This window comes from Mytilus californianus, unplaced genomic scaffold (genome assembly GCF_021869535.1).
Source record: "Mytilus californianus isolate M0D057914Y unplaced genomic scaffold, xbMytCali1.0.p SCAF_4, whole genome shotgun sequence".
Lineage (NCBI taxonomy): Eukaryota > Metazoa > Mollusca > Bivalvia > Mytilida > Mytilidae > Mytilus > Mytilus californianus.
In genome coordinates, this window is record NW_026262690.1 from 7,440,122 (window position 1) to 7,491,860 (window position 51,739).

Consider the following 51,739-nt stretch of genomic DNA (forward strand, 5'->3'; position numbering starts at 1 on the left):
ATCAAGAAACAGATGATAATGTTGAGAAACCTATTTCATATTTTTCTAAGAAATTAGAAAAACATCAGAAAAAAAAATTATTCAACTATTGAAAAGGAGTGTTGTGCACTGTTGTCTGCTCTTCAACATTTTGATGTATATTTTAATCCCACTATGCCTCCTATTCTGGTTTATACTGATCATAATCCTCTCACCTTCATACAAAAAATGAGAAACAAGAACCAAAGGTTGACTAGGTGGAGTTTATTGTTACAGGAATATGATGTTATTGTAAAACATATTAAAGGTAAAGATAATGTAATAGCAGATGCTTTATCTATATCTTATTAAAACACTGTATACATACTATGTATTTTTGTATATATATTGTTCATGAAAAATTCTTGTTACACTCAAACCTTTTTTAAGGGGGGAGGTGTAATTATTATATTTATTTAGCTTGGACTTATTTGTTTTGTGTGGCCTTATAACATTTATAATATGTTTACATAATAATTATAGTTGTTTACAAAATAACTGTGTAGTTTAGAAATCACTGGAATAATCATACTGATGGAATGATTAGAACTTTCTATTTGACTTACATAATAATTCTAGAATGATCATAATCTACGATGTGTAATTAAAACTTCTATCATATTCTAGAAGTTTCCGTTCTACGGTTTTCTAGGAGTTTCCCTTCTACAGTGTTCAAGAGATTTCCGTGACAACTATATATATATATACAGACACTAAAGTTAGATTTTCGGATTAGACATTACCATTCTTGTATTCTCAGAAGTTCTCTCAGTTGGATTGACATATTTACGTTAACTACAACATACTAGATTGTGGCTTATTGGACATAATATTCTGTTTGGATTCCCGCGAAGAACTCCGGATAAAGAAAAGACAAAAGATCGGACATATATTTTGACAGTTAAGTTGACTTTTCTATTTGTGTAATACTTCTTGTAAACTTGTGTATAATAAATCTTGTTAAATTTTATTATTGATTTGTGTCTTTTGTTGGCTATAATTTAAAGGTGATTTCTGGCCGTAACAGTAAAGAAATTTGAAGTAGAATCAAACAATTTATTTAAAAATGCATATTAGGTGGGGGATAATTGAAATCATTTGTATAACTAGAAAATTCGCTTTATTTTTTATTTATTCATTTTTCTGTTTCATCAAAGCTTTCATATACATATGGGCCGGGTGTTAAAAGACCTTAATTATCCACGAGAGTCTCATACAGTCGGCACTGGCTTACGCCTTTCTTGGTAATGATTTATATAATGTAATTTTACCTTACGGTATTAAATGTAATTTGAGAAAAAAATAAAAAAAAAAAAAAAAATAAAAAAATAAAAAAAAAATAGATAAATAAATAAATAAATGAATAAATAAATAAATAAATAAACAAATTAACTGGAATATGCTTATATTTACGCTACGCTCAAACTATGAACAAAGTGTAGTAGTCAGCCGAGAACCAGCTTAATAAATAAATAAATGCCCGGTTTGATTTAACACGGATGGTTTTGTATAGACACCGACTACAAAGGGAGATAATTGTCAGGAATACGGTGAACCCGCAAACCACGCCCAAGATTTGTTTGTAAACAAGTTTTATTCGGAATTGATATTTTAGTAAGTTTTTGTCGAATATAATGTAGTATGTATTTATCACTCAGTTATTTGCAACAAACAACAAAAATATACCAAATCAAATACATAGAGAGAGGAGATGCCAAAAATTTATAAAAAGCCAGAAGACTACACCCAAATATTGCAAAATATTATCAATTATGAAAATCAAAAGCCATTAGACCGAAGTATAGATCAACACAAATGTTAACATACAGCAAATGTAAAAAATGAAGCTTTGTATAAAAAGGAACTCTCATTTAAATAAGTAGCACACTACTTAACACTCCCATTTAACTGTTTAAATAAGGAGCACACTACTTAAAACAAGTTCCAGTCACAATCTGAAATAATCTTACAACTCTCTTTTATCATGTTAAACCAATTAAGTTCATTTTAGGTGCCCATTATCTGAGCTGAACAATCCAAATATTGGGAACAAAATTATGTTTGATTAATATGAGGCATGTCCTGATAGTTGTATCAACTCTTCTACCATTTATGCCCCTTCTGGAGCATATAAGAAGGTCATAATGGGAGGTACTTTCATGACGAATAATGGTGAAAAATCTTGCCAAATGATGTTAACCGTAATTTTTGGTGCATGACTGCATGACGATAAAAAAAAATCGACTGATTTTAAAGAATCCCATTAAATTCTTTCCAAAAATAACTGTTACAGATAATTAATTAAGACTTCTGATGAATCACGATAAGGATATTTTGACGACACAATAAAATTTAACCAATTTAATGCTAATCCGAAAATGACCGTTTGACGCCAGATGGTAAAGGGCATTCCTACCCTTATATATTGATTTATATATTGTTTAGCAAAAACAATGTTTTGAAATATTCTTTTGATGAGTGTGATGATTTTTGTCACAAATTTTCTGTGATATTTTATGGGAAAAGGACCAGTTGAGTTACTGTCACTAATTACACTCTCCACTTAAAGATAGGAATTTATTGCAAGCTTATAGAAGAAGAAAAATATTTTATTCCAATGACAGGCCCTGAAAACATGAACATTTGACATAACAATAACATTATAATTTGAGATTAAAACAAATAACACAATAAAATATATATTCCTTTGTCATGTTTAACTTAACTTTTCCAAATCAATGATTTCTTGTTACTGTAGACCATGTAGATAGAAAATTTCCCTGTCTTTTCAGAATCAAACAAAACATAAATTTTACAAATACATGTAAATGAATAAAAAACATTTGTCTGAATTAAACAGCAATATGTGTATGTCATATTTTTGCTACAGGTCTCACTCTGTTATAGCACTAAACGCCAGGTTACAGTGTTTGTCACTGACAGTATCTAGTCCTTGACCAATAGCTAGGTATTAAGTTTAATTTAGACAAAGGTGAAGGTATGATAAGACCATGTTTTTTTAACTCCTTGAATTTGAAAATCAAAAAGTATTACAAATGTATCAAATAACATCCTTCAGATGTTCATAAGACATTACTATGTGGGACATCAATGCTCATATAATTATTTTTGTCTTTAGAATATTTCTTTTAGCATGTTTAGTGTAAAAAAAAGCTGCCAAAATAGCCTCATTTTGAAATCTTAAAATTAATATTTAGATATGAGCAAGGACGTATATTAGATTAGTTATACGTCCTTGATATGCATGATATGAGCAACCCCTAAAAAAGTTTTTCTTCAAAATGTATTTTAGAAAGAATAAGATGATAATCTGTGTAAAATATCTTTTTGGGTAAAGCTGTTGCTCATATATATTTCAACATGTTTATGAGGTCTTAGTGACATCACAAGTGATCTTTCTGCACTTAAGTGTCCAGATTATAATTACTTGTTTATCAATCAATAAAATTTACATTATTTTGAAAGGGTAGAATAAGTTAACTCTTTTTGCAACTTCAGTGGCCAAATAATATAATGGCTCTTATAGCATCCTCATTTCTACTAGATAAGTCAATGTAAGTACAATTAGATAAAGATTTATTTTGTATGGATGCAACTAGAGAAGTCGAAAGTAAGTGACGTTACTCTGACCTGCATTTCACAGTTCATTGATTTACCAGATTATAGCTGTTCTCCCCAGAATTGTCAAATAGTACTGTTTTCTTAAAACTTGTGTATATCTTCTAGGACCACATTTACAATACATTCTGTTTTAAAATCTATCCAGATTGCACCATGGTGGCATAGGGCTACATGGCTTTAGGGAGATTACTAGAATCTATTGTTAGTATTAAGTTTTACATCTGAACTTAAGTATCAGGTATTAACTGACTGTTAATGATATAACTTGGTGTAAAGATTCACTCAGGGGAGTGTTAAAGCCTTCAGTAAAACAAAGGTCACTCATCAATATTATATGCTTCATTGACTTATACATGTTTACATATATATATATACTGATGTTCACAATCTGTGTTTATTCCCCACACACTTTAGTAACCTACAGTCTGAAATTTTAAACAAAGTTTTATATCAGCAATTTCTCAGAGGAGTTCAAAAATTAGCACTGATCAACTTTTTCTACAGGAGCTATGTCATCTGGTAATATAACGACATGGCAAATTGGAGTGTAAGCACTCTTATGTCTACGCTAATTGTGGTGTTTTTATGAAATTTAAATCGAAGGTTTATACCAGCAATGTCTCGGGTACCAATGTAACATGTAACTAGAATTTTATCAATTCTCAAAATTTAAGATTCAAAGAAATAAAAAAAAAGGAATATTTGTTACTAAAACAAAAAATACCTAAATCTCTTATAAAGTTATAGTCGGTACAAACTGTTTAAGAAAATAGGAGTCATTATTTGATATTTTTAAAAGTTTTTGGTTGCCATATCTACAGTGTGAAAAAGTGTCAATTTTGATGTGGAATAATGATAATAACATGTCACAATTTACTTTTTGACATATATTAAAACAGGGTTCTCACTAAGGCAACTCTGTGAGTTCTGGAGTCATGAAAATCTCTCAGGACTTGTCATTTCCAAAACTGGTGAGTCCAAAGACGCATCAAGATCGTGAAATGTTGTATCAACTGAGCACATATGTCATCATTTAATTTTTATAACAAAAGTTTTAAAAAATAATCTCAATCTCTGCTCTTTTAATGTTTGTTATGGAGACTAGAATAATAAATTATATACATGTAGCAATAAAAAAAAATTTTACATTGTCATGACTGTTGGACTCGCCATGGCCAAAAATGATGAGTCCCAGGACTCACTTCAAAAATCTTGAGTTTGTGAGAACCCTGAATTAAAGAAATAGCAATTGTATCATTCAATGATTCATGCTTAAAAATTAAATTTTCTTCATAAAAGTCCAACTTGCATATTTTTTTTACTGATTTTTTTTGTTTTTGTTGTTTTCTTGATGTTCCTTTAAAAACCTACCAGTAATGTTAAACTCATAAAAAAATTATATTAAAGATATATATTTAAAACTACAACAAAATGTATATATATAATATCAATAACTTGCAATAAATATTGATAACTTTACTTCCATGAATTAAATCGGACTATTTAAATGTTCACCTATGATTTTAAATGTACATGTACAATGTAATATTAGTTTAATTTAGTTAAATAAAAATGTCTGGAATTAAGTATCCATTTAAAACAGGCGTGAGTGTTAAAGACATGACCTAAAGTATGTTGTTCCAGTATCTAGGCACAATAGTAAATAGAGAGTTTTCTATTGTAATTTAAAAAACCGGCAGATAATCTATAATTAGCACACAGATCAATAACCAATATCTAGGTTATCAATCAGCGACACAGGTAAGAGGATAATTTGGTTTCAGATTATCATGATTATAACAACAGTTAGAGGATAATTGATAAAATAATGTATATTTGTAGAAACTAAACAATAATACTACTGGTATTTATTTTTTTATTAAATTAATAGACATGTTTAACTTGCATGACTTGTGTTTGTAAATAAGTTATTTCAACATGTACAAGCTAAATTTTGAAATGATATATGTAGTAAGATGTCTAGGATAAACCTGTTCTACAACAACAGGTAACTGAGGTTGTACATTTAAAATAGTTCTGTTAATAGATATAAGAAGATGTGGTATGAGAGCCAATGAGACAACTCTCCATCCAAGTCAAAATTTATAAAAGTAAACCATTATAGGTCAAAGTACGGTCTTCAACACGGAGCCTTGGCTCACACCAAACAGCAAGCTATAAAGGGCCCCAAAAATTCCTGGTGTAAAACCATTCAAATTGGAAAACCAACGGTCTAATCTATATAAAAAACGAGAAACACTTATGAACCACATCAACAAACGACAACTACTGAACATAAGATTCCTGACTTAGGACATGTATAGGTGCAAACAATTGCAGTGGGTTTAAACGTTAATGCATGTTCTGGTATGGGCATAATAATAAGTGCACTTTGTGAGTTTAAAATGCATTTACCTTCTTTATTTAAAATCAAACATAGGTTGTTCAGTTCATAGTGCACTTTAAATAATTGTTAAGATGCCCCTTCCTCTATCAGGTTATTCCCCTTGCTCATATACCATGTATACATTTGTCATTTAAGATGCAAAGCTTTTTCTTTTTGGTGCATTTTCTTTTACTTGGAGAAATTTCAATCCATACATGTATTTTCTTTCCTTGTGAGAAAAATTGTGTGTTTTAAGTCACAAAAGGTGTTCCAATTATTTATATTACATAAGATTGTAAATAAAGAGATGATGTAACATGACAATTACATATATTTATAAAGTATTAACACAGTCTTATGAGGTAGGTATTACATACAACCTATTTTATAATCCCTGACATTCAACAACTGTTTAAACAGTGTAAACACACTAATATTACACATGCACAGAAATTCTCCCACATTGATTATTTGAGCTATAACTGAATTGAAGGAAGTTTAACTAACATGGGGAAACTCATTAGTCACAAAGAATAGAAACCTGTAAAAATTATAAAATTGCACAATTGTTAGGTTTTTGGAGTACTGGAAAAGAACTTGCTAACATCATGTATAAACACTCTGACAAATGATAAAACCATTGTAAAAAGCCTGATATTGAGACTATTCATTGTGGCATGGAGATTGCAGTCAACAAAACTTGTTTGAATTAATGCGAGGAATAAGGTCTAGAAGCAATCTTTTTATGAAGTTTATATTTCCAGCTGGTTATTACCAAAGGGTTATTGAGGTATACATTGTAATTATATGGGCGGACATTTGAACTTCAATTCAACAGTAAAACCAATGGATGGCTTTTTGGGGTGGGGGCACTTCCATCCTATTATGGTAGGGATCTGCAGCTGAAACATCCAGAACCCCACCCTTTTTATATATTTTGAATATTAAGATATATATTTTTTTACTAGAATTAGACTTTTAGCTATGATCATGAATGATGATTATATTATTTCATAGATGAATAAATTTGACAAATATCTGATGCATTAATAACTGGTTTTAATCATATGTACAGTATTAAAAGTACTGCAGACATCTGATTAGTTTCAGGTTGTTATATGATTATCATACATATATTGTGGATTTATTATTATTCATGGGATACCAATGTTAGTGCATTTTGTAGGAACAGGTAAACCACAAATTTAAATGTTCAACAAATTACAAATTTTCTATAGGTTTGTATGCAGACTTTGGCTAAACCTTGAAATCAAATATCCATGAAAATTGGTACCCATGAAAATAAAAGTAATCTACAGTAATCAACAACCTTGCCATATATTTCATCTAAATTTCTCATCCTTACCATACATTAACAAGCTTGAATTAGCTACCTATTACAGTGACTTATTCCTCTCACTCATTAAAAAGTAAGTAGTCACTCCCTTCCCTTGGCTGTTGGGTCATCCATGTATTAGTGCATGAGTTATAAGTAAGTAATCACTCCCTTCCCTTGGCTGTTGGGTCATCCATGTATTAGTGCATGAGGTATAAGTAAGTAGTCACTCCCTTCCCCTGGCTGTTGGGTCATCCATGTATTAGTGCATGAGGTATAAGTAAGTAGTCACTCCCTTCCCTTGGCTGTTGGGTCATCCATGTATTAGTGCATGAGGTATAAGCAAGTAGTCACTCCCTTCCCTTGGCTGTTGGGTCATCCATGTATTAGTGCATGAGGTATAAGCAAGTAGTCACTCCCTTCCCCTGGCTGTTGGGTCATCCATGTATTAGTGCATGAGGTATAAGTAAGTAGTCACTCCCTTCCCCTGGCTGTTGGGTCATCCATGTATTAGTGCATGAGGTATAAGTAAGTAGTAACTCCCTTCCCCTGGCTGTTGGGTCATCCATGTATTAGTGCATGAGGTATAAGTAAGTAGTCACTCCCTTCCCTTGGCTGTTGGGTCATCCATGTATTAGTGCATGAGGTATAAGTAAGTAGTCACTCCCTTCCCCTGGCTGTTGGGTCATCCATGTATTAGTGCATGAGGTATAAGCAAGTAGTCACTCCCTTCCCCTGGCTGTTGGGTCATCCATGTATTAGTGCATGAGGTATAAGTAAGTAGTCACTCCCTTCCCCTGGCTGTTGGGTCATCCATGTGTTAGTGCATGAGGTATAAGTAAGTAGTCACTCCCTTCCCCTGGCTGTTGGGTCATCCATGTATTAGTGCATGAGGTATAAGCAAGTAGTCACTCCCTTCCCTTGGCTGTTGGGTCATCCATGTATTAGTGCATGAGGTATAAGTAAGTAGTCACTCCCTTCCCCTGGCTGTTGGGTCATCCATGTATTAGTGCATGAGGTATAAGCAAGTAGTCACTCCCTTCCCCTGGCTGTTGGGTCATCCATGTATTAGTGCATGAGGTATAAGTAAGTAGTCACTCCCTTCCCCTGGCTGTTGGGTCATCCATGTATTAGTGCATGAGGTATAAGCAAGTAGTCACTCCCTTCCCCTGGCTGTTGGGTCATCCATGTATTAGTGCATGAGGTATAAGCAAGTAGTCACTCCCTTCCCCTGGCTGTTGGGTCATCCATGTATTAGTGCATGAGGTATAAGTAAGTAGTCACTCCCTTCCCCTGGCTGTTGGGTCATCCATGTGTTAGTGCATGAGGTATAAGTAAGTAGTCACTCCCTTCCCCTGGCTGTTGGGTCATCCATGTATTAGTGCATGAGGTATAAGCAAGTAGTCACTCCCTTCCCTTGGCTGTTGGGTCATCCATGTATTAGTGCATGAGGTATAAGTAAGTAGTCACTCCCTTCCCCTGGCTGTTGGGTCATCCATGTATTAGTGCATGAGGTATAAGTAAGTAGTCACTCCCTTCCCCTGGCTGTTGGGTCATCCATGTATTAGTGCATGAGGTATAAGTAAGTAGTCACTCCCTTCCCTTGGCTGTTGGGTCATCCATGTATTAGTGCATGAGGTATAAGCAAGTAGTCACTCCCTTCCCCTGGCTGTTGGGTCATCCATGTATTAGTGCATGAGGTATAAGTAAGTAGTCACTCCCTTCCCTTGGCTGTTGGGTCATCCATGTATTAGTGCATGAGGTATAAGCAAGTAGTCACTCCCTTCCCCTGGCTGTTGGGTCATCCATGTATTAGTGCATGAGGTATTAGCAAGCAGCATCATCTGATCAGAATGAGGACATTATATCTGATGCCCCTAGAAGGTAGATTACTAGGTTCTCTCCACATTTAAAGACCCTTTCAATAACTCTTTGAGGGGACAGCAGATGGCAGGTTAATAAAATGTTTGCCCAAATCTATTATACAATGTACATAATGTACCCTCTTTTTTGAGTGGGATGTGCTTATAAATCAAAGTTCATGTAAACTTATTATTACATAGCAAATTATTAAGATGTATACAGAGGAAACATAATGTTTGGCAGACAAGATTTTATTTGTAAAGGAGTCTGCTTTACATGTCAATAGGGATGGCTATAAATAAAAGGACCTTCACTAATAATTCAAAAGTAAAGTTAAAAATGTCCTGTTAAAAGGAGGTGAAAAAAGTTCTTATCTAATGATATCACCTCCTCTAGTTCATATTGAAAACAAGATGGAAAGTTACTGATGTGCAAACACATGAGCTTCGTCAGATAGAAATCGACCTTATGCAAATGAATATTAATACATCTTTTAACCTATTTAAGAATGAAAAAAATCTCTTCGGGAAGTCTGTAACTGTTTGAAAATTGAGTTGTCATAAGAACCCTAAAAAACACACCAGCATTCACCTTTTATTTCGTATTTGAATATTATAAAATCAATCAATGTCGTATACATGTACATGCAAACGTGCACTTACATAAGGTCGATTTCTATCCAACGCAGCTCATATGTTAAAACAAAAGGACAAATACCAGCTTGTAAAGTATAATAACAGTTGGGGGGGGGTTACTTAAAAAAGGTTTTTTTTAAACACTTGTTTAAGAAACATTTCTTTATTCCCTGAAGTAGACCTAGGACATACTGTGAATCATTATTATTCATATGGGATATCAATTTTTGTGGATTTCTCAGGTATACATGTAGGTACATGTACATGTACTACATTACACCATGACCTTCAAAACCACAAAAATGAAATATTATCGAAAATACAGTTTTCCTCAATCTACTATATTTGGTACCCACATGTACAAGAGTAAATGAATTCACAGTATTTTGTCAATTATAAAAAAGTTTCATATGTCATTCAAAATACATGTAGCTAGAATGTTCATTAATAATTAAGATATAGCCTGAAAGTAAATGTTACTTCAACAAGAAATTTATGTATTTTAATATGGTTTCTTAACTGAATAGAACAGACAAACTTTCTTTTCAGATGATGATATTCCTATATCATACATTTTACAAAGGTCATAGTGTATAACCTCTAGACCTCTAGATGTCATTACTGTTGTTGGGCTACTGTGTTGTTGGATCTCATTGACATGTTCTCTAAATCTTTTATGCATATTATTCATAATTTAAAAAAAAAATTTTTTGAAGATTTTAATGTTTGCTGTAAATGTGAATATTGGTATAATGACATAAAGCCGTGTTTATTTCTATGAGGAATTATTCTGCAGTGAATAAACAAATAATACATACAATTTATTTATTCATGCTGTAGTAAAATTAATATATATTTTTATTTTTCAGTATTTTAAGATATAAGAAATATTATAGTAAAGAATGTCCTATCCAAAGTCAGAAATGGCAGGTGCACCACCCCCAGGTCCTGCCCCTGTTGTGGCACAACCAGGAGCAGGTATTGTACTTTTATATCTTAATTTGTCTTAAACATTTTTATAAACATTCATGTCAATTATGACTGATGGCCATTTCGGGGACTTACTTGGGCCGTAGTCCATTATAGAAACCACAATAAATTGCTGACAGCTTGGGGCAGAAGATTCTTTCTAAATATTGTATTAGATCCATTGTCCCAAGGTCCAAGCAAGTCTCCAAAAAGACTCAGACTTCAGAGCAATCTACCTATTTTAAGTCTATTGAAAAAAAACATGCCTGTTGTTTACTTTTCAGTCAACACTGCACAATATGAAAAAAAGCACAAACATTCAAATTACTTGTTATATCTTCTTAAGTGAATATTTATTTCTATTCACAAAAAAAAAAAAACTACATGAATTCAAAACTTTAAATTAATCAAATGGTTTTACAATGAAATAAACACATAAGTTGCTGTTTAAAGATATGAAGATGGTAAATTTACAAATGGTAGCAGGTGAGGTTTGCAATAGTGTGCTAATAATTATCTTGTTACATTGTACAGTTGGGTAAACTCATTGTATATGTACATTTACATATCAGTGTATACATGGGAACTTCAGTTGTCAGAATTTATTGTCATTTGAATTCTTTGACCTACTAAAATAAAGTCCCATTTGAAATTTTGAAAATAAATTTATATATTCTCCAGTGTTTGACCATTGAAGTTCTACTGTATATTATCAACATTTTAACTCTCATGTTTCCATATTGTAACAGTTCATTGCTAATGCTATTAGTGGTTTATTTCTGTTACTTTTGCCTGTATACAGATATTAATATAACTTTCTTTGTAATAGTTAAAACTATATATGATCATATATACCTAAGTTCTGGCAAATATCTGGCAGTTACATTCACAAAAATTTTGACAAATAGAAAAATCATGTCACAAAACTTACTCATTCTTTCAATCTTTGTTATCAATTTAACTTGATAACACTATATGTATATATTGATCAGATGTTCTGCACATTTATATTGTGAAATAGCAGCCATAAGACACAATGTTAATGTCAAAATTTGTTAGCTACTGAGCACAACAAATAAGCCAAAACGCTTCACATTGTGTCGAGCAGGTGATATTTTATGATATCTATATGCAGAAACTACAGAGTGACTGAACATGGTTATAACGGTGCAGGGAAGTACAAAATGTACATACCATAATGTTCAGTATTATTGAATCTACATTTGTACTACAAAGTATGGAAATAGCAAGTTACTAATCACAATTACAGTGTTAAAATGAATGTTCTAAAACTTTGGCGATATAATTACAAATGAACTGCTGTTTTAGCATTGCTTGAAACTAACATAAACATGATAAATGATGGAATACTAGGGTGCATGTTATTATATTTTAAAACTGTTTTTACAATTTTGATTGATGCTGTCTTAAATTTGCTTGTGTTTGAATTTTTAGCTCCAACTGATGGTAGGCCAGCATGATGCTTTGTAGAGGCATACAATGGTCCTGTGCATGCTGGTTTACTACAAGATTCCAGTTTTGTTCATTCATTTTACATTTTGATTTATAACTCTCTTGTTTTGGATAAATAGTTTACAAGTAATCAGTACAATTAATATCTGATTATGATTAAGAATAAACATTATCAACATATATTTTGTAAAATAATGTTATGCTACTAAATAAAAGAAACAGAAAAATATTTGACTAATATATAAATAGGAGCAATGATTGGAATCTTGTATTACAAGTAACAATTGTAATGTCAATGAAAATAGTAAAAATGTTTCAGTGGATCTTGTTCAATATAACACGGGAGGACTTGTTCTGCCAACTAGTAATGTGTAGCTATAGGCGTAGTCAAGAGTTTAAAAGTATATACTATTTTTCACCTTTTTCTCTAATTAAACCTAAATGGCCAACATGAGGCCAAATTTGTTAGGAACATTAAATGGACTGTAAAATATAATAACTTTTCTTTCCATCCTGACCACACAAGGTATAATGCCACCATAAACATGATTCTGATTATAGAATACTTAATTTACTCATTTCTCTCCCTAGAAGCTACAAGGTATGAACGTTGTAAGAATGATTAATGTTTTCTATTGAGAGTTATAATTAAAAAAAAATTTGGCTACATTAAACACAAGATTATCATTGCATATTTTCTTAACAATTAAAATGCCACTTGTTGAAATCTCAGCCTTAAGCAACAAAATAAATCAAGGATAATGTTCTTTTATCTATATCTTATAAATTCACTTTGAATTATTGGTGTATTTATTTATTAGATATAGTTAAATTTCTAGACATTCATTTCTGACTTCTTTGAAATTTGTATTTATCATATTTTAAAATCACAGAAATATTCAAGTCAAATTATGAAATAAATGCATTTAGACATGTTTACTATGTTGATAGGTAAATATTGGTTATTTTATGTTGATTGCATGAGTAACTTTTGTGATATTGTGTGTTTTTTTTTTTTATTTCTTACACAAGAAAATTTACAATGTACAAAACATAGTGTTCTGCAGTAGGAATAAAGTGATGACTTTCCAAATAATAGATATACTTTTAAACTCGAGTTTTTTGTTTGTATTTATGATTTTACCATATGCTGTAAATCATTGCACAGTAGTTAGTTTTTCTTCTGAATGACTTACTAACAATGCACTTACTGTTAGCTACATGCTTTTACTGTGAAATTATCCCTCCTTTTCTTTTATTGTTATAAATGAAAAATTCAAACAAGAAGTAAATTGCACTATATGTTTACAATGAAATTAAACATTTAAAGCATGATTTGAATTTGTTTTGCTCAAAATCAATATTTGTGAATTTTCACATAAAGTATATTAGTTTATTGGTCCACTCTCTCAAGATAAAAAGCATGTTGATCTTCCCATGCATGTACAGTATCAAGGCATTCCTTATTAGCAATACAAATCTGATTTTTAGTTTCTTATTAAATGTATTTTTCTTGCATGCTGAGTATTTTCTATTTTTTTTCTGGGAACATCATCATTTTGCATGGCAGTTATGACTTTTCCTCCCAACACAGGGATTTGTGATGAAAGCAGGCATTTCTTTTTACAAATTTAGTTACTTATATTTAAGCTGTGTAGAAGATGCTATAAACATAATACAAGATTTTATAATTTACAGTTCATCATTCCTACAATTGTGTAAAAAATAAACAAAAAACTCAAAGAAATTGAAAAACAATTTATTGTACACTTATAACATGTTTAGTAAGTGAATATAAATTAATGTTATGATGAAAAAATTTACGTTGGATAATTCTTAAAAGGTTGATGAAGGTATATAAATATATATACATTTTATGAATAATTGGAAATAAGAGATACATACCAAAGAATTAGAACAAAACAACATAATAAAACCATAAAAGGCATGATACAATCAGAAGATGTACCATATTTATTTGCTGAAATTTCCAAAAGTCATCCAATATAATGAGATGCATTTCAGCTAAAGAAAGATAAAGAATCATATGACCTTGAAGCAAAGGAACAGAAGCTGTTTTTGGAAAAGTACTTGAAATCATTCTATGACTTTTTCATGTTTAAATTACTTGATTTCTTGCTTTTTCTTGCTTTTTATGTATGAAGGCTGTAGAGTTCCTCTTTTTACTTTCTTCTCAATATTTTACTTTCTCTTTAATGTTTTATTTTCAACTTTGATGTTGTAACTTGATGTTGTACCATTACAGGGGCTCCTACACAATGGGCTGCGGCAGGACAAGCTCCTCCCGGATGTCCAAAGGGACTGGAATATTTGGCCGGTGTAGATCAGTTATTAGTTAAACAGAAAGTTGAAGCAATCGAGGGTATGTATATATATTTTTATAGGTGTATCTGGACAGAATTGGGCAACAGCTCCACAAGGTGAATTTTCATGTCCAAAAGGATTAGAATATTTAGCATCTGTTGATCAGCTTCTTGTTAAACAAAAAGTGGAGGTTTTGGAAGGTAAAATTAACCTTTAATGAGATTATCATTAGAGAATTTTTTTCTCCCAGTTTCTATTAAGAAGTATAATTTGAATTCAGCTTATTGTGAAAGGAAACTCAAAGAGATATCTTTATTCTAGCACATTTCCAATGTGTAACTTATACAAAATTGTACACATGAAAGAAAAGCCTACTGGAAGTGCCACTTGTAAAATTTGAAAAAAAATTGATAAAAAACAAGCCCATGCAACAGTGTTATAGGCTTTAGTGATCTAATGTAGTTATAAATATGTGCTGAATCAATATGGCCTTTAATCTGCACACACACATTTTATTTTATACTAATCATTCAATTAGAGTTGAATTAAGTAATGAATGATAATAGTACAGAGAATTCTGGTGAAGGCAAAACCAGGAAACTATAATATCATAATATAAATATTAACCTTAATATTAAATGCAAAATTTGAATTTCAACTTCTGTAAAAAAAAAAATACTCTGAAGACAGTTATAAGTTGATTATTGAAAATTAAATGGTTTTGATTTTATATAACTCTAGAACATCTTGCAAATTACATCACTAATGAAATAATTCTGTATATTTTTTAGCCATCACTGGATTTGAAACAAACAACAAATATGATATTGTGAATTCTCTGGGCCAGAGAGTATACCAAGCTGTAGAAGGTAGGATAGAATGTAGCATTTTGTTGAAATCTGTCAAATATTGAATCATACAGACCTGAAATTAACCGCCTCTTTCTGCAGAAATAGTTTTTGTCTGTGTCAGACAGTAGATTTGAAAGATTCTTGGACTTTTTGCCCTTCTTACATTTTATCATTTGAAAACTATAAAATGTTGTCACTAATTCCAAAATAGAGTTTATATTAATACTTCTATAAATGAAAACTTTTTTCACAGAAAAAATAAGCATGTCCAACTGGCAGATTTCATCTGACCGTGGCCCATTTTAATGGTTCATTGGTCAATGTTAATAAGTTTTTTGTGGTATGGTCTGTTTCTCAGATACTGTAAGCAATAGGTTCACTGTATTGGTGTATGGAGAGAATTGTAAGGTAACATTGCAGGTTTCATCTGACCTTGGCCTCATTTTCATGGTTCATGGGTCAATGTTAAGTTTTTGGTGGTGTTGTCTGTTTCTCATGTACCATAAGCAATAGGTTAGCTATATTTGGTGTATGAAAGGATTGTAAAAGGTGCTTGTCTATCTTTCAGGTCTCTTCTGACCTTGACCTCATTTACATGTTAAGTTTATTTGATTTTAATAGGTACACCTTTATCTAAAAGAACTTGATCAGTAAAGCAGGTGAGACATTTCAGTGTTATTACTTTTACTGCTACCTTTTCACTTTTACTGCTACCTTTTCAGATACCTGTTGTTGTACAAGAAACTGTTGTGGATCTACTAGACCTTTTGATATTAAGATCTTAGACAATAGAAATATGGAAGTAATACATTTATCTCGAGGTCTGAGATGCAGTTCCTGTTGGTGTCCATGTTGTTTACAGGTATGATATAAAAATGATCTTTTTATCTGAGAAGAAAAAACATAAAAATCAAACCTTTTTAAATTGACATAAAAGAAATGCTAACAAAGGTTTATTGCGGTAAATGTCTGAAGGAATTACAGAGTAAAACCTGAAGATTAACATCAAATTCACAGAACGCAGGAAACTGGTTCAATTAAAATTTTTCATCTGAGCCCTAATAACAGATGTGTTGAAGTGATGCATTTATCTGAAATTTAATAATGATTACTATTTACTGGTTTGATATGAGAGGAAGTACCGGTAAATGGGAGGAAATTGCCTGGATTTGTGAAACATGTGATATGATATCACAGGGATGGAAAATTAAATTTTCAAGTGGTAGCCCAGTCAATGGCCAATAGACCCTCTGTAGTGGCCAAGTGTTACATGAGGAAAAAATTTGGAGCCCAGCTCAAATTGTAGGGGTCATGGGCTACTGGGCCCCTTTATATTTTCATCCCTGAATTATCTATATGATAATAATTGACATTTTGAAAATTACATGTAAATCATATTGCATTTACTATTTAACATAACAAAAACAGGCAAAGGTAAGTTAATGTAGAGAAAATCAGCTAGAATTAAAATAATTTTCTTCAGGCTAAGAAAAAGAACGTCAACACTGGTAGTATACCCATGTGTCAAATCAGTTATTTAATCCTTTATGTCTTAATTTGTATAATCGTTGTAAGCAAATCAATATTTTTCGTTTAATCTATAATTCTTTCATGCCATGGTTTATGCTCATTTTAACACAAGTAGGGATTATATTTGTCATTTTCTTTATACAGAGCATCAGGGAAGTGTAAACTGTTAATTGATTTTAAAATATAATGCCTACCCATGTTAAAATGAGCATAGAGCACCACATGATAGAATTATTTCTATTCTAAAAGGAAATTTAGAACTTTTGAAATTTGAAACAGACTTTCAGACATGTTCTAAAGGCAACCATTTTGATTTGATGAATCCAAACATTTTAGAAAACTGACTGTTTCACGATTAATAGATAAACAGATACATGTAAACTAACTTTTCAAAGAATTTTATTTAATTTTCTAGCAAGCAACACCAACAAAAATGTCCATTTTGGTCTCTTGTGTTGTTCAAAATACAACTAATGTTGCGATTGTAATCGTCAAGTCATGCACATGCTCCCCATGTTCTATTAGAATTAGAACATGACTATGTTTACAAAGCAAAAGAAGAATGTCATATTAGAATCTCTTTATAAGACATGATGAGGCTTGTAGATATGTCACTGTCAACCTCTATTCTTGAAATTACTTCTATATTTTGCAGCGAGTGACAGTTGAAGCGCCACCTGGCCAGGTTTGTGGATATGTTTCCCAGGCTTGGAGTTTGTGTAAACCTAGATTTAAAATCGAGAATGCAGAAGGAGAGACTGTATTGAGAATCAAGGGACCATGTTGTCAATGGGAGATGTGTGGTGATATTGAATTTGATGTGAGTGAAATTTACATTCTGAGATGTAATATTTAGGTTGACTGGAGAGTAGGTTCGTGTGGCCAGTATTTACTTGTTCACAATAATTAAAGTTCCTCTGGGAAAAAATAACCAATAAACAGGGTCATGTGAGATATAAATTATTAACCTTGTGAAATGTATGTATCTTTCATGACCTTACGCATAGGTCTGTATCAGCCTTTGAACCCTGATTTATACTAACAGTAGTTAAATCAGTAATTTATAAACCATGTATCATTATTATAAATTATTAAACATTTATAGTTGTTTAACAAATTTAAAAAATAGTAATTTTACATGTATGTGTGAATTTAGACTTTAACATGATGTTTCAAAGTTTTTGAATAGCATATTTGATCAAATTATCACTGTGAAAAAGACTTTAAGGTTAATGTTTTAAGATGGAAAAAGTACCTGAACTCAATTTGTATCTCTTTATATAGGACAATTATATCCTAGAAATTGCCATGGCAAAAAACAAAAATATATGTAACCACATTAGTCCAAACAAATGTGAGAAAATAGAAAACAGTAAGGTTTTTCTTCTTTTTTAAGTTTTGTGACATTTTGTTTATAACATTTACACAGGTACATACAGAAGATGAGACCACCTTCGTAGGCCGTGTCTCTAAACAATGGACAGGACTGGGTATTTTAAGTATTATGACACTTTGTTTATAACATTTACACAGGTCCATACAGAAGATGAGACCACCTTTGTAGGCCGTGTCTCTAAACAATGGACAGGACTGGGTATTTTAAGTATTATGACACTTTGTTTATAACATTTACACAGGTGCATACAGAAGATGAGACCACCTTCGTAGGCCGTGTCTCTAAACAATGGACAGGACTGGGTATTTTAAGTATTATGACATTTTGCTTATAACATTTACACAGGTACATACAGAAGATGAGACCACCTTCGTAGGCCGTGTCTCTAAACAATGGACAGGACTGGGTATTTTAAGTATTATGACACTTTGTTTATAACATTTACACAGGTCCATACAGAAGATGAGACCACCTTTGTAGGCCGTGTCTCTAAACAATGGACAGGACTGGGTATTTTAAGTATTATGACACTTTGTTTATAACATTTACACAGGTGCATACAGAAGATGAGACCACCTTCGTAGGCCGTGTCTCTAAACAATGGACAGGACTGGGTATTTTAAGTATTATGACATTTTGTTTATAACATTTACACAGGTACATACAGAAGATGAGACCACCTTTGTAGGACGTGTCACTAAACAATGGACAGGACTGGGTATTTTAAGTATTATGACACTTTGTTTATAACATTTACACAGGTACATACAGAAGATGAGACCACCTTTGTAGGACGTGTCACTAAACAATGGACAGGACTGGGTATTTTAAGTATTATGACACTTTGTTTATAACATTTACACAGGTACATACAGAAGATGAGACCACCTTTGTAGGACGTGTCACTAAACAATGGACAGGACTGGGTATTTTAAGTATTATGACATTTTGTTTATAACATTTACACAGGTGCATACAGAAGATGAGACCACCTTCGTAGGCCGTGTCACTAAACAATGGACAGGACTGGGTATTTTAAGTATCATGACATTTTGCTTATAACATTTACACAGGTACATACAGAAGATGAGACCACCTTCGTAGGCCGTGTCTCTAAACAATGGACAGGACTGGGTATTTTAAGTATTGTGACATTTTGTTTATAACATTTACACAGGTACATACAGAAGATGAGACCACCTTCGTAGGCCGTGTCTCTAAACAATGGACAGGACTGGGTTTTTTAAGTATTATGACATTTTGTTTATAACATTTACACAGGTACATACAGAAGATGAGACCACCTTTGTAGGCCGTGTCACTAAACAATGGACAGGACTGGGTAAAGAATTGTTTACAGATGCTGATAACTTTGGAATCTCTTTCCCTGTAGATCTGGATATTAAAATGAAAGCTGTAATGATTGGTGCAGTATTTTTATTAGTACGTATTCTCTTGTTAAAATGATAGTTTCTATAATTTGTCTAGTACTGTTAGCCCTGCCTTTGATAGTAGAAGGCATTATATTGTCCGCTCTGCAAATCTATCTATTTACCTATCTGTTCATCTTTCCGTATTAAAACCAAATCAAGTTAGAGTTTACTGTAGTTTACCATGAAGTTGTGGTCACATCAACTTGAAACTTAGTACACATGTTATATGATATCAAAACTTAAAAAAATGTATACCAAATAAGGGCTTTGACCAAGATTTCACAGTTCACTGAACATGGAAATAAGATATTGTGAACAGGGCATGGTATCCTTTGAACACATATTCTTGTTATTTAAAAGCAGGTGGAAACCCAGTTGAAATTCAACAAAAGAAATGGAACTCTTTGTTAGAGAAGGTAAACAAGGCGAACTTGGTAACTTTGAATTGTTTACATCTGTTTCTATGGGCTTTAAAAGTTTAATGAATTTGCCTAATTTAGGATTTTATGCATCTTATGTTTGTGTTTTTACTTAAATTATTTAATTGAGCTTCGAGATATTTGTAAAATTTTAAATTATAGACAAATTTTCACAAAACAGTCAATTGTGGCAGGTGCAAATTCACGTGGATCTTTTTTGTGCATAAGCATAAATTCCGCTGAAAAAAATTCCGAAGAAAGATAATAGATGTATCTTTTTAAAGCATCAATTTGTATCTCTGCCCCCGGTGACAGTTTTTTGGAAAAAAAATCCCCAAAATAGGCAATAATTTCAACGAAAAGAGAAAGTCAAGTACATTTTTTTAGGTTCAGTTTGAGTTGACTATTCTGTCTTGAAAACGTATAAAAGAAAAATATTTGATGTATCATCTCGCTTCAGATTCTATTATTTTTATATATTTAGGCTGTAGGATGATACAATAACATTAAAAATTTACAGTACTAAAAGATGAAATATATGGGTCAAGTGAAATACCTTTCTAATGAGTCATAACAACAGAGTATTTGTTTTCGAATAACAAATTTTTACTAAAAGTACTTGACGACAAACTTTTCTGGTGGATCTTAAAAATTTTTAGTCTGCCCTTCCACGAAATATTTAATTAGAATTTTTTAAAATATTTTTGAACTTTCAAAATTTCCCCCTGACAACCGCTCAGACAATAGTTTTAAGTTGACCAAATGAATAAAAGTACATTAAATGATGTCCAATAGCTAGTAGATACATTTGTCTTTTAAAATACAACAGGCATGTAAGGATCGTAATGATACTATGTGGATAAATTTATCGGTTTTCAAGAGCTAAATTGACAGCACGTCATCACTACAATGGCTTTCATTTTTATGATTATGAAAATTAGGTGGCGTAATGGGGAGATAATTTTGACGAAGTAGAATCCTGACTGAAAAGGTTAATGAAAACTGTTATGTTTGGTACAATATTTTTGAAATGAAAGTGACTTTTATATTTTGTTTGTTATTTTTCTATGTAAGTATAAACATTATAAAAAAAAATGAAACTGACATGATAATATAAGTAAGACATTATTTGGTATCCTTTAATAATTCAAACAAACATTTCAGTACTGTGAAGAATGTCATGTTAAAAATATAGATCACTGCTAATTTATGTATTTTATTCCTATGCAAACAGTTTTTCTATTTTATTGAGTTAGGTAGAAAAAAATGAAGGAAAAGAATAAACAATTTGGATGGACTATTTAAGAATAAGGAACATACAGACCGAAAGAGAAATAGTGAATTAGTACACATAAGATTAGATATCTCAAGAATAAATGTGCCATAATAGTAAATACTGTTTGTTTACAAATCAGATATCTTATTCATGTCATTATCAAGTTGTTTCCCTTCCACCATTCACAGAATATTGTGAAAGTTCATCTATAAAGACTAAGGAAGGATATTTAAAAGTTTTGTTGATCCTAATGACTTAGAGACCACAAAAATTCTTGTTTAGTTGACTTTGTTGCCACTTTTAAAATACCGGTATGCTATTTAATGAATTTATTTTTTACTTATAGGATTTTATGTTCTATGAAAATAACAAGAAGAAGAACCAAAAAGATGCTAAGAAGGTATGATTCACTCAATGTCTAAGACAGTATGATTCACTCAATGTCTAAGACAGTATGATTCACTCAATGTCTAAAACGTTTTATTCCAAAAATATTTTTTGATATCGTGATCATTAAGGATATCTTGACAGAAACCTTTAGTACTCAGCTTGTTTGTATGTTTGTCCGTCCGTCACAAATTGTTTCAGCTCTTTACTTTAAAATTCCTTTGAGTTCCGTGATGAAACTTGGCAGGATTATTCAACACTACTAAACGGTGTGTCATGGACACGGAAGAAAACTGAAAGTCATTGTCAAAAACTTAGTTCAAATTTCCTGCCCCTATGCGTATGTACAAATAAACTTTGTAAGCAATCAACCCATGAAGTCTTAGTGACATATCCAATAACTCTTTCAAAATATGCTTTAATAATTCCTTTCAAAATAAAACAAAAGCAAAAACTTTATAAAAGGAAATTTCAAAATGCTCTCAAGGAACCTAATTGGAAGACAAATGTTAGAACTCTATTAAAAATATCAGTTACAAAAATTAGAAACTTTATTAAAGACCAAACAGCCTATTCAGTTCTACCAGTGATTTTTCCTTAAAATTTTGTGTGAACGTATTTCATGATTTGAGGAACAAAATATGATAAAAAAAAATTGGGGGTCACCGACTTAGTTTTGTCACTATAGCAACCTCAGTTTCGTGTTTTCCCGAATATTAACATGATATTTGCTTGTTATTTAAACTCTAAAAAAATCCCATTATATCAAACCTACACACATAATTCTTGTTTCATGTTAAACAGTAGATTTGTGTCTATCAAATACAGGTTCAAGAGTTTAAGACTCTTATTGTTTTGATCTTAAAAAATATGATTTATTTCATTCCCGCCAAAAATAAAACGCAAGAATGAAAAACGTTTCAAGTATTAAAAAATATCTACCAGTGATTTTTTCATAAAAATTTCAAGAAGGAAAGTGCCATGTGTACTCTTCAAAATAAAACAAAAAAATGTATATGTCACCGACCTTTCAAAAAAGTTATGATTAATTTTCATGTTTTTTTTCTCGTTCTTTTTGAAGAAAAGAGTTGTCTTTCTTCAGAACATTGAATCTGACGTCATAGTACAAGTTTCCCTTGCTGGCGTACTGTTTGAAAAAAATTGCAAATTGGACGTTTGAAACCCAAATTTAAATTTCCAAGAATCAAGAATAACAACTATATTCAACTACTTTATTATCCGGTAATACAAGAGATCACATGTATGTATCAGTATCAGATCTCATGATGTTGTTGCCGCACAAAATTAACCTTCAGAAACACCATCTGTCGGAATGAAAAATTGTTCGAAATAACCTTTTACGACGCTTTAGAAAGGAAAGTCTGTTTTTGTCCTCTCCCTCTCATAAGCAAAATCATTGAAAATAAAAAGAGAAATGAAAGATGACACTTGCTAACTTACAGACTATTTGACTATATTAGACTAGATGTGTGGGTTTTTTTTGTCGCGTCAATTTCAGAACTTCGCCCTAGCGCACTCTTTCGCTACTGTTGACGGACGGACTTCTTTATACCATTATGTGTCCCGACTAAGACGAGCGTGTACAAAATATTCCATCTAGTTTGTGGATTCATTATTTCTGAATATTTAAAATATAAGTAAATTAAAGTTATAGGTATTATATGAATTAAAGTTTTTGATTCTAAAACGTTTTACATCCATTTAACCTATCATAAAATACGATCCCCGTAATTACTACCTCATGTGTTTTGAATGAACGAGACAGTAAATATAAAAAACAAATAAGTTTTTAATTCAAAAATTGATTTAGAATCTAAGAAATAATTTTCCGTTGAAAACTATAAAGTATTTCTCAAAACAGGATGAAATATTATGAATCTAAATAGCTCATTTTGGAAATTAAAACAAAGACAAGGTTGTATGTATAGATTGCCGGCATTGAACATCGAAATTTGTTTTCAATCTTTCCGGTCATTGTAGCTTTTTGAAAGTGAGAAATTTTATGTTGGATCTTATTCTTGAAGCAATTGCTTTTGTCATAAGTTAAATTTACAACAAGTTACGTTTTAAAAACCGTAAATTTTTATTTTAATTCACATTCACTGAGTATATTAATTTCTTATATTTTTTGCCTTAATCTGTGAGATCAGGCGAAATCTTTATCATTTCTCCTTGAGACAATTTGAAATGAAACAAATGACAAAAGACAATGAACCTTTATCATTTTTATTTTTATTATAAGATTTTGTCAATTAAGCAGTATAGATAAAATTTAACTTCATTGCAAGATCACCATTATTTTACGAGAATCTTAAAGAAATAAGTTAATCTCAACATGCATACGTTGCCAGTATATCGAAACTTCTAGAAAGTATTGTTTTTCGGCCTAACCTTCTGAAAACTCAGTTTTGAAAATCACATATTAAGTTATTCTAAGCGTTAGTCATATAAATTTACCAGTGTAAAGTTACACGGGCGTACGAGATTTGCGCCGATTTAAAAAAAAAAATCGATCTTTAATTTTGCGCCGATTTGATTCTTTCATTATCGCCTATTTTATTTTTTTTTTATCACTAGCCCCGATACATAATTTGCTATACGAGTAAATACGTGTACATGTAGTAAACCTAGAATGTATATTGCATGGTAATATATGGATATAAATAGTGTTCCCTTATGTTTAAGATAATTTTGGTCATATTATTCGAGAACTTCGTTTTGACACGAGAAAGAAAAGATGGACTTCGTTATTGGCAAGTACAACAAGTATAGAAAAGATAAAATGACAAGAAAGGAATATATCAGATGTGTGGCATATAAATTCTCGGCAAGATAATAATTCATTGTACTAGTATTACATTTTTATGGATTTTATTGTGGTGCTTTGAAATGCTGTAAATAGAATTTTACTTCCGTGATTTTAGTGGATGTAAACAGAGTGCACAAATATCTTTTAAATTGACTTATCCTGTTCGAAATTCTACTCCCACCTCCCCTTTGTGAGCAGAGGACAACAGTTATATACATGTTATAATTGACAATTCATAACATATGTACAACTGGCTAACGGAAGAGGTTTATATGATAAATAAAAAAATAACTTTCACCTATAATTTACCTGTACACAATCGGCGCAAATGAAAGACAAAATCGGCGCAAGTGAAAGAAAAAAGGGAAATGCAGATCGGCGCAAATGCAAAAAGCCGAGTTCAAAATTTATATTTTCATTATTATTTTTATTAGAACGGAGGTTACAGATAGTGTAGTATCTTTTGTGTCCATTTGTGTTTAATTTCCACTAGGTATCAGTGCGACGCTTAATTCCACTTTTCTTGGAAGACGTAGTTTTAAGCGTACACCATGTTGGAATCTGTGAAAAACGCGAAATAGGACGTTATAATTTGACGTTTTTTTCATGGCTAAAAACAACGTCATAGAGCTTTTATGTCACTACCAAGTTGCGTTAGTTGATGCGCATCAACAATAGGCTGTTTGGTCTTTAAAAAAGAAAACATTAAAAAAATAATATTCAATACAACTGTACAAAAATAAAGGAAAGAAAATGTCTGTTTCAAGAAATTTTCATATGTATTAGGCAAGTTGAAGTATTACATGTAAAAGAAAAGTACCAAGAGCTGGTTATCAGCAGTTTATAACTTTTTATCTTTTTTTGTGTAGGAAACAGGCAATGTTTCAGATAATGCTGTTACCGATAACTAGGTGAAACAAAGTTCAAGAATTTTTTATTATAAAAACTGGATATATTTGGTCATTGGTTGTACAAATTTATTTAAACTAAACTATTTTATTCAAACCCAGATACACATTTATAAATGATAACTTATAAGAAAAGCATGTTTTAGTGAACTAATTTAGGAAGTGTTTGGATAACAACATTATTGTTAACTGCATGTATATTAAGTGCATGTTCCTGTAAATTACTGGCTATATAATTGTGTAATATTTTGGTTTTAAGATTAAACATAAGCAGGTTGACCAGAGTCATTGTTTTTATCTTTAACTAACTTAAAGAGGAAATAAAAAAATAAAATTTACTAATTATAAAAAGTGTATTAACATTATTTATATATTTACTTCTAATAATCATTAAGTTGATAAAATAATAAAATCGCAAGAATAGCATTCAAAAATGAGAAGAAAAATAAAAAAATAAATTGATAACATGAAATCTATTGCATAAAAAGTTTCATTGATAAAAAGAAAACTTTTCTATCATGATGTATCAGTTACTGTAAATTCAGAAATTATTGTATGCATTTATTTTATTGCAATTTTTCGAAGAAAGGACAATAAATGTGAGATTAATTATTGTGATTTCAGGAAAATTTGCCCACAGATATGTGCATCAGATATCAGAATACGAGTTATTATTATTGCAATACTCACCCAGTCGCATTATTCTAATTGTTAAAAATCTCACAATAATTTCTGAATTTACAGTAATCTGAATGATAAAAAGGGGATTTAATTTTGAACTTATAGTATAATTATAAATGGAATTTTGTTTACAGGTCTTAGGATAAATACATGCCAATATGGGGTTGGTACACATACATTACACATGTACATCTATAATTATAATATTCTAGAACTGTGTGCTGCATTTTAATAAGCTAGGAATGCTATGTCTGAAAGCTTTCAGTGAATGTGTCAGTTTTAAAGTACTTCTAAACAGCATGCTGCTTTTTAAAACTAGAAAATGGAAATAAAACAAGCAAGTTCAGTTAGAATTAATGCTAGATCCTTATTTAGCCATGATATCACTTGATCTAAATTTCATTTTTGATAATATAGCTAGTTGACTTATTATTTCTTATTTCAGTGGCTATGATTGTTCACTATGATAACTTGTTTTGGAGATTTACTATTTACTTAAAACTATTTTTAATTCCCATTAATTTTGTAATTATTCAATTTTTTTTGGTAAGGAAATTTTCTATTGAAAAAGTCCAATAAATAACTTTGTAACACAACTTCCAATAATACACCTTCATGGAATGTGTCTAAGGTATGCATGTAATGCTGCAAAAATCTGCACTTCTTAGTATATGTCCTGGATAAAAAAAACTACTTTTCAACACATGATTTTTTTTAATGATTTCTTTTCATTAACTATATATATTCATTAATGTCATGATACTTTTAGACCTGTTAAAGATAAAGTAAATATTTTTCTGAAAACAAATAAATTGCTTGACATTTCATGTAACTGAAGTACCTAGCCTAGAATACTTGTGTTTTCCAATATGAATTTTGTTTTGTTGTTAATTATTTGAAAAGAGTAAATTTTTGGTTTGTTTTATGTTTTTAATGTATGGTGCATAACTTTCTAGATTCATCAGTTACTGAGCTAAATAATTTTGGTAAAGAAGTAGAAATATTTGATAGTTAACAATATTTATGCTTGGTTTTTACTGTTAAGATGCTTCTTGTTACTCATACAAATGATATAAAATGTGATGGCTGCTTTATATACTTGTTTCTATTGATTACTTTTATTTTATTTTAAAAGTTTTGTTCAAACAGATAACTTGCTGTTATGTCTGATGATAAAATACAAAAAAAACATCAGGAACAATAGAAACATTACCAAAACCTTAACCAAGCTATGTTATAAGTATGTTTCTCATTTAATAACCACAGGCTAGAATATCTAGACTTTACTTTGGGGAATGTTTGACATGAATATCCTAAGGCTGATCCTGAAATTCAATACAATGCACACTTCATTTCACTAAAGCTCATATGAGTTATATGTATTCTAACATTTAAGGGCCATGCATAAAATTTACACACAAATCAAAATGCAGAAAAAATTTTGTTACTAAAGAAAATTATTTGTCAACTGAAGGCAGAAACAGATGTATCAGCCATTTGTGTCATGATAAAAACATACAAATAAAATGTTACATTGAGTATAATTATGACATTTTGTTTACAGGTTACAGGATAAATACACACCTATATGGGTTGGTACACACATTTATACACTTATATCACTGTAAATATGTTAGAAATTTGTCCTAATAGTTGGCTTCTAGTACTATTATTTTGCATGTTGACCATATTTAGACACTTTCATGAGATAACCAATTCGTGTAGTTGCATGATCATAATCCCTTAGTTTTAATTTAACACATTGTAGTTTTTGTGTTCAAGTTCATTTCTCTAGAATCCAGTATTTTGTAGTAGCATTTGTTTTGGTGTAGAGCATTTCTCTTTATTTTATTTTGTAATACATTATTGTAATAGTTCGGTCACTATGATGTACATTTCTGCTTTGGCAACTTTGTTTAGGTTTTCATTTTAGTTACTCTCTCAGAAAACTTTTTATACAGTAACATTTGATTCACCATGATTGATTGATTGTTTGTGTTTAACGCCACCTTCAACACTCTTGGCTATTTTATGGTGTCCAGTTTTTGTTGGTGGAGGACCATGACCTTCAGCAGGAAAATTGGCAATCAAAGTCAATTAAGATGAGAGCCAAATGCAGATTTTCTCCTTGAAATATTAAAAAACAGTTTGACATTTTTCACATGCCTTGCCAGTGCATATTTAGTCTTGCAATAAGGCACAAGTGGAAGTTTTATTCCATAGATAACTGGACATCTGACAAACACATTATCCCATAGATAACTGGACATCTGACAAACACATTATCCTATAGATAACTGGACATCTGACAAACACATCAGTCTGTTAAAGACTAACCTATATAACTGTTACAGTAACACATTTTTTCAGTGGAACTTTTTGTAACAAATTTTTGTTATAAATGTGATTCGATTGGATATTTGATTGTGATTGAATATGATGTTATAACCTCTTTAAGATAGTCTGACATATACATCTATGTCATTATAAACTCCTTATAGTCTGACATACACCTCTATCATCGTAATAGGTCAAAACCTCAAAGGTTTTATAGATAATACTAAACAAGTTGATTACTTTGCTTTCAAGGGTTCATTCATAATTGTTATAAAAATATACATCTAGCTTATGTTGGAGTATGGTGATTCTCTTGATTGATTTTTTCCTTTAAATTTCAGAGTTTATATAATTCTAAAACTGAATCCATTAATCTGAAACAGAAGTAAGAAGATCATGCAGTCCAATAATCCTAATCAACAGTATCTGTAGACATACTGATTATTCATTATAAATTAGTCAACCAACATGTAAAACTGAACTCAGTATTAGATAATGAAAATAGATGCTGAAAAAATCTCATGTAATTTTTAAAAAAAAAATTTTGGATACTCTTACACGCTTTGGAAATACTTTTATGGATGACCCCTTAAGGGAAATGGATAGAAATGCTAATGATACCACATATAATCCTGCTTTGATACTTACACATGTTTATTTCAGATGTATGACTAAACCCAGAGGTACTAATGATACCATATATAATCCTGCTTTGATACTTACACATGTTTATTTCAGATGTATGACTGAACCCAGAGGTACTAATGATACCACATATAATCCTGCTTTGATACTTACACATGTTTATTTCAGATGTATGACTAAACGCAGAGGTATGGCCCTCACGTTGTTTCACCGACAAAATACTCAACACAAATACACTTCTGTCCTGTCAATAATATCTTCTTACTATCTGCTGAATACTTTTGCCTGTGTCATTTTGTTCCTTGTCTGTGTTTTGTGCTTCTTTATAAATTTAATTATCTCAACCAGATAGAAAGTGTAAGGAAGATTTTATTAACTAGACATAAGGATTACTTTGACGGCGACGATGACAACAGCGTCAACAATTGTTAAGTTTTCTGCTTAAGTTAGTTTCAGAGGAACTACTTGTGATAGATCAATGATATTTTGTATGAAGTTGCATTACTATCAGCACATATCAGTTTGACGACAAATTTGAGGCCCTGACCCCTAGGCCATGGTCCAGCGACTTTGAATTAACTAGCAATTTTAAATGTTAAGTTTTCTGCTTAAATCAATTTGATTAGAACTATTTGTGATAGATCAATGATATTTTCTATAAAGTTGCATTACTATCAGTACATATCAGTTTGCCAACTATTTCAAGGCCCTGCCGCTAAGGTCATGGTCTCAGTGGCTTTCAATTAATTAACAATTTTCAATGTTTTCTGCTCAAGCTAGTTTGATAGGAACTTTTACAATAGACAACAATATTTTCTATAAAGTTACGTTGCTGTTTGTACATCTCAGTTTGTCAACCATTTAGAGGCCCTGCCAACTAGATCATGATCCAGACTTTGAATTAATAAGCAATGTTGCTGTCCATCAGATTGTCTTTTTCTGAATTTTATGCCGACAGGTGAGACATATCTCTGTGTCAACAGTTTATTAAGTTGTTCAACTACCATCATCTAAATTCTATAAATTTAATTTACCAGTTACTCATTCTTAACAGGCAATGCTACTTCTTCTTCATTTTTAGAATATAAAGATGTATATATTTATACATCTCAGGCATTCAAAACTTTAAATCTGAGCATTTCTAATGAAGGTTGATATAGATACATCAGTTGACAATTTAATGCCCTTAAAATTATCATTTATGTAACTTTTTTGGTTATGATTAAATCACAGATTTATGATATTAAAACATGTGACGGGCCATAATTATAGTAATAATACCAATGTAAATATAATAAAGACTTCTTTATTTAAAGAGGATAACACAAGTTATATAAGTAAAGTTACAATTAAGCAAAGACTGGGTCAATTTTTTCATTGTTAAATTTTGTCTTGTTTGAATTTGAAGATGAAAAAATCTGTTAAATAAAGTGGTATCTCAAACAAAAAGGTACATTGTTGCACTGTCCAATATTTTTATAGTTCCTGTTATCCTATTGATGTATTTATAGAAAACAGTCAGAATATTTCAACTCATTAATGATTGTGTAACATTAAAGCTGTGTACCATGGGCACATGGAAAGTGTGTTATATATGTGGTATCAGGTAGTGTTTAAACAAAAGTCCATATATTGAACAAGCTTTGATAATGGTATTTTTCCAGTGATGTGATATTTAGATTTTAGATTTATGTTTCCATAGCTTCATCAGAATATTTCATCTTTTTAATTTCTAATTGCTTTTTCGTCTAAATGTTTTTAACAAATTAAATAATGCATTTTATTTAAATATACTTTGTAAGAATAAATAGCATTTCAGGAAATATGGTATTACTATTGTTAAAGTATGCTGTAAAGAGAAATGAAGAATGTTTTTGTTAACTAACCTTTAACAAATCTTTTGGTATTGACTTCAAGCATTTATGTATAGATTATCCATGTTGCTAGTAGTTTATTATACCAATTTTCATATTTTTTTTAAAAACAACTGTTTACTGTTTGATATATCAATAAATTTTTAGTCTAAATTGAATTTTAGAGGCAATATTAACTAACCAGTTTTTCTTGTTTCAGATCAAACACTGATGTATCAGTAGCCTTGAGAAGAATCTGCTGGAAGAAACAAATACTGATTTATTCTGCACAATTTCATGTCTTTCAATGTAGATGATTTTAGGACTAAACTTTTCTTCAGTTTTGTTTCTGAATTCTTCGACTTGCTATAATTTTATGAGATGCTCTTAAATATATATCATAAGTTTTATATCACTTTTACTTGTATTAGTTTAAATTTTATTCTCTTTTATTTATTTTAACTTTATCATGAAACTTATTGCAGCTTTTTTATAATCACAAATAATTAAATCTTTTAAAAATGCTTTTGAACGTCATGTCGTGTAACTATCAGATGACCAAAAAAAAGAAGCTTAAATAAAGAGAAATAGAAAAAACATTAGAAATCAAAATGATAAATTAATAAATTAATCTTTTAAAATGAACAAACCACAGATTAAAAAGATTTATAAATATATGCATATCATTATGTTTCATAAAATAACCATGAACAGTGCTTAATACATAACTGAACTGAGAAAGGATAATAAGCTTATGTAAGCATTATTCATGTAAACATTGCTTAGTAAATTTATTTGATTCGTGTATCATATACACCATATAGTATTGTACTGTAAAGATAAATACTTTCACATTCATTATTGCTTCTCATAGTCACAATTTATAACGAAATGACAAGGTTAAATAAAATTTACTCAAGTTTTTTGGATTTTAGCAGAAAAAAAATATGCAACTTTCAAAGTACTGTTTTATCAAATGAGTTCACTGAAGTGAAAATTTTATCACATTTACATTTTGAGAAACTGTTTTTCTTTAAAATATGACATTTTTAAAATTTGATTTTAGCCTTATCGTTTGACAGAATTGTTTACATTGTAATTCAGGTAAATGTTTGTATGCTTTACTGTGATTAACCAGTTGGTTGTTGTTAGAAAAGACATATACACAATGTAACATCAAATAATTAGGGGCATTGTATGTCTTGTTTATGTAAAATATGTAAATCTTTATATATATTCAAGCTAAATATACATGTAATAACAACTGTAAGAGAATTTATGGCTGGATTATGTAATGAGTTATAAATTTTATCAAATTTAAATATGGAAACAGGTTGAAATTTTTTATCTTTAAACAGTATTCTTATTAACAGATTTCATTAAATTTCATTGCTTTACTGATAAATTTGATACATACAAACAAGATGACATCTAATGGCAAAAATGATTTGCTGATTGGAAAGAAACATATGATACTTTTTAAATGTTTAAGATTTCTTTCATGCAAGTGATTTTACCCCCTCAAACCTTTCATTGATAGTATTAAGGGTAGAAGTAATATAAATAAGAATCCCCCCTCCCCCTCCCCCTTATACAATCTTTTTATATTGAGATATATTTGTTGAACAATTCTGTAGTTAGTTAAGATTTATGTATCTGATATATGTAAGTCCATTTGAATTCATTGGGTTTTGATTACTGAGTTTACAGGCCAGTACTACAGGAGTTCTAAACATTGAGTTTAAACATGAAGTTTTCATTTTTGCTTTGCTTTTTAGATTACAGTTTCTTTACTTATATAGTAACCATATTTATGTACTGGCTTACTATTTCTGACTGATGTTTTACATTTGTCTTTTTGGTTGATGATGCCTCATCATATCAGACAATAACTACATACTTGTATTTTATACATCAATTTTATTATCTAATATATATATATATACTTTAAGGCAGGCTATGTTGTATCCATTAACAGCCAAGATTTATTTTATATAATTGTACTTTTAGTCATGTGTTGTTTTTACACTTTTTCTTTTTTACAAGATTCTTTTTTTATTCTATTTATTCTTGTATAAAGGAGATTTGTTTGTCTGTTTGTCTTTTTCATTCTCCACATTATTTAAAATATTACGGCTTCTTTTTAGAATTAACATTTCATCAAATATATAACTTAATACTTCATACTAACTGTAGTGAGATTAAGTTAGATGTTTTGGGGTTTGCTATCCTGTCTTAAAGGACCATTCGTACATAGATAGGAATAAAAAGATCAAACATTGAAATAAGCTTCACTACTGTAATCTAGAAACCTTATTGGTCCATACATTTGTTGATATAAGAATGTTTACAATAGGGAAATTCATACAGTCAACAAAGCCAGTAATTTAAGTAACACAAATATAGTAAAATAGATTATTGAAACATACTAAGAATAGGAAGAAACCTAAAGTATTGATAAAACCTATTTTTGACAATATCTTTTGCTCTGTGCTTTCTTTTACCTCAAACACTCATGGATTTATATATTCCAAAAATATGAAAAGAAATTTAGGAACTTTTTGAAAGTGCAAGTACTGGTATTATATTCTGAATCAATTTCTTTGTATTGGGTACTGAGGGTTTAACTGTAAATTCTTAATATGTATAATTAAAAATGATTATTAAACAAATTTATTTGTATGATACATAATCATGATAATGTACATAATGGTGTTGGTAGCAAATACTTAGCAACTGCAAAATTACATCAAAATGACCTTAGTGCCTCTCGGTTTTGCATGGTAAAAATTTATATATGGGAATAACCATAGTCATATCTTTATTTTGTGTTTTGATAAAATTTAATAAGCAGGTGTAGTGAAAAGATTGAAATCCACTGTAATATATGACCAACCTTAATCCGTTTTGTATGAAGATAGTTAATTATTGTGCATATCAGAATCAGTGAATCACCCAAATTTTGCTTAATATTTTCTACATTAAAATATTCAAGTTTAACAAATCTAAATAAATATATTTTTATTGGAAAGTAAGGTTTAAAAATTCCATTTTTTTGTGGGGAATATAATGTTTAATCTTTTAATAACACTGGGTCTAAATAAAATTTCTAGACATGTAAGTCTTTGAATTGGCTTTTTCCTTTCGATGGACATGCTGTGTTCATGTATTTGGTTTAGAGATTCAGAAGTTTGATTCCTTTAAAACAATCGATTTGGTATTTTTTGTCTGCTATAGACAAATATTGACATTCAACATTTATTGACCTTCACTAACTATCTCTGTGTTCAAGCTTTGCACTTGTTGTATTCCCATAGATGTAAGACTACACATGTAATAATCTGTTATGTATAGTAGTATTATAAGTCTTTGTAATTTATGATATTAAAATAAAAGAAATTCGTTATAGCTTTTATATAAATTGAAGATCTTTACAATTTTATTTTTAAGTTACTACTTGGCCACTTGTCTTTATTTGTGGTATCCAATAACTGAAGGGAAGTCTCAGTATGGTATCCATAAGAAGGGAAAGGTAACAGACTATTCAAAAAAAGATATACAAGAATAGACCAAAGCGGTTAATTTCAAGCTTTAGAATTTGAAAAATTCTTATATTTTGTCAGAATTGTACACCTAATAAGCTTCCAGTGACTGGTTAGCCAAACCTCCTGCTTATATGGCAAAGTTAAAAACACCGCTAAAATGACAACATTACGTGACAGGAATACAGTACAAAGAAACGCAAGAACACCCAGGACAGAGAAATACATAAATAAATAAAATAATAGTATATTGAAACATTTAAACCACAGAATAACAAATGACACCTCCTATTAATTTACAGTACACCAGTACACCACAATAGAATTATGAACTGTGCGTCACACAAATGTATCAATGCCACAAAAAGTGACGTCACAGGTAAATTTCTGAAAATAGAATATAAAATTGGGATTAAGTTTGTAATGGTGTTATACTGTATTTTCTAACCATTACAAGACTATTAATATAGAATTGTGTTAGTAATGGTCTAATTATTTGTATTTTCTAACCATGTCGGTTTTTCTTCTTAATCAAACCTGTGTAAAAAAAAAACAAATAAATTCTGTGCATATAGTAGCTTTAAACTAAAAATCATATAAATGAACTAGCTGATTAACCATCTTAACTTTTACATACATATAGCAAATAAAAATAGAATTCAAACCACAAACGATAAGACATGACACATTATTGAACCAGACTTACAAAAGAAACACCATAACTAAATACATGAATGTTGGATGTATAAATACTGAGACACGTCTAATAGCAATGCGAATTCACACTCGGCAAAACAGTCATATTCGGGAATAGGTCACACTCGGTATTTAGCAGACCAGACGACGTAGATGGTAAACCACAATCTAAGACGTGGTAAAAATTATGTTAGGTAGTTCAGACACAGACATATCGTATAGATCAACCAATTTGTGATGGTGCCCATAAAATGTACGGAGTGTCATTTTTGTCTCGCCTTGATGGAGTCAAAAAGCGAGACATAGGTATGCTGTTTCCGGTGGCGGTGGCGGCGTCAACAATGTATTAGTTTGTGATTAGGTCTAGTTCATGGTGAACCACTAGTGGTAGGTCAATGATATTTGGTATGCAGTTGTATTAGCATTGGCACATCTCATTACCATAGAGATTATTTGGCCCCGCCCCCTCAGTCAAGGTCTATTGACTTTGAAACTTTTCATAGTTTACATGTATTAGTTTATGATTAGGTCAATTTATGGGGAACCACTAGTGGTAGGTCAATGATATTTGGTATGCAGTTGTATAAGCATTGGAATATCTCATTTCCATGGAGAATATTTGGCTCCGCCCCCTTAGTCATGGTCTATAGACTGAAAATTTTGCTAAGTTAACATGTATAAGTTTGTGATTAGGTCAGTTCAAGGGGAACCATTAGTGATAGGCCAATGTTAATTGGTGTTCAGTCGTATAAGCATTAGCACATCTCATTTCCATGGAGAATATTTGGCCCCGCCTCTTCAGTCATGGTCTATTTACTTTGAAACTTTTGCTTAGTTTACATGTATTAGCTTGTGATTAGATCAGTTTAAGATGAACTGCTAATGTTACGTCAATGATATTTGGTATGCAAATTTATTGGCATTTGCAAGTATCGTTTCCATGGAGATTATATAGCCCCACCCCTGATCATGGGTCATTGACTTTGAAACCTTTACATAGTTTACAAGTTAATGTTTGTGGTTAGGTTTGTTTAAAGGGAACGACTTATAATAAATCAATGGTATTTGGTATGCAGTTGTATTAGCATTGGCACATCTCATTCCATGGAGATTGTTTAGCCATGTACCTTCAGTCATGGTTCATCGACTTTGAATATTTGCATAACTTACATGTTAAAGTATTGCTATTTCAATTTCAACATTTGCATTATCAAAATTACAAAAAGGCGAGACATATCTCTGTGATAACAGTTTATTAATCTTTCCTCCTCATAACTCTGTTGGAGCAGTTTCTGCGTAAGGAGTACATTCCGTATAGTGTGAAAATGTTCGAGCATAACGTTTCAACTGAGATATGTAAACACCATACGATGGGGCAGAGGGTATGTTACTGCTGAGAAATGGGAAATTGATAATTGGGAAGTTGAAATCGTCCCGTTTGTCATAGATTTTAGTGTGAAGTCGTCCATCTGTGTCAATATTGAGGAAAAGAAAAAAGGTATGCAGCAGTCCTTCTAGTATCAGTAGTATTCTTAATTTCAAGTTCACTGAGATATATGAGATGTAAGTATTGACTGAAATATGGGTTATTCAGTGATAGAACATCATCGATATATCTTAAAGTAAAATTAAAGAATTTCGCAAGGTGCTTTTTCTTTTTGTCTTTTAGAAGGTCCTGAATGAATTCTGCTTCCTACGAGTACAAAAATAAATCGGCCAGTAGGGGTGCACAACTAGTACCCATTTGAATACCGACTGTCTGTTGAAATATCAATCCTCCAAACTCAACAAATATATTGTGGATCAAAAAGTCCAGCATTTTGATAATATCATCTTCAGTATACTTTCTGATCAAATCAGTGTGGTTCTTCACAAAATAAGAATTATTATAACCCAAAACAATAAATTTATATCTACGATTCCCATTTTTATAGAAAAAAAACTCTGTTTAATGAGATGGTGAAGTTGACCTTTCAATTGAGCATGGGGAATAGTAGTGTAAAGCGTAGAAAAATCAAAAGTTTTAATCTTGCTGCAAAATTGCTGAGATTGTGATCTAAGATTTAGCAGTAGATCTTTAGAATTTTTAAAAATCCACATTTGATTGACACTACTGAATATATCTCATCACAATATTTTTGAAGGGCATCTTTTACTGTAGAAAGAATATTAGTCAGTTTAGAAAGATGTTTAGTTGAACATCTTGATGATCCAGCTATGTATCGTTCTTTATAAGGAGTTTTGTGAAGTTTTGGTATCCAGTATAATGACGGTAGATTTTCTTCGTTTTCTTTGATGTTAATACCAAAAGAAAGAAGGACAGACTTCTGATTTTGTAAAATTTCATCCTTTGTAAATGATGTCGATATGTAGGATTACCAGTTTTGCTGTTTATCCAAGCTCTTTTGTGAGACATTCCAAGTAATGGTTTTTACATATGAAGACAATATTATTGGAGGCTTTATCTGCTGGAATAACGACATATTTGTCATGCAAAGAGCATAAAGCATCCACAACCTTCGGGTTCTTGAATGGGTTAGAAACCATTTTGCTCAAAGTACATCGTAGTTTCTGAATGCGTTTCTGAATGCATGATCGAAATTGTCTTTTTTGATTGTTTTGATTGTGTTGTCCTCAGGATGGTCTATTATGGGTAATCCCATTACCATTTTCTGGCTGTTTGACTGTATTTACCTATCAAAAATTGTCGCTTTCTTGTCGTCAGTGTTGATTGTTTGTTTATATTTCCTTCCGAATTGTCTGTTTAGGGTTATTTTGTATTTTCTTCAAGATTGTTTTTTCTAAAAATTTCCACAGGGATTTTTGTTTTGGGGGGTTTTAGTTTGTCATATGCCTCATGTCTGTTGTTTTTTTTTTATCCTGTATGATTAAGTTCTTTCAGATTAAACATTCTTATATTTGGTTCAATTATTATTCTTTTCCGCTAAGCCTCTCGCAAAGACGTTGTGACATCAATTTGAGGGTTTGGACCCTAAAGTAGTCATACTTCAACGTATTCAAAAACACACACCAACATCGTACTCTTCAACTTTTCTTTACGGATTTATTTACCCAATCACCAAAACCTGGTTATATTGAATGGTCTCAGAATCCATCTCATATAGATAATCTAAATCATGGAAAGTGCTTGGGAGAGTGGCAAATGATGTTAAGATCAAAGTTGTTACGGTCTTTTTCGCTCTCATGGAATGCCTGTTTTTGGTTTTGAATGTACGGTATAGTATTCATTCGTTTAACAGTGGCGTAACTAGCAAAAACAATAGAATATTTACAAAATATAAAGAGAATGTACACGACAGGGGGCAGGGGCTTCTGAGGTTAAAACCTGCATTTTGATTATCCAACACTTAAAATAAGGTTAGGAAAACTTTTTAGTTCAAGAGTAATATCTTTACTTAGGAACAAGCATTTGTGAAAAGATAAAAAAAGAATAGAGCTGAACATACGTAAAACATGTAAATAAATAAACATCTTCACTAAGTAGTAAAGGATCATTATATCACATATAGAACAACAATGCACGATTCCCTAAGAAAGTCTACTAAAAATGCATAAAATACACAAAAGTAAGAATAAACACTGAAAACATGCCAATTGGTGCGCCCAAACTTAACCTATTCGAAGTTAGGATTTAATCCTATATATAGTAGTGATACTATTTGTTTTGATTATTGTGGTCTCTTTCTTTGTTAGATGGTCTTCATTATTGTGGTCTATTTCTTTCCTTGTGATTAACTGTTAAATGTTTTGCCGAGATGGTCTATACCTTTTGACTGTTGGGTTAGATGGTAGTGATTATTGAATATTCCTTCTGATTATTTAACTTTGGCTTGTCATGGTATTGTTCCGTCCAAAAGGTTGTCTGTTCTGAGTTGTCTGGCCTAATATTATGGCTATGGTTGTCTGTTTTGAGTTGTTTTGCCTTGTATTATGTCTATTGGTTGTCTAGTGCAGGATAGTCTGTTCTGTGCTGTCTCGCCTTGCATTGTGTCTATTGATTGTCTAGCCTTTTATAGTTAGTCTGCTTTGAGTTGTCAAGCCTTTGTAGGATTGTCTGTTATGATTTGGGTAGCCCTTGCAGGAAAGTCTGTATTGTCTGTTTTGAGCTGTCTCGTCTTGTATTATGTATATTGGTTGGCTGTTTTTGAGTTCTCTAGCCTTTGCAGAATAGTCTGTTTTGAGATGTCTCACCTTGTTTTATGTCTATTGGATGTGTGTTTTTGATTTGTCTCGACTTGTATTATATGTATTTTGTGTCCGTTTTGAGTTGTCTCGCCTGGTATTGTATCTGCATGTAATCTGTCTTGAATTTGTCTCGTATAAGTTTTATTTTTGAGTTGTATCGCCTTGTATTGTGTCTTTTTTGGAAGTGTCTAGCCTTGTATAATGTCTTTTAAGTGTCAGTTTTGGGTTGTCTCACCTTGTATTATATCCATTGGTTGGGTTTTGAGTTTTCTAGCCCTAGCAGGATTGTATGTTTTTAGTTGTCTCACCTTGCATTATGTAAATTGGGTGTCTCTAGCCCTTGCAGGATAGTCAGTTTTGAGTTGCCTTGCCTTGTATTGTGTTTATAAATTGTCTGTTTTGAGTTGTCTTGCCTTGTATTGTGTTTATAAATTATCTGTTTTGAGTTGTCTTGCCTCGTATTGTGTTTATAAATTGTCCCTAGCAGGATAATCTGTGTTGTCCTGCCCTATATTATGTCTATTGGGTGTCTATTTTGAGTTGTCTAGCGCTTGCAGGATAGTCTGTTTTCTGTTGTCTTGCCCTGTATTGTGTCTATTGGTTAGGTGTTTTAAGTTGTTTAGCCCATGTATGATAGTCTGTTTTAAGCTGTCACTATTATCTTCTAGATTGTTTTTGGTCCTTCAATAAGCTAATCGTATAACGAACCCATGTTTGATAATATTTAACTTACTTTACGACCTCTGTAATCAAATTAAGTGCAGGTTCACAATTTCATAATACAATTTTATTATCTTACATCTCTTTACGTGTCATCCGATTTTATTTCTAATTACTGTATCACTAACTCTAAGGTCGTTGCTATTAATACGTTATATTATCGTATCCCATTTTCAGTCGAACATTAAAAGTGCAACATTTTTTCAGGGAAGTTTTCTTATTGAAGATGACTACTTGGTCAAACGTCTTTTGTTATGAAGCTACATCCTTCAGTTGTTAAAAAGGTAAGTAATAAACAGCTTAAGCAGACGAACTACTTTCCGGTTCCCTGAGAAACGGAAATTTTTCTTTTTTGAGTAGGTAATATTGTATCTATTAGACTTTCCTATACGATAATTGCTAATCTACGTAGAGCCAATCTTGAATTATTAAATAAAAAATCATGAGCAAGAACTGAATACACTTCCGGTGCACCCGAGTTCACCCCCGGATCTGGTGTGGTTCGTGCTAGTCCATCAATAATTTTCTGATGATGATGATGATGATTTTTTTTGGGTCTGAAAGGGATTTATCGTAAAATTCTTTCAATTAAATAGTCTTCTGTATTATTCAGGTTCTGCAATGACTGTAAATGATGAGAACTCTGAGGAAAGTCCGTTATTGGAGAGTAGAGTGTTATTTGGAGAAATAAAGCTGAAATATTCCAAATGGGTGGCTTATTCAATAGTGATGTTGATAGTATTTACCCAATGTTATTCGGTTATTTCAAGTCTTTACATTATGAACCAATATGCTTACTACGCATTCATGAAAGAAAAGTATCCAACCAGAAACGCAATACAGACTGCTGGTACAAGTGATTCAGCATGTACAGTAAACACTAGTAAAGTGGAATATAAGCAACAAATTGTAGTTCAGAAATTAACGTCAGAATGGAATATTTACTGTACATTGGCACAAAACATTCCTGCAGTTTTGATAAGTATGAATTTAGCTTCTTACAGTGATGTGTATGGTAGGAAGCCATTTTTCCTTGTCCCTTTAATAGGAACATTTCTAAAAAATCTGGCTTGTTCACTGGGAATATATTTTAAAATAAGTATACAATGGTTTATCGGATTTTATGTTATAGAAGGCAGTACTGGAATTTGGGCTTCTACTCTTTCCATGGCATTTTGTTTTGTTGCGGACACTACAATGCCAGGTAAAACGAGGTCATTTGTTATAGCTTTGATAGAAACCAGCATTGGCCTCGGTTCCATAATATCAACTTCATTATCTGGTTATCTCATACAATGGACAGACAGTTACATGTATCCAGAACTTCTCTCAGTCATTATAGTTACCATAGGAATCATTCTTGCAGTTTTTGTTTTACCTGAAACGCTTCATCCATCACGGAAACGAGACGATCAGGTATCAGTATGTCAGAACATGAAAAATGTAACTGAATGTTACACATCCGAGTTTTCACCGTTAGGTAAGAGATGGATGTTTATATTACTCATTTTTATATTCATAATGTCTGCATTCGGAAATTTAGGAAGACCTAATGTGGAACAAATTTATCAGATGAACAGTCCATTTTGTTGGGATTCTGTGAGGATTGGTTGGTATGCCGCAGTGCGGAATATGGCATGGAGTTTTGGCAGTATAGCTATCATTAAATTATTCCACATTTGTACTACAGACGATGTGATTGCTGTGGTAGGGTGTATTACATGCGTGGCTTCTGCTATTCTGGAAGGCATTGCAACAACAGATCTGTACTTATATTTAGGTTAGTATGTATTATTTTTTTTTTATGTAAACCAAATTCTTCTTTTTTGAATTCATTGACCTTTCTTTAATACAATATTGCATACTCAGCGTTAGGATTTTAGTTATATATGTTGAGTTCGCACACAATATATTAACTAGGCCTGTGTAGATTTAACCCTTTCTATGTTGTTCTGTTTTAATTGAGAAAATGTATGACACTTGAAAGCCTGTATGTATCTTATTTGGTTTCTAATTTCTTCTGTGGATCTCGTTTTATTCATTTCACTAGAATTATTTTGAAAAGTGTCCAAACTCAATTGAAAATTACTTTTTCTTTCAGCTGCCGGTGCTAGTATTGGTAGTGTTGTAACATTACCAATGGTTAGAGCAATTATGTCCAAGATGACACCTCCACACAAACAAGGTAATGTAAAGCTGGTAGGTGTTGAAACATTAATCTTGAAGCCAAAAGCAAAACGTCTAGAAAGCTAAAGATATAGGTGTTGAACCATTAATCAAGAAGACCATAGCAAAACATCTAGAAAGCTTAAGACATATGTGTTGGACCATTAATCAAGAAGTCAATAGCAAAACGTCTAGAAAGCTAAAGATATAGGTGTTGAACCATTAATCAGGAAGCCCAGAGCAAAACTTCTAGAAAGCTTAAGATATAGATGTTGAACCATTAATTAGGAAGCCAAGAGCAAAACGTCTAGAAAGCTAAAGATATAGATGTTGAACCATTAATCAGGAAGCCCAGAGCAAAATGTCTAGTAAGCTTAAGATATAGATGTTGAACAATTAATCAGGAAGCTCAGAGCAAAACTTCTAGAAAGCTAAAGATATAAATGCTTAGTTAGCATTAAGACGTATATTCATCGACTCGGTTGACAATTTTTTATTTGGGGTATTAAAATGTTCTATCACCCTCTCAGCTTATTTATATATAATAACCCTACTAAAAAGTAGAATAACAAAAATACCGAATACTCCAAGGAAAATTCAAAACGGAAAGTCCCTTATTTAATGGCAAAACCAAAAGCTCAAACACATCAAACGAATGGAAACAACTGTCATATTCCTGACTTGTTACAGGCATATCCTTATGTAGAAAATGGTGGATTATACCTGGTTTTATAGATAGCTAAACCCCTTACCTGTATGACAGTCACATAGAATTCCATCATATTGACGTGTGTGAGCAAAAGATAGGTAAAAATATCAAAAATTGGGGTACAGCAGTCAACATTCTGTTATAATCTTCATCACTTTAAAAACAAACAACTATGTCAACAAAGGAAAAAAAAGGCAAATAGACACTTTATAGACAAAACACATAAGCAAAAATGAAAGACAAGAATACAAAAAATGACTATAGCACAATAACACAATAGCGGGATGTATAAATACCGAGCCACGCCAAAAGAATATTACCAAAAATGGACTAAACAGTAAAGGTTAAAATTATACAAACAAAATAAAAATAACACTATAACACGTAATTAAGACGACAAACAACGTTAGTACCTAGAATATATTCTTCAAGACCATCATTTATTATTTGTGAAGTTGATACGGAATATTTATCAACAAGGTCTGGTATCTTACGATGATTTTTTTTAGAAAAAGGACGAGACGTTCTTAAGAATAACCCTGATACATCAACTTTCTGCTCAGACACTGGTGACGTTTTATAAAGTCTGAGTAGTAGCTGCAAGCTCTTGAATATCGAATGAGTTATGCAATGTATATCCCATATGCAGGTGAAGTTGGTATATTGCTGCTAAGATGGGGGAAATTTATGATTTCAAAATTAAAATCGTCTCGTTTGTCATAGATTCTGGTACTGAGATGATCGCTTATGTCAAATTCGAGGTGTAAGACTGAAAATGAGGCGGAGGAAGCTGTGTTGTTTCTTTAATTTCTAGTTCTGGAGGATATATTAATGGAACCCAATCAGAAAATTTGGATTGTAAATGGAAAGAACATCACCAATATATCTGAATGTGAAATTAAATGATGGTTTCTCGATTTCTGGTTTTTGACAAGTGTCTGAGGGAAATCCAACTCATATGAAAATAAGAAGAGCTCGACAAGGAGAAGTACACAGCTCGTTCCCATAGGAATGTCGACAATTTGTTGAAAAAGTCTACCTCCAAATTCAACAAATATGTTGTCAATAAGAAACTTCAGCATACTGATCACTTGTTCCTCGGTGTAGCATGTTTTACCTTTTTGTTCACTATTAACAAAATATGCCGTATAAATTTATAACGTATGCTGCCATTTTTTTTATTGAAAAACATTATGGATTATTTCTTTTAGACGATTTTTCAATTTCACATGGGGAAAGGTGGTATAAAGGGTTGAAAAATCAAAGGTTTTGATAGAATTTTTTACAGAGAAAGATCGAGATTTAAAATTATCCAGAAGTTTTTTTAGAATCCACATATGGTCAACAGTTTCTCACAGTATTTCTGAAGACCTTCTTTCACTGCGGACAGAATTTTTGTCAATGTAATGGAAAATTCCTTTGTAGAACATGCAGATTTGCCGGCAAGGTACCGTTGTTTGTACGGATTTTTTTAAGCTTAGGTATCCAATACAAAAAAGGTATAAGTCCTTAGATTTGCTGTTCAATGTAATGTTCATTGAAGCCAAATTCTCATCCTTGTCAGATGATTTGTTTTTGTATGTGGGATTACCTGAGTGCTCATTTATTCTTAATTCTTTTACAAGACACTTGTAGCGGTACAATTCATTTTTTTGACTACTGTTAGTAAGCTCGAGATATGTTTGAATCAAAAGTCTGTAGTTCAAGGTTAATGGAGATCTATACATCTTTACAGACAACAGTATATCGTTTGGCCTGGCATTTGTTTCACTAAGCCTCTTTCAGGATAAAATGTTCAACAGATGGCTGACTATCAAACCGTACTAATTCTGCTTTCTATCGGATTTATTTTTTACTCGTACAAACAAAATTTATCTATGCAAAGGTTTTTATCCGTTATTATCATTATTATTATAAAAACTTAAAAGATGTTTGAATGATTTGACAATATCTTAATACTTTTAAAACAATAATAGATGTAGGATAATCTACATATGAAAACGGAGATGTAAGGTAAACATCAATGAGACAGGCAACTCAACGACACAGTAAACCAAAAAAAGCATACATCATTCCAATGAGCTAGCAAACGCTACTACTAAAGAGTCTGCTGCATTCTAGAAATAACGTCTTGTCGTCTATCACGCTGCTCAGTCGCTGCGTAGTTCTCGTATTACTGCTTTGAGACGTGAGCAGAAATGAACAGCCGCGTCAAAACGTCTGCGGAGAAGTTATCAGCGACTTTACAATGTCTTAGGAGAAGTTATCAGTGATTTTTTTCAATGTCTGAATTTATCAGCGAAATCTCAATTCACGTGAGTAAAATTTCCTTGTGTAGTAAATTCTCCCGTTTTAACATCAACACAGATGATTCGCTTCACATGAAATTATGTGAACTTTTCTTTCGAAAACGCATTATAAATGTCACAGGATCTACTCAGTCAGGGTCTTATTCGGGCAGATATTAAAAACAAAATACAAATGCAAGTACGAGGTGGTTTATTGCTTTCATGTAAGTTAATAATTATTGACCGTTCACTTTATTATACTAAACGGTTCACTTACCAAATTAGATTGATCATCGGTCTTGACCAGTGGGAATTACGATGACACTTGTCTATGTTTGTAGTAGGATAAGGAGTTGTTCAGGTCAGGTCTTGCGGTCATAAAAAGTTTGAGCATTACATATATAATGGTACTCAGACTAAGAAATCAACCCATCAAAATACTGGATTTTGTATTTCGAGTACAAATTTTGTACCCTGTGTACTAAGTAAAATTTTATGACCGAGAGCCCAGATGTAACATGTTTTCTGTTAATAGGTTCAATATTTGCTGGAGTGGCAGCTGTCGAAGTGATCTGTAATATGGGAGCTTCTGTGAGTGCTAATGCTATATACGATGCAACATTAGACTTTAACAAAGGGATGACATTTTTTGTTATGGCTGGTTATGGTGGAGTAGGAATCATTTTATGTTTGTAAGTACTAGAATTATATAAAAAAAAATATGACGTAATCGTCTTCTACTTGTGAGTATTAGGTAGTAAAACATTATCAATGAGCACATTTGTAAGACTGAAACACGTTCGCAGACAATGCCCCCAAAAATTAATCTCAACCTTCCTATTGTGGTGTGGAACCTTGTGTTAAAACTTTGACTAAAGAAATATCCCATGTTCGTTCTTATGTTGTTTAAGTTATTGACTAAAGAAATATCTCGTATACTTATACCATCCTGTTATGTCAATAACTTAAACAACATAAGAACGAACATGAGATGAGACTATATTTGGGTCCTAATTGGCAGACATATCTAGCTTGATTTACATGTACCGGTATATGTCCATTCATATGATATGAATATATATGGTAAATGGTCCATTCTGTTGGTAAATGGTCGGACAAAAACATTGCGATAGGAATTATAAAAATTTCTGATACTATATGGATATATATAAAATGTAACGATAACATTCAATTATCAATCAGAGTACCAAAGGCTGACAGTTTTAATAGAAGTTATCTGCCAATGAACTCACATAAGTAAATAACCAAGTATAACAGGACAATGACAACTATTGGACCATTAGCCACTGGTACGGCGAGGATAAAAGAATCTTGTTACTTCAGTCCTCTAATAATGTTACAATGCTTCACCTACAAAACAACTAAACATAAACATGTTATGAAAAATATTTAGAATAGGACGTACCTCCTACAAGCTTAAAAGAGGGACGAAAGATACCAGGGGGACCAATCTGAGATAAAATAAAAATATTATCTTTGAGACCAATCTGAGATAAAAGCCTACAGTTCCTGTCCCATAAGAGTTAAATACATGTATCATTAGACCCTTTAAACTATATTTATTTACATTTTGAAAATATCTTTAACATTTAAAATTTTTTTGAAATTTAAATAAGAAGAAATTGCCTTGACCTTCTTGATGACTTTTGTCAGTTTAAAATGATATCAACTTTTAGTTAAAAATATGTTGGTAATTGTTGTCAATAGATATTTTTTGGAAACATTATCTAAAACAAATGTTAGCTTTTTCTGTTTCTATTTGTAGATTGTTTATAAGCGAGAAGAAGAAGACATTATCAGACTTAACACCGAAGTGAAGACATTTTCATAATAAAATACAGAACAAAAGAATACATACTAAAAGAGTTCAAAACAAAAGGACACCATACACCCCTGCCTTCACAAAAAAGTTCAAACACAAAAGGAAACCCTACATCACTGCCTCCCATAAAAAGAATTCAAAAGGACATCATACACCCCTTTCTCTCCAAAAAGTTAAATTTCACAGTTTCGAAAGCAAATTTTATTGCACACATCAAGACTTTCGTGGGTAATTTCTTAGTGTACTTCGTTGGGCACTTTAACTAGTACTGCTCTCTGAATTATTTTTAATTTTCTTCTTTCTTGAGGTTGTTATTTGTGCTATATCTTTGAGACAATGATTATCTTTTACTTCTAACTTGATGTTTCCTTTTACCAAACACCCATATATTGCACGGAATTAAAGCATAATATACTTCAAAGATTGAGACTACTAATACCTAAATTAAGTCCTGTGAATAGCGTTTTTTTCATTTCAATGTTTTGGTCTTTTTTTCGTCTTAAAAAAAATGCACCTAATTTATCATACAAACCAGGAATTCAAGGTACTCTGAATCGTTTAATACTCTGGACTATCCATTATCATATTATCTTTATATTTTCGTCGTTCACTTAAAATTATTCACTACATGTCCTCAACTTAAATGATGTTACCACATGAACTGCCATAAGAGTTTTTAGTGATAAAAATAAAGAGGTATGGCCAATTTCTCTGTAACTGTTTCACAAGCAGGGTCGACATAGAAAAGTTGTCACATAATAGAGAAATTCGAATTTTAAAGAGTTTATATCATACACTTTAAACATTTTTCAACAATTATGCTTATTTCCATAAATTACAAATGTTATTCATCGCTAAATGCTTTCAGGAGGTCCTCAGTGATTTATGAATATTCTGAATTCGAATTATGGAGGACTTAAAATATTTCTGGAGCTCCTTTAAGTACAATATTTTTTATTAATTCCGCGCCTTACCCCTTCTATTATAAGAATTCTACAGAAACAGTCAAACTTCCAAAACTTTGTATCTATGAAAGAATTTTGTAAATGTGTTTCTTAATTTGTCGAACCGATATCATTGACATGATAAGTTACAAGTTATACAATAAATAAAGAACATCAATACAGACTCTGGCAGAACACACGAGTTAATATGACTGGAAATGGCACATGCATCGTAGTACAGGTAGTTCGTGCATATTCCTGTCTATACACCTGGTTTCAAAGCTTAAAGTAAATGCGATTCCGACTGTTTTCGGCAGTTTGACTGATGATACTACCTCTATATATATTTTGTCCAGGAAAAATTAGTTTAAGAGTGATTTGTTTGCACTGCTTAAGCTAAGCAGTTCATGTACATGTATTTTAGTCCTGCATACAGGAAAATATGTTTTAATCATTGCATAATTCTTCAGTCAGTATATTTGACTATATTGAATCATTTTCCGCGATTAATTCTAGAATGACCCTGTTTTAAAATTTGTTCTTCCTTTACATTGAAGAGGAATACGACAACATTTGATGTTCTAGTTTTTATTTTTTGCTTTTAAAACGTTTGGTTTCAAGTGTACCTAACGGTTTATTCTACATGTCTAGAAACAAATGAGCAAAATAAATGTTCAACTTATTTTTAGGTCATTTATCTGCCTAGATTGGAGTAATTGTAATCAAAGAAATGTATGACTCAAAACTTAATCAGGTAAAACTGACATACCAGGGGTGTTTGTTGTCCATTCGGGTAGTATTAGCTTTTCTCAAATTTATAATTATTTGGCTTTCTCCAATTCTTTGGCAATTAAACCCTTTCCGGACCCATTGTATAAAAAAAATAATCAACGTGTGGTTGCCGATGATCTCGGAGAGATGATTGGATGAGTTGAAGGGTCATAACCTTTATCATCTCACTGGACGAATCAAAATGTGTTAACAGGACTGGTGTTAATGAAATTGACAACTTTGTGGAATGTGGAAGGCACTCTAAGGGGATTTTTGTTTATCAAAAATGAAAATTTATTTGATGATCATCAGAGAAACAGATTCCTACCTAGTTAATCGTGGATTATCGGATTTATCCAATCTCGATAGTTAAATTATCAATTTTAAAGTCCTCGGCGAGACTCGGACTTTATAAAATTCGATGATTTAACTATCTTAATTGGATAAATCCGATAATCCACTGGTACCAATGTAAGAATCTATGTGTATCCCATATAACAAATGCTTGATCATTAGTTAGCAATAACCAACAATTCATCTTGTTTAATAATGTAAACGAAAAGTCTTATTCATATTTTGATGTAAAGTTATTTTTTTCCATGTAAAACAGACTTATAGGCAATATTATCTTTTTTTCTAATAAATGCCGCATGGCCGAGAAATACGAAATCTGCCACCCCGTACTTTACATTTCGAGGCAAAAGTAACTTTAAAACCAAAAAGTTTTGACTGGGAAGCATATTATGATATTAATTTATTTCTATACAAGTTTGAATTTTGGTAGCATCACTTTTACCGTTCTAGAGTTATGCCCCTTTACAAATAGAAAAATTGTTGAATTTTTCGTTTCCGTTCTCTAATTTTAGTATGCCTCAACCAAATGTTATAAAACTTATGCACAATGCTTATTACCACAAAACACAGATCAAGTTTGAATTTTGGTGGCGTCACTTTAACCGTTCTTGAGTTATGCCTCTTTATAAATGGAAAAATTGCTAAATTTTTATTTTCTTCTAAATATCAAGTAATTTTAAAATTGGAGTTATCTTCCTTTGTCCATGATTATAGTTGAATCAACTACAATCAATGCTTTATACAATGCAATGTTTAATTTTGACTTCCACTGATAAAATACAGATCAAGTTGAATTTGGGTAGGGTCACTTTAACCATTATTGAGTTATGCCCCTTTATAAATCGAAAGATTGCTAAATTTTTAGTTTCCATTCTGTAACTTAAGTTTGCTCCAACCAAACATTATGAAACCTATACATAATATTCATTACCACAAAACTAAGATCAAGTACAAATTTTTTGTTTCCGTTTTCTAACTTTAGTTTGCCACAACCAAATGTTATGAAACTTATACACAATGCTTATTACTACATAATACAGATTAAGTACGAAATTTGGTGGCGACACTGTTACCATTCTTGAGTTATGTCCCTTTATAAACATACAAATTGCTGAATTTTTCGTTTCCGTTCTCTAACTTTAGTTTGTTTCAACAAAATGTTAAAAAACTTATACACAACCGTTCTAGAGTTATGCGTGTTTATAAATGGAAAAATTGCTAAATTTTTATTTTCTTCTAAATATCAAGTAATTTTAAAATTGGAGTTATCTTCCTTTGTCCATGATTATAGTTGAATCAACTACAATCAATGCTTTGTACAATGCAATGTTTAATTTTGACTTCCACTGATAAAATACAGATCAAGTTGAATTTTGGTGGCGTCACTTTAACCGTTCTTGAGTTATGCCTCTTTATAAATGGAAAAATTGCTAAATTTTTATTTTCTTCTAAATATCAAGTAATTTTAAAATTGGAGTTATCTTCCTTTGTCCATGATTATAGTTGAATCAACTACAATCAATGCTTTATACAATGCAATGTTTAATTTTGACTTCCACTGATAAAATACAGATCAAGTTGAATTTGGGTAGGGTCACTTTAACCATTATTGAGTTATGCCCCTTTATAAATCGAAAGATTGCTAAATTTTTAGTTTCCATTCTGTAACTTAAGTTTGCTCCAACCAAACATTATGAAACCTATACACAATATTCATTACCACAAAACTAAGATCAAGTACAAATTTTTTGTTTCCGTTTTCTAACTTTAGTTTGCCACAACCAAATGTTATGAAACTTATACACAATGCTTATTACTACATAATACAGATTAAGTACGAAATTTGGTGGCGACACTGTTACCATTCTTGAGTTATGTCCCTTTATAAACATACAAATTGCTGAATTTTTCGTTTCCGTTCTCTAACTTTAGTTTGTTTCAACAAAATGTTAAAAAACTTATACACAACCGTTCTAGAGTTATGCGTGTTTATAAATGGAAAAATTGCTAAATTTTTATTTTCTTCTAAATATCAAGTAATTTTAAAATTGGAGTTATCTTCCTTTGTCCATGATTATAGTTGAATCAACTACAATCAATGCTTTGTACAATGCAATGTTTAATTTTGACTTCCACTGATAAAATACAGATCAAGTTGAATTTGGGTAGGGTCACTTTAACCGTTCTTGAGTTATGCCCCTTTATAAATGGAAAAATTGCTAAATTTTTATTTTCTTCTAAATATCAAGTAATTTTAAAATTGGAGTTATCTTCCTTTGTCCATGATTATAGTTGAATCAACTACAA

General features: G+C 31.4%; 2 protein-coding genes across 22 annotated transcripts; both read left to right on the top strand.

Moving 5' to 3' along the window:
* The first annotated feature begins 1,539 nt into the window (after positions 1 to 1,539).
* LOC127737388 (phospholipid scramblase 1-like) lies at positions 1,540 to 34,601 on the top strand. Of its 21 annotated transcripts, none has more exons than XR_007999474.1 (13): positions 1,543 to 1,632; positions 10,750 to 10,858; positions 11,303 to 11,335; positions 14,589 to 14,705; positions 15,439 to 15,516; positions 16,221 to 16,360; positions 17,684 to 17,848; positions 19,706 to 19,867; positions 21,899 to 21,952; positions 26,493 to 26,521; positions 27,923 to 27,950; positions 29,359 to 29,378; positions 31,414 to 34,601. XR_007999474.1 is itself a non-coding variant. In XM_052248014.1 (12 exons), the coding sequence occupies exons 2-10, from the start codon at positions 10,783 to 10,785 to the stop codon at positions 26,502 to 26,504; spliced, it is 837 nt and encodes a 278-aa protein (XP_052103974.1). In that variant the 5' UTR covers positions 1,543 to 1,632; positions 10,750 to 10,782; the 3' UTR covers positions 26,505 to 26,521; positions 29,359 to 29,378; positions 31,414 to 34,601. The 21 variants fall into 21 exon arrangements, 19 of the variants coding, with proteins under 19 accessions (XP_052103991.1, XP_052103987.1, XP_052103990.1 ...); XR_007999475.1 differs by lacking the exon at positions 29,359 to 29,378 and adding an exon at positions 29,509 to 29,528; XM_052248014.1 differs by lacking the exon at positions 27,923 to 27,950.
* Positions 34,602 to 40,978: 6,377 nt separating this feature from the next.
* On the top strand, positions 40,979 to 47,367 carry LOC127699083 (proton-coupled folate transporter-like). The gene is made up of 5 exons (XM_052202820.1): positions 40,979 to 41,024; positions 41,490 to 42,137; positions 42,459 to 42,542; positions 46,056 to 46,212; positions 47,307 to 47,367. The coding sequence occupies exons 1-5, from the start codon at positions 40,979 to 40,981 to the stop codon at positions 47,356 to 47,358; spliced, it is 987 nt and encodes a 328-aa protein (XP_052058780.1). The 3' UTR covers positions 47,359 to 47,367.
* The last annotated feature ends 4,372 nt before the right edge of the window (positions 47,368 to 51,739 follow it).

Coding starts and splice junctions, on each gene's coding strand:
- LOC127737388 (XM_052248014.1), top strand. CDS start 10,783: ATGTCCTATCCAAAGTCAGAAATGGCAGGTGCACCACCCCCAGGTCCT. Junction 10,859..11,302: donor TGTGGCACAACCAGGAGCAG/GTATTGTACTTT, acceptor TGCTGTTTAAAG/ATATGAAGATGGTAAATTTA. Junction 11,336..14,588: donor AAATTTACAAATGGTAGCAG/GTGAGGTTTGCA, acceptor GTACCATTACAG/GGGCTCCTACACAATGGGCT.
- LOC127699083 (XM_052202820.1), top strand. CDS start 40,979: ATGACTGTAAATGATGAGAACTCTGAGGAAAGTCCGTTATTGGAGA. Junction 42,138..42,458: donor AGATCTGTACTTATATTTAG/GTTAGTATGTAT, acceptor TTTTTCTTTCAG/CTGCCGGTGCTAGTATTGGT. Junction 46,213..47,306: donor GTAGGAATCATTTTATGTTT/GTAAGTACTAGA, acceptor TTCTATTTGTAG/ATTGTTTATAAGCGAGAAGA.